The following is a 72,089-nucleotide window of genomic DNA, read 5'->3' on the forward strand; positions in this document are numbered from 1 at the left end:
CGCGGTTATGTGTTACTGGTAGTATCTGTGTCTGTTAGGGAGTGTATGTGACCTCAGCTCCAGGCCGGATATCCCTGGATGATGTGACTTATCCCTCGTATACGCGGTTATGTGTTACTGGTATTATCTGTGTCTGTTGGGGAGTGTTTGTGACATCAGCTCCTGGCCGGATATCCCTGGTGATGTGACTTATCCCTCGTATACGCGGTTATGTGTTACTGGTATTATCTGTGTCTGTTGGGGAGTGTTTGTGACATCAGCTCCAGGCCAGATATCCCTGGTGATGTGACTTATCCCTCGTATACGCAGTTATGTGTTACTGGTATTATCTGTGTCTGTTGGGGAGGGTTTGTGACCTCAGCTCCAGGCCGGATATCCCTGGTGATATGACTTATCCCTCGTATACGCGGTTATGTGTTACTGGTATTATCTGTGTCTGTTGGGGAGTGTTTGTGACCTCAGCTCCAGGCCGGATATCCCTGGTGATGTGACTTATCCCTCGTATACGCGGTTATGTGTTACTGGTATTATAGGTGTCTGTTGGGGAGGGTTTGTGACCTCAGCTCCAGGCCGGATATCCCTGGTGATATAACTTATCCCTCGTATACGCGGTTATGTGTTACTGGTATTATCTGTGTCTGTTGGGGAGTGTTTGTGACCTCAGCTCCAGGCCGGATATCCCTGGTGATGTGACTTATCCCTCGTATACGCGGTTATGTGTTACTGGTATTATCTATGTCTGTTGGGGAGTGTTTGTGACATCAGCTCCAGGCCGGATATCCCTGGTGATATGACTTATCCCTCGTATACGCGGTTATGTGTTACTGGTATTATCTATGTCTGTTGGGGAGTGTTTGTGACATCAGCTCCAGGCCGGATATCCCTGGATAATGTGACTTATCCCTCGTATACGCGGTTATGTGTTATTGGTACTATCTGTGTCTGTTGGGGAGTGTTTGTGACATTAGCTCCTGGCCGGATATCCCTGGTGATATGACTTATCCCTCGTATACGCAGTTATGTGTTACTGGTATTATCTGTGTCTGTTGGGGAGTGTTTGTGACATCAGCTCCAGGCCGGATATCCCTGGTGATATGACTTATCCCTCGTATACGCGGTTATGTGTTACTGGTATTATCTGTGTCTGTTGGGGAGTGTTTGTGACCTCAGCTCCGGGCCGGATATCCCTTGATGATATGACTTATCCCTCGTATACGCGGTTATGTGTTACTGGTACTATCTGTGTCTGTTGGGGAGTGTTTGTGACCTCAGCTCCAGGCCGGATATCCCTGGTGATGTGACTTATCCCTCGTATACGCAGTTATGTGTTACTGGTATTATCTGTGTCTGTTGGGGAGTGTTTGTGACCTCAGCTCCAGGCCGGATATCCCTGGTGATGTGACTTATCCCTCGTATACGCAGTTATGTGTTACTGGTATTATCTGTGTCTGTTGGGGAGGGTTTGTGACCTCAGCTCCAGGCCGGATATCCCTGGTGATATGACTTATCCCTCGTATACGCAGTTATGTGTTACTGGTATTATCTGTGTCTGTTGGGGAGTGTTTGTGACCTCAGCTCCAGGCCGGATATCCCTGGTGATGTGACTTATCCCTCGTATACGCAGTTATGTGTTACTGGTATTATCTGTGTCTGTTGGGGAGTGTTTGTGACCTCAGCTCCAGGCCGGATATCCCTGGTGATATGACTTATCCCTCGTATACGCGGTTATGTGTTACTGGTATTATCTGTGTCTGTTGGGGAGTGTTTGTGACCTCAGCTCCAGGCCGGATATCCCTGGATGATATGACTTATCCATCGTATACGCGGTTATGTGTTACTGGTATTATCTGTGTCTGTTGGGGAGTGTTTGTGACCTCAGCTCCAGGCCGGATATCCCTGGATGATGTGACTTATCCCTCGTATACGCGGTTATGTGTTACTGGTATTATCTGTGTCTGTTGGTGAGTGTTTGTGACCTCAGCTCCAGGCCGGATATCCCTGGATGATGTGACTTATCCCTCGTATACGCGGTTATGTGTTACTGGTATTATCTGTGTCTGTTGGGGAGGGTTTGTGACCTCAGCTCCAGGCCGGATATCCCTGGTGATGTGACTTATCCCTCGTATACACGGTTATGTGTTACTGGTATTATCTGTGTCTGTTGGGGAGGGTTTGTGACCTCAGCTCCAGGCCGGATATCCCTGGTGATGTGACTTATCCCTCGTATACGCGGTTATGTGTTACTGGTATTATCTGTGTCTGTTGGGGAGTGTTTGTGACCTCAGCTCCAGGCCGGATATCCCTGGTGATGTGACTTATCCCTCGTATACACGGTTATGTGTTACTGGTATTATCTGTGTCTGTTGGGGAGGGTTTGTGACCTCAGCTCCAGGCTGGATATCCCTGGTGATGTGACTTATCCCTCGTTTACGCGGTTATGAGTTACTGGTATTATCTGTGTCTGTTGGGGAGTGTTTGTGACCTCAGCTCCAGGCCGGATATCCCTGGATGATATGACTTATCCCTCGTATACGCAGTTATGTGTTACTGGTATTATCTGTGTCTGTTGGGGAGGGTTTGTGACCTCAGCTCCAGGCCGGATATCCCTGGATGATGTGACTTATCCCTCGTATACGCGGTTATGTGTTACTGGTATTATCTGTGTCTGTTGGGGAGGGTTTGTGACCTCAGCTCCAGGCCGGATATCCCTGGATGATGTGACTTATCCCTCGTATACGCGGTTATGTGTTACTGGTATTATCTGTGTCTGTTGGGGAGTGTTTGTGACCTCAGCTCCAGGCCGGATATCCCTGGTGATGTGACTTATCCCTCGTATACGCGGTTATGTGTTACTGGTATTATCTGTGTCTGTTGGGGAGTGTGTGTGACCTCAGCTCCAGGCCGGATATCCCTGGTGATGTGACTTATCCCTCGTATACGCGGTTATGTGTTACTGGTATTATCTGTGTCTGTTGGGGAGTGTTTTTGACCTCAGCTCCAGGCCGGATATCCCTGGTGATGTGACTTATCCCTCGTATACACGGTTATGTGTTACTGGTATTATCTGTGTCTGTTGGGGAGGGTTTGTGACCTCAGCTCCAGGCCGGATATCCCTGGTGATGTGACTTATCCCTCGTATACGCGGTTATGTGTTACTGGTATTATCTGTGTCTGTTGGGGAGTGTTTGTGACCTCAGCTCCAGGCCGGATATCCCTGGTGATATGACTTATCCCTCATATACACGGTTATGTGTTACTGGTATTATCTCTGTCTGTTGGGGAGTGTTTGTGACATCAGCTCCAGGCTGGATATCCCTGGTGATGTGACTTATCCCTCGTATACGCGGTTATGTGTTACTGGTATTATCTGTGTCTGTTGGGGAGGGTTTGTGACCTCAGCTCCAGGCCGGATATCCCTGGTGATGTGACTTATCCCTCGTATACGCGGTTATGAGTTACTGGTATTATCTGTGTCTGTTGGGGAGTGTTTGTGACCTCAGCTCCAGGCCGGATATCCCTGGATGATATGACTTATCCCTCGTATACGCGGTTATGTGTTACTGGTACTATCTGTGTCTGTTGGGGAGTGTTTGTGACCTCAGCTCCAGGCCGGATATCCCTGGATGATGTGACTTATCCCTCGTATACGCGGTTATGTGTTACTGGTATTATCTGTGTCTGTTGGGGAGTGTTTGTGACCTCAGCTCCAGGCCGGATATCCCTGGATGATATGACTTATCCCTCGTATACGCGGTTATGTGTTACTGGTACTATCTGTGTCTGTTGGGGAGTGTTTGTGACCTCAGCTCCAGGCCGGATATCCCTGGATGATGTGACTTATCCCTCGTATACGCGGTTATGTGTTACTGGTACTATCTGTGTCTGTTGGGGAGTGTTTGTGACCTCAGCTCCAGGCCGGATATCCCTGGTGATGTGACTTATCCCTCGTATACGCGGTTATGTGTTACTGGTATTATCTGTGTCTGTTGGGGAGTGTGTGTGACCTCAGCTCCAGGCCGGATATCCCTGGTGATGTGACTTATCCCTCGTATACGCGGTTATGTGTTACTGGTATTATCTGTGTCTGTTGGGGAGTGTTTGTGACCTCAGCTCCAGGCCGGATATCCCTGATGATGTGACTTATCCCTCGTATACGCGGTTATGTGTTACTGGTATTATCTGTGTCTGTTGGGGAGTGTTTGTGACCTCAGCTCCAGGCCGGATATCCCTGATGATGTGACTTATCCCTCGTATACGCGGTTATGAGTTACTGGTATTATCTGTGTCTGTTGGGGAGTGTTTGTGACATCAGCTCCTGGCCGGATATCCCTGGTGATGTGACTTATCCCTCGTATACGCGGTTATGTGTTACTGGTATTATCTGTGTCTGTTGGGGAGTGTTTGTGACCTCAGTTCCAGGCCGGATATCCCTGATGATGTGACTTATCCCTCGTATACGCGGTTATGAGTTACTGGTATTATCTGTGTCTGTTGGGGAGTGTTTGTGACATCAGCTCCTGGCCGGATATCCCTGGTGATGTGACTTATCCCTCGTATACGCGGTTATGTGTTACTGGTATGATCTGTGTCTGTTGGGGAGTGTTACAGAAAGAAGCATCACAGAGAGACCTGCGGCAAACCCACATTTATTGTTTGTAATGAAGACATGCTGCGGAATGTGGAGACGAGGTCACAGATAATCTCCTGACATCACTGCGTCTGAGGGACAGCGGATCAGAAGAAGGCGACACTCCGCAGAGTAGTGTACGCCATCGAGGCATTGACAAGAAATCCAGCGAAGAAGGTCAGAGCTCGGCTGGGCTGCGGCAAAGGCAACAAATAAGAGATTGTGTGCAGGACCCGAGACCCAACAAAGATCCGGAAGTGTAGAAGAGCCAGGTACAGGTCAGGATTACTGAGGGCGTACACCAGGCCAATACCGATAAACGGGACGATATTCTCAATGTCGTTCAGGTGACATCTGTAAACAGAGAATCCCAGTGAGAGTTACATTACAGGCAATGTCATGTTGTGTGAATGCAGTAACCGCAGTGACTGAGCGCGGCCGGACTCCGTCTGTGACCGCGTCTCTGTCGCAATCAGAGCAAAGCGATGTCATGTCAACAGGCCCTAATATAACCTGGTCAGTGGCTGTTATATTATATTACACTCATCTGCACAAAGCCCTAAATCTTACTGTAACCAGGAAAACATTTCCCTGGTTAGAGAATAACTCCCACCTGCACCTGTGTAAGATAATCGTGCCCATAACCCTCCTGCTGCATTCAGGGCCGGATTAACAATGGGCCTGATGGAGCTACAGCTCCAGGCCCACACTCCTGTTTTGTAGCTGAGCGCCAGGGCTTTCCAACGAGCCCATCCCCGCATCGGTAGCCCCCCAGGAATCGGAGATACAGACAGGCAAACCTGGAAGGTTTTCCCCATAGGATAACATGGGACCCGCTAATTCCGACCCCCACCCGGTTCCAACGGCTGCCAATTCCCCCTCCGGCATTACAGAAGCTCGAGGTTGATCTCATTCGAACCCAAATCGCTGGGCCTTCAATATGATACCTGGTCCATATGGGTTCATTGGTTCTAGAGATATTGCGGGTAAACCAATTTTTTTCATTTCTGAAATGTAGGGGGACATTTACCAAAATGGATTCGTAGAAAAAAGGTGTATTCGTAGGGAGAAATACACCTTTTTTTTACGAATTTGTATTTTCGGGATTTACAATCCCAAAAATACAACAAATCGTATTCCTAAAGATGGGACATTCGTATTTGTAGTTACAAATACGAATGTCCTACACCATCGATAGGATACGACAGAAATCACCATTCAAAAGAATGGTGGTTTCTGATTTACTAAGCAGCCGTACTGATAATACGGCTGCTTAGTGGTGTAAAACACCCACGCAAATACGACAGGAAAATAGAACACCATTTTCCTGTTCTATTTGCGTTTTAGCCTGCACGGATCAGTCAGATCCGTGCAGGCTGCAGTGTAAAAAAATAGAAAAATAAATAAATAAATAAAAAAACCGGCGTGGGGTCTCCCCCACAGCCGAAACCAGCACCAGGCTGAAGGAGCCGGGGCCGGTAATTAAAAATCAGGGAACCCGACAAATAGGGGCTCCCCGATTTTTAACAACCAGCCCCAGGCTCCAGGTCCGGGGCTGGTTCCCAAAATACGGGGGACAAAATGACTAGGGGTCCCCTGTATTTCAAGAACCAGTCCCAGGCACAACCAGCCGGCAGGGTAATGTCACAGCCGGGGGGAGACTTTTTATGCAAGTCCCCCCGGCCAAAGCATTAACCCTACCGACCAGTCAGCCTGGCCAGGGGCCCCGGGGGGAGTGGGGACCCCCCCAATGAAGAGGTCCCCCCCTCCAGGACTTACCTGACCAGGCTGAAGCCTGGTACTGTCCTCGATGCCCCTGGGCGGTGGGCATCGAGCTGATAAATGGTGTAAAAATAAGGTTAAACTATTGTTTTTTACTGTGGCACTACAAGTGCCAGCAAGCCTCCCCAGCAAGCTGGGACTTGGAGAACCACAAGTCCCAGCCTGCTGGGCATTAAAGGGCCCGCTGGCACTTGTAGTTCTACAGTTAAAAAAATAGTGCACAAAACACACTGATACACTTTTAAAATAAAACTTTATTACATACAAAGCCCACACATACTAATACTTACCTATCTTCTTTCCGTAGGTAGCCCTGATGTCCTGTGTCGGCGTCTTCTGGTCCTGTGTCGTCTTCTTCCTCCATGTCGACCGTCGCTGTCGCCGTCCGGATCCGACGAAATCCATTTGGGAAGCTGTGGAAGGAAACCATACTCACCTGTCCCAGCGCGACGTAGTCCAGGTAAGTGTCTTGGCAAAAAAACAAACCGACATCCGAATCCAGCCCGGACACGGAGACGCACGGTACTGTGTGTACATCGTGCGGCTCCGCCTCCCGAATGCCGCTATTGGCCGCCTTGCGGCCTAGCGGCTCCTGATTGGCCGCTAGGCCGCAAGGCGGCCAATAGCGGCATTCGGGAGGCGGAGCCGCACGATGTAAACAAACACCGTGCGTCTCCCTGTCCGCTTGGTTTCGCGTGTCGGTTTGTTTTTTTGCCAAGACCCTTACCTGGACTACGTCGCGCTGGGACAGGTGAGTATGGTTTCCTTCCACAGCTTCCCAAATGGATTTCGTCGGATCCGGACGGCGACAGCGACGGTCGACATGGAGGAAGAAGACGACACAGGACCAGAAGACGCCGACACAGGACATCAGGGCTACCTACGGAAAGAAGATAGGTAAGTATTAGTATGTGTGGGCTTTGTATGTAATAAAGTTTTATTTTAAAAGTGTATCAGTGTGTTTTGTGCACTATTTTTTTAACTGTAGAACTACAAGTGCCAGCAGGCTGGGACTTGTGGTTCTCCAAGTCCCAGCTTACTGGGGAGGCTTGCTGGCACTTGTAGTGCCACAGTAAAAAACAATAGTTTAACCTTATTTTTACACCATTTATCAGCCCGATGCCCACCGCCCAGGGGCATCGAGGACAGTACCAGGCTTCAGCCTGGTCAGGTAAGTCCTGGAGGGGGGGGACCCCTTCATTGGGGGGGTCCCCACTCCCCCAGGGCCCCTGGCCAGGCTGACTGGTCGGTAGGGTTAATGCTTTGGCCGGGGGGACTTGCATAAAAAGTCTCCCCCCGGCTGTGACATTACCCTGCCGGCTGGTTGTGCCTGGGACTGGTTCTTGAAATACGGGGGACCCCTAGTCATTTTGTCCCCCGTATTTTGGGAACCAGCCCCGGACCTGGAGCCTGGGGCTGGTTGTTAAAAATCGGGGAGCCCCTATTTGTCGGGTTCCCTGATTTTTAATTACCGGCTCCAGGCTCTGTCAGCCTGGTGCTGGTTTCGGCTGTGGGGGGGACCCCACGCCGTTTTTTTATTTATTTATTTATTTTTCTATTTTTTTTTTCCACCTTGCAGCCTGCACGGATCTGACTGATCCGTGCAGATTGCTAGAAATAATTCGTACTAGCAGACGTATATACGGCCGCTAATACAGATGGCTACACCATCGGAGGGTTACAAAGCAGTCGTATCTGACTGCTTTGTAAATCCCCCTCCGGAACACGAGTTTGCATACGACTTAAACAGTCGTATGCAACCGTAGGGAAAAAACCAATACGAAAAACTAGGTTTTTCATATTGGTAAATTTCCCCTGTAATTTCATGGCTGTTCATGTTGTTTGAGGACAGATTTCTCTGGAACCAAACGGCCCAGTTTCACGGGACAAAAATCATTTGAAGCCTACATGTAATTGGGTCACTTGGTTCCGAAGATATAGCTGGGATATAGCTGGTTGTTTAAAGGGGGGCGGGGGTGGTTTTCTCTCCCCCTCACACCAGAAAATGCAGGGACTAGGCTGGTGTAAAAGGAGCCAGTCCGGGAATGTCCCTGCATGATCCTGGGACCATATTACCGGGTAAGTCCCTGCATTTTCAATTGTGAAAGGGGTATTTCAAATAGCCGGGACATGCAGTGCTCTGAATACAGTCCCCAGTTACCGTGAACATGTATTCCCCCTTAGCAATGAGCATGTAATCCCACATGGCAACGAGCATGGAACCCTTGGCAATGAGCATGGAACCCCTAGCAATGAACATGGAACCGCCGGCAATAAACATGTACTGTAGGTAAGCAACACTTATATAGCATAATTTTTAATAGGCATTATGGTGTTTGGCATAATACGTAATGGACATTATGGTGTGTGACTTAACATGTAATGGGCATTATGGTGTAAATTTTTAATGCGCACCTTTGGCGCACAATGCCCCTATTTTATGAAGCATGTTGTGCATTATTTCTCAATCTGTTTGGTTTAATAGTGTGTATTTTGGCTCAATCCATGTGGCAAAATGTGAATTTTGCCTTAATCTGTGTAGCATAACGTGAATTTTTTACTCAATCTGTGCGCCATAGTGTGAAATAGTGTGAATTTTGGATCAGTCGGTGTGAATTTTGGCTCATTCCATGTGGCACAATGTGTAAGAGGCAAGTACAGTATAAGGGGGTTACTATTGTGTTGCATGATTTGTATAAGGGGTAAATGGTGTGGTAAATTTAGGTGACCACATAAAAGGTGCTGAAATGTTGTCTACCAAGTTTCGGCTTTCAGTATTTTTTTTATGACTGGAGTGCCACCTCACCCCGCAAGTATCTTAGGACATCGGCGTCCTGCGGGTGCACCTTTGGAGTGCACCCGCCAATATATCTCCCTGCATTTTTCTTATGCCAGCCCCCTGCCTTTTCCAGGCATATATAATTATTTGAAAGTATTTACACAAATACAGACACACCCATGAGCAGACCACCCAACCAGAACACTGGTCACGCCCCCCACATTATTAGGTGCTGGCCACAACCTCTAATATTGCACATAATAGGCCCTTGATAATTTTCAGCTCCAGGCCCATTTAGACCTTAATCTGGCTCTGGCTGCATTCTCCGCACAGCGTCCTGAATGTATTATACCCGTCTGTTCCTGAAGAGATGGCCTGCAGCCTGTATGAGCCCAATGCTATGAATAAGAGAAACACTAAATCTGACATGTCGCGTCCTTAATCTGCAGGACGCTGATGTGACGAGTCATTAAGGATGTGACCATCAGTATGAGATCAGCAGCTGTCCAGATACATCATATCTACACACAGAGGCATAGTCCCTGCATACTGTGCAGCTCTATGGCGACAGCCCAGGACACCCCATAATAACCCAGACGTTATTACATGTCACTGACCGCGCAGCCTCTGTACAGAGAAGGAGCCCTATTCTCCTATCTGCCAGCACTGTGGGAAGTTCTGTAGTCTGCAGAGCTGGGGATGGGTAAAAACCAGACCTGGACAACACCCCGGAATGCCGGATTGGACATCAAATTCTGCATTCCGGAGCTTGCAGTGTCCGGTCCGGGGGGCTGCCTGTGACAGCTGTCATCAGGGAAGGAGGGGGGGGGGAATAAAGTCTCCCTGTATGGTCCGGGCATGTAGCAAGTACCGGAACGGTCCGGACCACACGGGGAGACTGTAATCTCCCCTTCCCCATGTCCCTAGTGACAGCTATCACAGGCATCCCCCCCCCCCCCCCCCCCCCCAGCCCCCAGACCAGACACTACAAGCTCCGGAATGCAGAGTTTAATGGCCGGTCTGGCGTTACAGGGTCTTGTCTGGGTCCTGTTTTTACTTAGTCCCTGCAGAGCTTGCACTCTAGTTGCAGAGGAATATGGCAGAGGGAGATGTTGTGCAAAGCACTATGAGGGACTACAGGAGTGGGTGTGACCGGGCCCTGTCAGGGGTCCATAGAGGCCCTGGATTGGTGATGTCATATTACAGGCGCTGGGTGTAAACTTCTATTACCTGGAAAGTGTCAAATTGGCAAATACATGAATATTTATTAAAATGTAGGAACAAAAATATTGCTGTGCAGCGCAGATAATTTACTATCATATCGCAGCAAATGTTCATGTTCTGTCTCTAACTGACACTAGACAGGAAATAAAGTCACTGCCAATTGGCTGATCAGCACAGAATTCGCACTTACACGTAGGTTAGTAAATCCATTCTACACATCCACCCGTGGGGCCACTGCATGAGGCCTACTGGTGCCCTCTAGTGGCAGATAATCTACTGCAGCAATTACATGACTATGAGCTGAATTCTCAATAACCCAAACATTTATCATGGGAAAAGTCTCGGCAGGGGCCGGCGCGCAGCTGGGGGTCTCGGCAGGGGCCGGCGCGCAGCTGGGGTCTCGGCAGGGGCCGGCGCGCAGCTGGGGTCTCGGCAGGGGCCGGCGCGCAGCTGGGGGGGGGGGGGTCCAGACCACACGGGGAGGCTGTAAACTCCCCTTCCCCATGTCCCTGGTGAAAGCTATAACAGGGACTACCCCCAACCCCTGCTTCCCTGGACAAGACACCCCCCGGAATGTCCTGTCTGGCGCTCCGGGGGTCCGGTTTTTACTTAGTCCCAAATGAGAAGGATGTATAAATTCAGTATACATGTAAAATGGAACTAATCAGCAATATATTACACAGATCCCACAATTACCTGCGCACCCTTTCCACGTCCTGGTCGGTCCTGAGGTACTTTTTTATATCACCACCTTTAGCGTTGAGGACATCCTCAGGATTGGCAAACACCTGCACATATAGTATAAAGGGTTATTTATTTATATATATATACACACACACTTAACATCGGCACTCACCTTACCTAGTTTTGGGGTGCCCTTTGGCTTGTGACCACATTGTTTAAACAGACATTGTAGGGGCTCTGCACACACTAAATTAACTGATAATAAATAGTGGAGATTTGGTTCATGAATTGATCAATGCATTTAAGCCTGCAGCCCCCTTCACGGGACCCCACTTTTCTGCAGGTCCTAACACTATTGCTGAAAATGGCTACAATACACATAGCTATCACATCAATGTTTGATTCCAGGCATGCTATCTGGTCTGAAGCTCACAGCACACTATGCTTTTATAGGTGAGCAGCTACCAACACACCTGTCACTAATCATCTAGGGAAATGGTTAACATAAGCTATGGAATCTTAGTTAAAAACAGGGTGCATGAGAGAATGTGACCACAATAAGACTAATTTAAAAATTAATCTAATAAACAATATATACACATAACATCGATGTTAAGTGTATATATTGCTTATTAGATTAATTTTTTTAATTAGTCTTATTGTGGTCACATTCTCTCATGCACCCTGTTTTTAACTAAGATTCCATAGCTTATGTTAACCAGTTCCCTAGATGATTAGTGACAGGTGTGTTGGTAACTGCTCACCTATAAAAGCACAGTGTGCTGTGAGCTTCAGACCTGATAGCATGCCTGGAATCAAACATTGATGTGATAGCTATGTGTATTGTAGCCATTTTCAGCAATAGTGTTAGGACCTGCAGAAAAGTGGGGTCCCGTGAAGGGGGCTGCAGGCTTAAATGCATTGATCAATTCATGAACCAAATCTCCACTATTTATTATCAGTTAATTTAGTGTGTGCAGAGCCCCTACAATGTTATATATATATATTACTAGTTTTTTTGGTACTCTTTACTTAGTTGGGCGCCCATCGCGGTGATCGCGGGCAGTACATTAACGGCCGCGACGCGATGCCCGCGATCACCGCGATTTCCCTTAGGGTTCAATGTTAAATTTAGTGCTGCCCGCGATTTTACATTCAATGCTTCAATGGCCGCGATTTGGCCATAGGAATCAATGTTAAATGGGCTACAGAGCCCAAATAGGCACAATTAACACTTAAATGTCCCCCCAAATTTGTAACGCCACCCCACGATCCACGCCAACCCGAAGCGTGGCGAGCGCAGCGAGCCCGCGAGGGGCGGCGTGACGCGTCCTCCGACCTTTTCATACCCCCACTATCCACGTCGGTGTGGAGTTGAGAAAAGAATAGTGTGGCGAGCGCAGCGAGCCACCGAGCCCGAAGCGTGGCGAGCCCCGCGAGGGGACGTGGATACCTGTGAAGCCCGCGTAGGGCCACGTTTACCTTTGAAGGTATCCACGTCCCCGCGCGGGGCTCGCTGCGCTCGCCACGCTTCGGGCTCGGTGGCTCGCTGCGCTCGCCACACTATTCTATTCTCAACTCCACGCCGACGTGGATAGTGGGGGTATGAAAAGGTCGGAGGACGCGTACCGCCGCCCCTCGCGGGCTCGCCACGCTTCGGGTTGGCGTGGATTGTGGGGTGGCGTAACAAATTTGGGGGGACATTTAAGTTTTAATTGTGCCTATTTGGGCTCTGTAGCCCATTTAACATTGATTCCTATGGCCAAATCGCGGCCATTGAAGCATTAAATGTAAAATCGCGGGCAGCACTAAATTTAACATTGAACCCTATGGGAAATCGCGGGCATCGCGTCGCGGCCGTTAATGTACTGGCCGCGATGCCCGCGATCACCGCGATTTCTTTACCCACGACGCCCGCGATGGAGATCGTGGGCGCCCAACTAAGTAAAGAGTACTGTTTTTTTATATAGCGCACACATATTCCGCAGCGCTGTACAGAGTATATATAAACACTAGGTGATTCATCGCGCCCTACGGGCGCTCTTCACACCGGCGTAAGGGGCTGCGCCCCCTTAATTTGTGAACGTTTGTATATGAGAAATGTGGTTAGAATTGTATGAAATATGCCCTGTATTGCAACTTGAGTTATAGGTGAAATGTGTTACATAGAGAGCATATGATTTGGAAGGGGGTGTGTATTCTTTTGTTTAATTAAAAAGCGGTTACAGAGTAAGATGTGCATTGATAGTGTGGATGGTACAGTGACATTTGTGGGTGTGTGTGGGGTGTGTGTGCATGTTGTTTAGGTGTGTGTGTGTGTGTGTGCAATAGTATAGTAGGGTGTTTTGGGGTCAGTGGCTCCCCACTGGCGGAGTTCACGACACAGGAAAACAGGAAGCTGGGTAGTGATAGGGGTGTGTGGGCATAAGGGGGACTAAAGAGGAGGGTGGGGGACACTGTGCAGCTTCTGCCAGTGGGTGAGGGTCCAGCGTGGCAGCACAGGAGTACAGGACGGTGCCCCTGAGTCAGTGTCTCCTCCTACTGGGTGGGAGTTAGGGTGCATGAGAGCAGGAGGCTGGGTGGTAAAGCATGATAGGGGAATGTGGGCAACACAGGGTGAGCGGGTCCCCACTGGTGGAAGTTACGGGGCAGGAGAACAGGAGGAAATGCAGTGATAGAGGTGTGTGGGCATGAGGGGTAGTAAAGGTTTTTGGCTGTTGCAGAGTATAGATGGACATTGGTGCAGACGCCATCGATGGTTGGCATTGATGGCGATTTTGCACCCTGCCATCGATAGTAGTAACCTATTACATGGATAACCATCGATTGTTGTAGCTATCGATGGTCATCCATTATATCTGACTGAATAGGCCGTGGGTCAATCAGAACTCTGTGGTGGGACTGTCGGGTGTGGGGGGGGCAGAGCTATGCTCCGTGTCCCGGCACCTTAAAACATTTTTAAACTTGATCGGTTCTCCTTTGCCATTGATGTAGGGAAACCATCTGGTCCTCCCACATTGATGGCAAAATTATTCAATATCGGCCATAAACCATCGATGATTTGAAATCATTGATGATCGATGGGCATCCCTAGAACTGGATGAGGGTGGGGGACAGTATGCAGCTCCTGGCAGTGGGTGAGTGTCTCCTCCCACTGGGAGGGAGTGAGGGTACATGAGAGCAGGAGGCTGTATAATAGTGGTATGTGGGCAAGACATTGATAAAAGTTGTGGCGCTGGTGCAGAGGACCATGGGGACACTTCTGGCAGTGCGGGAACCTGCAGCGGGGCAGCCAGGGCCGGATTTCCCACCTAGGGGCGGTACCTGCTTGTGGCGGTACAGGATCCCCCATTCTCATGGGGGTATGTGAAATGTGGGGGTCCGCTGGGGGGTGGGAATTGCCGAAAGGGGGTCAGGAGGGTCTGCAAATTGCGGGAGGGTGGATGCAGGGATCTGCAATTAACGGGAAGGGGCGGGGGTCCGCAAATCGCGGGAGGGGCGCGGGGGCTTGAATCGCGAGAAGGGGGGTCCGCAAATTGGGGGAGGGGGTTGTGGGGGTCAGTGAATTGCAGGAGGGGGGTTGTGGGGGTCCGTGAATTGCGGGGGGGCGTGAATCGTGGGAGGGGGGTCTGCGAATCGCGGAAGGGGGTCTGCAAATCGCTGGAGGGGGCACGGGATGGGGGCGAATCGCGGGAGGGGTGCACGGGAGGTGCCGTGGGGGTCCGTGAATCATGGGAGGGGGTCTGCAAATCGCGGGAGGGGGGTTCGCGGGGTCCCGTGAATCGCGGGAAGGGGGGGGGCAGGGGGGTCCCACTAATCGCGGGATGGGGGGGGGGTTGCGGGGGTTGCAGCGAATCACGGGTGGGGGGAGTTGCGGGGGGCCAGCGAATTGCGGAAAGTCGTGGGGGGCCCGTGAATTGCGGGAGGGGGGGTTGCGGGGGGCGTGCTGGCAGAGGGGGGGTGCGGGAGTAATGGTGGATGGTGGCTGTGGAGTAATGGTGGATGGTGGGCATGTACTGTAGCCCTGGCTGGGCGGGGGGAGGTGATGTCAAGGGGGTGGGGTGAGTAGAACACTGGTCTTTTCCTTAGGGGGGGGCGGGTTTGTGTATCCCGCTGGGCTGGAACGTTATATACACAGGGGATGAGTGACAGATCTGGCTAAATATATGAGATTCACATCAGTCCCTGCCTCAGTGGAGCTTACAATCTATATTCCCTACCACATGTGTACACACCCAGACATTCTAGGGTTAATTTGTTGGGAGCCAATTACACTACCAGTATAGTGTACCCGGAGTATCCGGAGGAAACCCACACAAGTACGGGGAGAATAAACAAACTCCACACAGTTAGAGCCATGGTGGGAATGGAACCCATGACCTCAGTGCTGTGAGGCAGTAATACTAACCATTACACCATCCGTACTGCCCTGTATATATAACACATGGTGGGGATAGAACCCATGACCTCAGTGCTGTGAGGCAGTAATGCTATAACCATTACACCGTCCGTACTGCCCCGTATATATAACACATGGTGGGGATAGAACCCATGACCTCAGCGCTGTGAGGCAGTAATGTAACCATTACACCGTCCGTACTGCCCTGTATATATAACACATGGTGGGGATAGAACCCATGACCTCAGTGCTGTGAGGCAGTAATGCTAACCATTACACCATCCGTACTGCCCCATATATATAACACATGGTGGGAATAGAACCCATGACCTCAGTGCTGTGAGGCAGTAATGTAACCATTACACCATCCGTACTGCCCCGTATATATAACACATGGTAGGGATAGAACCCATGACCTCAGTGCTGTGAGGCAGTAATGCTAACCACTACACCATCCGTACTGCCCCGTATATATAACACATGGTGGGGATAGAACCCATAACCTCAGCGCTGTGAGGCAGTAATGTAACCATTACACCGTCCGTACTGCCCCGTATATATAATACATGGTGGGGATAGAACCCATGACCTCAGTGCTGTGAGGTAGTAATGCTAACCATTACGCCGTCCATACTGCCCCGTATATATATAACACATGGTGGGGATAGAACCCATGACCTCAGCGCTGTGAGTCGGTAATGCAAACCATTACACCATCCGTACTGCCCCGTATATATAACACATGGTGGGGATAGAACCCATGACCTCAGTGCTGTGAGGCAGTAATGTAACCATTACACCGTCTGTACTTCCCCGTATATATAACACATGGTGGGGTTAGAACCCATGACCTCAGCGCTGTGAGGCGGTAATGCAAAACATTACACCATCCGTAATGCCCCATATATATAACACATGGTGGGGATAGAACCAATGACCTCAGTGCTGTGAGGCAGTAATGTAACCATTACATAATCCGTACTGCCCCGTATATATAACACATGGTGCTGATAGAACCCATGACCTCAGTGCTGTGAGGCAGTAATTTAACCATTACACCATCCGTACTACCCGTATATATAACACATGGTGGGGATAGAACCCATGACCTCAGTGCTGTGAGGCAGTAATGTAACCATTACATCATCCGTACTGCCCCGTATATATAACACATGGTAGGGATAGAACCCATGACCTCAGTGCTGTGAGACAGTAATGTAACCATTACACCATCCGTACTACCCGTACATATAACACATGGTGGGGATAGAACCCATGACCTCAGTGCTGTGAGGCAGTAATGTAACCATTACACCATCCGTACTGCCCCGTATATATAACACATGGTGGGGATAGAACCCATGACCTCAGCGCTGTGAGGCAGTAATGTAACCATTACATCATCCGTACTCCCCCGTATATATAACACATGGTGGGGATAGAACCCATGACCTCAGTGCTGTGAGACAGTAATGTAACCATTACACCATCCGTACTGCCCCGTATATATAACACATGGTGGGGATAGAACCCATGACCTCAGCGCTGTGAGGCAGTAATGTAACCATTACATCATCCGTACTGCCCCGTATATATAACACATGGTGGGGATAGAACCCATGACCTCAGTGCTGTGAGGCAGTAATGGAACCATTACACCATCCGTACTGCCCCGTATAAATAACACATATTGGGGATAGAACCCATGACCTCAGCGCTGTGAGGCAGTAATGTAACCATTACACCATCCGTACTGCCCCGTATATATAACACATGGTGGGGATAGAACCCATGAACTCAGTGCTGTGAGGTAGTAATGTAACCATTACACCATCCGTACTGCCCTGTATATATAACACATGGTGGGGATAGAACCCATGACCTCAGTGTTGTGAGGCAGTAATGTAACCATTACACCGTCCGTACTGCCCTGTATATATAACACATGGTGGGGATAGAACCCATGACCTCAGTGCTGTGAGGCAGTAATATAACCATTACACCATCCATACTGCCCCGTATATATAACACATGGTGGGGATAGAACCCATGACCTCAGTGCTGTGAGGCAGTAATATAACCATAACACCATCCATACTGCCCTGTATATATAACACATGGTGGGGATAGAACCCATGACCTCAGCACTGTGAGGCAGTAATACCTACCATTACACCATATATCTGCCCCGTATATATAACACATGGTGGGGATAGAACCCATGACCTTAGCGCTGTGAGGCAGTAATGCTAACCATTACACCATCCATACTGCCCCGTATATATAACACATGGTGGGGATAGAACCCATGACCTCAGTGCTGTGAGGCAGTAATGCTAACCATTACACCATCCGTACTGCCCCGTGTATATATAACACATATTGGGGATAGAACCCATGACCTCAGCGCTGTGAGGCAGTAATGTAACTATTACACCATCCGTACTGCCCCGTATATATAACACATGGTGGGGATAGAACCCATGACCTCAGTGCTGTGAGGCAGTAATGCTAACCATTACACCATCCATACTGCCCCGTATATATAACACATGGTGGGGATAGAACCCATGACCTCAGTGCTGTGAGGCAGTAATGCTATAACCATTGCACCATCCGTACTGCCCTGTATATATAACACATGGTGGGGATAGAACCCATGACCTCAGTGCTGTGAGGCAGTAATGCTAACCATTACACCATCCGTACTGCCCCGTACATATAACACATGGTGGGGATAGAACCCATGACCTCAGCGCTGTGAGGCAGTAATGTAACCCTTACACCATCCGTACTGCCCCGTATATATAACACATGGTGGGGATAGAACCCATGACCTCAGTGCTGTGAGGCAGTAATGTAACCATTACACCATCCGTATTGCCCCGTATGTATATATATATAACACATGGTGGGGATAGAACCCATGACCTCAGCGCTGTGAGGCAGTAATATAACCATTACACCGTCCGTACTGCACCGTATATATAACACATGGTGGGGATAGAACCCATGACCTTAGCGCTGTGAGGCAGTAATGCTATAACCATCACACCATCCGTACTGCCCCGTATATATAACACATGGTGGGGATAGAACCCATGACCTCAGTGTTGTGAGGCAGTAATGTAACCATTACACCGTCCGTACTGCCCTGTATATATAACACATGGTGGGGATAGAACCCATGACCTCAGTGCTGTGAGGCAGTAATATAACCATTACACCATCCATACTGCCCCGTATATATAACACATGGTGGGGATAGAACCCATGACCTCAGTGCTGTGAGGCAGTAATATAACCATAACACCATCCATACTGCCCTGTATATATAACACATGGTGGGGATAGAACCCATGACCTCAGCACTGTGAGGCAGTAATACCTACCATTACACCATATATCTGCCCCGTATATATAACACATGGTGGGGATAGAACCCATGACCTTAGCGCTGTGAGGCAGTAATGCTAACCATTACACCATCCGTACTGCCCCGTATATATAACACATGGTGGGGATAGAACCCATGATTTCAGTGCTGTGAGGCAGTAATGTAACCATGACACCATCCGTACTACCGATATATATAACACATGGTGGGGATAGAACCCATGACCTCAGCGCTGTGAGGCAGTAATGTAACCATTACACCGTCTGTACTGCCCCGTATATATAACACATGGTGGGGATAGAACCCATGACCTCAGTGCTGTGAGGCAGTAATGTAACCATGACACCATCCGTACTACCGATATATATAACACATGGTGGGGATAGAACCCATGACCTCAGTGCTGTGAGGTAGTAATGTAACCATTACACCATCCGTACTGCCTGTATATATAACACATGGTGGGGATAGAACCCATGACCTCAGCGCTGTGAGGCAGTAATGTAACCATTACACCATCTGTACTGCCCCGTATATATAACACATGGTGGAGATAGAACCCATGACCTCAGTGCTGTGAGGAAGTAATGTAACCATGACACCATCTGCACTACCGATATATATAACACATGGTGGGGATAGAACCCATGACCTCAGCGCTGTGAGGCAGTAATGTAACCATTACACCATCCGTACTGCCCCGTGTATATAACATATGGTGGGGATAGAACCCATGACCTCAGTGCTGTGAGGCAGTAATGTAACCATGACACCATCCGTACTGCCCCGTATATATAACACATGGTGGGAATAGAACCCATGACCTCAGTGCTGTGAGGCAGTAATGCTAACCATTACACCATCCGTACTGCCCCGTATATATAACACATGGTGGGGATAGAACCCATGACCTAAGTGCTGTGAGGCAGTAATGCTAACCATTACACCATCCGTACTGCCCCGTGTATATAACACATGGTGGGGATAGAACCCATGACCTCAGTGCTGTGAGGCAGTAATGTAACCATGACACCATCCGTACTGCCCCGTATATATAACACATGGTGGGGATAGAACCCATGACCTCAGCGCTGTGAGGCAGTAATATAACCATTACACCATCCGTACTGCCCCGAATATATAACACATGGTGGGAATAGAACCCATGACCTCAGCGCTGTGAGGCAGTAATGTAACCATTACACCGTCCGTACTGCCCCGTATATATAACACATGGTGGGGATAGAACCCATGACCTCAGCGCTGTGAGGCAGTAATGCTAACCATTACACCATCCGTACTGCCCCATATATATAACACATGGTGGGGATAGAACCCATGACCTCAGTGCTGTGAGGCAGTAATGCTAACCATTACACCGTCCGTACTGCCCCGTATATATATAACACATGGTGGGGATAGAACCCATGACCTCAGTGCTGTGAGGCAGTAATGTAACCATTACACTGTCCGTACTGCCGTGTATATATAACACATGGTGGGGATAGAACCCATGACCACAGTGCTGTGAGGCAGTAATGCTAACCATTACACCATCCGTACTGCCCTGTATATATAACACATGGTGGGGATAGAACCCATGACCACAGTGCTGTGAGGTAGTAATGTAACCATTACACCGTCCGTACTGCCCTGTATATATAACAAATGGTGGGGATAGAACCCATGACCTCAGTGCTGTGAGGCAGTAATGTAACCATTACACCGTCCGTACTGCCCTGTATATATAACACATGGTGAGGATAGAACCCATGACCTCAGCGCTGTGAGGCAGTAATGTAACCATTACACCGTCCGTACTGCCCTGTATATATAACACATGGTGGGGATAGAACCCATGACCACAGTGCTGTGAGGTAGTAATGTAACCATTACACTGTCCGTACTGCCCCGTATATATAACACATGGTGGGGATAGAACCCATGACCTCAGCGCTGTGAGGCAGCAATGTAACCATTACACCATCCGTACTGCCCCGTATATATAACACATGGTGGGGATAGAACCCATGACCTCAGTGCTGTGAGGCAGTAATGTAACCATGACACCATCCGTACTGCCCCGTATATATAACACATGGTGGGGATAGAACCCATGACCTCAGCGCTGTGAGGCAGTAATATAACCATTACACCATCCGTACTGCCCCGAATATATAACACATGGTGGGAATAGAACCCATGACCTCAGCGCTGTGAGGCAGTAATGTAACCATTACACCGTCCGTACTGCCCCGTATATATAACACATGGTGGGGATAGAACCCATGACCTCAGCGCTGTGAGGCAGTAATGCTAACCATTACACCGTCCGTACTGCCCCGTATATATATAACACATGGTGGGGATAGAACCCATGACCTCAGTGCTGTGAGGCAGTAATGTAACCATTACACCATCCGTACTGCCCCGTATATATAACACATTGTGGGAATAGAACCCATGACCTCAGCGCTGTGAGGCAGTAATACTAACCATTACACTGTCCGTACTGCCCTGTATATATAACACATGGTGAGGATAGAACCCATGACCTCAGCGCTGTGAGGCAGTAATGTAACCATTACACCGTCCATACTGCCCTGTATATATAACACATGGTGGGGATAGAACCCATGACCACAGTGCTGTGAGGTAGTAATGTAACCATTACACTGTCCGTACTGCCCCGTATATATAACACATGGTGGGGATAGAACCCATGACCTCAGCGCTGTGAGGCAGCAATGTAACCATTACACCATCCGTACTGCCCCGTATATATAACACATGGTGGGGATAGAACCCATGACCTCAGCGCTGTGATGCAGTAATGCTATAACCATTACACCGTCCGTACTGCCCCGTATATATATAACACATGGTGGGGATAGAACCCATGACCTCAGCGCTGTGAGGCAGTAATGCTAACCATTACACCGTCCGTACTGCCCCGTATATATATAACACATGGTGGGGATAGAACCCATGACCTCAGTGCTGTGAGGCAGTAATGTAACCATTACACCATCCGTACTGCCCCGTATATATAACACATTGTGGGAATAGAACCCATGACCTCAGCGCTGTGAGGCAGTAATACTAACCATTACACTGTCCGTACTGCCGCGTATATATAAAACATGGTGGGGATAGAACCCATGACCACAGTGCTGTGAGGCAGTAATGCTAACCATTACACCATCCGTACTGCCCTGTATATATAACACATGGTGGGGATAGAACCCATGACCACAGTGCTCTGAGGTAGTAATGTAACCATTACACCGTCCGTACTGCCCTGTATATATAACAAATGGTGGGGATAGAACCCATGACCTCAGTGCTGTGAGGCAGTAATGTAACCATTACACCGTCCGTACTGCCCTGTATATATAACACATGGTGAGGATAGAACCCATGACCTCAGCGCTGTGAGGCAGTAATGTAACCATTACACCGTCCATACTGCCCTGTATATATAACACATGGTGGGGATAGAACCCATGACCACAGTGCTGTGAGGTAGTAATGTAACCATTACACTGTCCGTACTGCCCCGTATATATAACACATGGTGGGGATAGAACCCATGACCTCAGTGCTGTGAGGCAGCAATATAACCATTACACCGTCCGTACTGCCCCGTATATATAACACATGGTGGGGATAGAACCCATGACCTCAGTGCTGTGAGGCAGCAATATAACCATTACACCGTCCGTACTGCCCCGTATATATAACACATGGTGGGGATAGAACCCATGACCTCAGTGCTGTGAGGCAGTAATGCTATAACCATTACACCGTCCGTACTGCCCCGTATATATAACACATGGTGGGGATAGAACCCATGACCACAGTGCTGTGAGGTAGTAATGTAACCATTACACCGTCCGTACTGCCGCGTATATATAACACATGGTGGGGATAGAACCCATGACCTCAGTGCTGTTAGGCAGTAATATAACCATTACACCGTCCGTACTGCCCCGTATATATAACACATGGTGGGGATAGAACCCATGACCTCAGTGCTGTGAGGCAGTAATGTAACCATTACACCATCCGTACTGCCCCGTATATATAACACATGGTGGGGATAGAACCCATGACCACAGTGCTGTGAGGTAGTAATGTAACCATTACACCGTCCGTACTGCCGCGTATATATAACACATGGTGGGGATAGAACCCATGACCTCAGTGCTGTTAGGCAGTAATATAACCATTACACCGTCCGTACTGCCCCGTATATATAACACATGGTGGGGATAGAACCCATGACCTCAGTGCTGTGAGGCAGTAATGTAACCATTACACCATCCGTACTGCCCCGTATATATAACACATGGTGGGGATAGAACCCATGACCACAGTGCTGTGAGGTAGTAATGTAACCATTACACCGTCTGTGATGTCTATATATATATATTGAGAACCATTGGCATTTTCAGTTATATCACAAAAGTTTTATTGTTCCTCAGTGAGAAAAACAAAATAGCAATCTAGTAAATATGATACCTTTTAATGGCTAACAAAAATAAATGTTGTTAAAATGCAAGCTTTCGAGACTTCTTAGGTCTCTTCCTCAGGCATGGTATCAGTTATATCACAGACGTGTATGCACATGAAGACACATGAGTGCCGCCTATACACAGTATGTGTGTATATATATATATATATATATATATATATATATATATATATATATATATATATATAATATATATATATATATATATTAGGCAGGTAATTAGAGGCAGGCACACCACTTGCAATTAAAAAAAGATAGTCTTTTATAGATCCAATAAAAGCGATGAACAGTGAGCCATCAAACAGGACAAGGTTCCATACTTAGCATTTCAAAAGGAATGGATACATCACTGTAGTACAGTCATACTCGACAGCTGTTTCGGCACAGAGGTTGCCGTCGTCAGGAGTACAATGAACTGAACCCCTGTGCGCATTTTTATAGCGTCACCAGCGTGTTTCATTAGCGCTACTCACCTGTTCCCCGTCAGTCTGGAGTCGCAGAACGCCGCTTCCGGTATAAGCCAAAAGCAGCGTCTGTCTCCTTGACAGCAGGGGAAAGCGTCACCGGAAGTGACGTATCGCAGCGCTCGGGAAGACCCGCTCGCAGCATCCGTCACCATGGAGACGCTATGCCGTCTTACACCAGGAGATGACAGAAACCCCAATCAGACAAACTGCCTGACAGGGCTTCCACACACCCGGCGAGACAGCAATCGGGTGATCAGATAACCACCAGGGACCACTATATGAGGGATCTGTGATGACACCGTCGACTACTCGTGTCGCACAGTGTTAGACGACTGTGGTTACTTTCATAGCCCTGGTCCTGCTCATGGACTTTACTTAATTATAGTATGTTATTAGGTATATTCTGTATAATTATTATGTGGTATAGCTATATTTTACCTGTTATATATGGAATATGTACTTTATTTGGTTATACTGTGCTTAATGTAATTGGTAATATGAATAGGTCTAGGCCAGAGTGTTATTTACTATAGGTTAAGTTTCCCATTTTTCTAAGTCTGATGTTAATCAAATGGGATTAACATAAGTAGTAACCAGTGTATGGTTGGATATACAGGTAATCTGATCATGTACACCCCATTGTATGCAGGAACCCAGACAGCTCGTCTCTGCATCTCATCAAACTCTCTATCATCCTGATTGAACTGCCTGGGTTATGTATAGACAGGGCTGGGTATAACAAGGGGGGTGAGCTGTACTGGGGGAGATCAGCACAGGAGGTGCAGAGAGAGAGTTGGACTTCTGACGTACAGAAGTGGACTAGGCATTGCGGTGCCGTCAGTGTGGAGAATTCATGGCGAAGGGCGCTGTGTGAGCTGGTATCCCAAGCCAGGGGACACAGAATTACTGCCAGCTTGTGTAGCTAAGGAACGCAAGCATCGGTAATCATATACTACTGTGGGGACTTAGTAAGTAAGATACCTTCCTGGCTGGTAATTGTTACTGTTATAGTGCGCTGTGTGTATATACTTACAATAAAGGGCTTTTGCCATGTTACTAAACTGTTTACCTGAGTGATCAGAGACTCCATGTCTTCACAAATGGTGGCAGCAGTGGGATCACTCAGTCCCAGTGTACCCTGGGTAAGGTTGGGTGAGGTGTCAGCGGAGGACACCTAAGAGCTCTGTAAACAGTTTGGCACACAGTAGCCAGGTATCTTGCTGAAAAGTCATTGTGAGGAATGTCACAGTACGTTTGGAATGCCAGCAGTATGGAGGCAAGAACAGAAGCCTACAAAAGCCTGAATAAGCATGCCCTTCAGGTAATCTGCCGAGCAAGAGGCATTAAGCGGAAGGCAACAGATGTAAAGGAATCCCTAATTACAAGATTGGTGCTATGGGATCAAGAACACCCTTGTTATGATGATGAGGACTCTAAGGAGTCGGACGAGGAGGAATACATGACGGAATGGTTGAGACCTGCAGCCGGGACATTCGATGCCAAGAAACGCAGCGAGAGCGGAGGATCGGAGGTGAGATCCCGAGGGTCAGTGCAACCCCGCCTGAAATCCCTTGGAGAGGGAAATGTTAGGGAACAGTTTGAAAGGACCCCAGAGGTATTACAGGCCCGGCTAGAGGCGCTGGGAGATGATGCAACGCCTGATGATCTGATGCAGGTAATACAAGAGGTCCTGGGATTACCAGACAACACTTGCACAGTGCAAACTGCTGCACCAGCAGCTACCATTCTACAGACCCCCCTGGCCCATCAGAAGGTACCTCAGGGAAGGTGCCAGCAACACAACATGACGGTTGAAGTTTCCTATGGAGGAGAGTCGCAAGGCCAGCAACTGGGTCAGAGGATGGAGAGCTCGAGCAGTCGGTTGATGGAATCTACTCTAAGGTGGCATGAACAGACCATGAAGTGGGATGTGTTGGACCCCCACAGGAGACAGGGATGTCTGGGTCCTACAGAACAGATAAGTGCAGAGAAGGCTTCCCTGCACTACCCTGTACAAGGAATATCTGAGGAGCAGATGAGTTGCGCATCTGCCATGCCCTTGGCTATACCGAATATAGTTGAGTCGCTGCCAGTGGGACCAGTGGACCAACTAAAGAGGATGAACCGGGAAGAGTTGGTTTCCGAGTGTGAGCTGCGAGGTATCGTTTGCCAACAGTTAGCATGGGAGAAAATGGTGAATGAATGCCAGTACCAAGAAGAGGTCAGTGTCATGGGTACCAAGGAGTCTGTAAGCGTCGGGGTCCAACCCCTGCAGGTTAAGTCTAGTCTACCAATGACACTCGAACCAGCTGCCCAGTGTGCTATGCTGGTGGAGGCTGTCATCGATCAGTGGGATGCCCAAGGGTGCTGCTGGCAACCACTTCTCATCCCAGTGGAAGAAGTAGCAGCGTCAGAACACATTCCGTTGGATATGGACGAGTGGACTGAGGCTTTTAAAGATAATGGAGACTCACACATCCAGGTGGGTGTCAGGAGGCACCACCTGTTACCACTTTTCTCTGTCATGAGTGAAGAAGCTACTCAGGACAGGACCACTAGAGGCCACATAGAGTTTGAAGTGCTGGAATTTCCTGGCATGTACAGTGAGGCCGTTACGGAAGACTTGCCCGCGTTCCAGAGAATTTCAGAGGTCCCAGGTTTGGAGGTAACTCAGCAGTTTCCCACTTTGTGGGTGGAGGAGGGGGAAGCAAGCCACTGTCCAGATGCACCAGAGGTGATGGAAGTGGGGTTCCCAGGGAATACAGTGTGAAGGCCCCAGAGATCAGATTTTGTCGGCAGAGGAAAACTATGACGGTTTTAACCATGAATTTACCCATTTGGGTGTAGGGGAATTACTAAAGTCCCAGGTGGAGTTACTTGACCTATGGAGTGGCACTGTTGCATCCACTGGTTGCCCAACCAAGCAGCCTTCTCCAAAGGGAACTGTGGTTTATGTATTTGGGTGGGACACTGGAGGGAAATTTAAGAACTATGGACTGCTGATCACATTTCCACCGGACCCTGGTAGAACTCTTTTGACTTATGTACTGTGGGCTACACACCCGCCAGACCCGGGATAGAAATATCCACACCAACCTTGTGACGGTTGCCAGAGGCTTCAGACATGGGATGCTGGAAGGCTCCCTACAAATGTAAACGGTCAGCCCAAAACCCACCAGACCCACAAGAGAATCCAGCTAGTCATTGTAATGACAGGACTAAGACTGATGAATCTAGGAGGGCACCACTGCTATCAGCGAGCTTAATCTAATCAGGACACAGGGCTAGAAAGTAGGGGGAGAAATGTGATGACACCGTCGACTACTCGTGTCGCACAGTGTTAGACGACTGTGGTTACTTTCAAAGCCCTGGTCCTGCTCATGGACTCCACTTAATGATAATACGTTATTAGTTATATTCTGGATAATATTATATGGTATAGCTATATTTTACCTGTTATATATGGAATATGTACTTTATTTGGTTATACTGTGCTTAATGTAATTGTTAATATGAATAGGTCTAGGCCAGAGTGTTATTTACTATAGGTTAAATTGCCCATTGTTCTAAATCCCCCTGACTATCAAAGGTGATTAACATAAGTAGTAACCAGTGTATGTTTGGAGCTCCAGGTAATCTGATCATGTACACCCCATTGTATGCAGGAACCCAGACAGTTCGTCTCTGCATCTCATCAAACTCTCTATCATCCTGAATAAACTGGCAGGGTTATCGATAGACAGGGCTGGGTATAACAAGGGGAGTGAGCTGTACTGGGGGAGAGATCAGGTACTTGTGAGTTATCTGGACGCCCGATTTTTTGATTGTATGCCTTAAGTTAAGGCATACAATCAGATGCGATGCGATGCGATATCGCATCGCATCGCATCGCATCGCATGCGATATCGGATGCGATGACCCGATTTTTCCATAGGAATCAATGTTAAAATGATTCCTATGGAAAAAGGGGTCCTTTTCATACCCCTACTATCCAAGTGGGCATGGAGTTGGATATAAACCTGTGGCGAGCGTAGCGAGCCACCGAGCCCGAAGCGTGGCGAGCGAAGCGAGCCCCGCGAGGGGACGGTATTCCGTGTCCCCTCGCGGGGCTCGCTACGCTCGCCACGCTTCGGGCTCGGTGGCTCGCTACGCTCGCCACAGGTTTATATCCAACTCCATGCCCACTTGGATAGTAGGGGTATGAAAAGGACCCCTTTTTCCCATTGAATTCCATGTTAAAATGGACTCAGTCCATTTTAACATTGATTCCTATGGAAAAATCGGGTCATCGCATCGCATCGCATCGCATCCGATGGTCGCATGCGATGCGATGCGATGTGCCCGATCCGACCAGATTTTCAAATCGGGCGTCCGGATAACTCACATGTACCAGAGATCAGCACAGAAGGGGCAGAGAGAGAGTTGGACTTCTGACGTACAGAAGTGGACTAGGCATTGCGGTGCCGTCAGTGTGGACATTTTAGGGCGCTGTGTGAGCTGGTATCCCAACCCCGCCTGAAATCCCTTGGAGAGGGAAATGTTAGGGAACAGTTTGAAAGGACCCCAGAGGTATTACAGGCCCGGCTAGAGGCGCTGGGAGATGATGCAACGCCTGATGATCTGATGCAGGTAATACAAGAGGTCCTGGGATTACCAGACAACACTTGCACAGTGCAAACTGCTGCACCAGCAGCTACCATTCTACAGACCCCCCTGGCCCATCAGAAGGTACCTCAGGGAAGGTGCCAGCAACACAACATGACGGTTGAAGTTTCCTATGGAGGAGAGTCGCAAGGCCAGCAACTGGGTCAGAGGATGGAGAGCTCGAGCAGTCGGTTGATGGAATCTACTCTAAGGTGGCATGAACAGACCATGAAGTGGGATGTGTTGGACCCCCACAGGAGACAGGGATGTCTGGGTCCTACAGAACAGATAAGTGCAGAGAAGGCTTCCCTGCACTACCCTGTACAAGGAATATCTGAGGAGCAGATGAGTTGCGCATCTGCCATGCCCTTGGCTATACCGAATATAGTTGAGTCGCTGCCAGTGGGACCAGTGGACCAACTAAAGAGGATGAACCGGGAAGAGTTGGTTTCCGAGTGTGAGCTGCGAGGTATCGTTTGCCAACAGTTAGCATGGGAGAAAATGGTGAATGAATGCCAGTACCAAGAAGAGGTCAGTGTCATGGGTACCAAGGAGTCTGTAAGCGTCGGGGTCCAACCCCTGCAGGTTAAGTCTAGTCTACCAATGACACTCGAACCAGCTGCCCAGTGTGCTATGCTGGTGGAGGCTGTCATCGATCAGTGGGATGCCCAAGGGTGCTGCTGGCAACCACTTCTCATCCCAGTGGAAGAAGTAGCAGCGTCAGAACACATTCCGTTGGATATGGACGAGTGGACTGAGGCTTTTAAAGATAATGGAGACTCACACATCCAGGTGGGTGTCAGGAGGCACCACCTGTTACCACTTTTCTCTGTCATGAGTGAAGAAGCTACTCAGGACAGGACCACTAGAGGCCACATAGAGTTTGAAGTGCTGGAATTTCCTGGCATGTACAGTGAGGCCGTTACGGAAGACTTGCCCGCGTTCCAGAGAATTTCAGAGGTCCCAGGTTTGGAGGTAACTCAGCAGTTTCCCACTTTGTGGGTGGAGGAGGGGGAAGCAAGCCACTGTCCAGATGCACCAGAGGTGATGGAAGTGGGGTTCCCAGGGAATACAGTGTGAAGGCCCCAGAGATCAGATTTTGTCGGCAGAGGAAAACTATGACGGTTTTAACCATGAATTTACCCATTTGGGTGTAGGGGAATTACTAAAGTCCCAGGTGGAGTTACTTGACCTATGGAGTGGCACTGTTGCATCCACTGGTTGCCCAACCAAGCAGCCTTCTCCAAAGGGAACTGTGGTTTATGTATTTGGGTGGGACACTGGAGGGAAATTTAAGAACTATGGACTGCTGATCACATTTCCACCGGACCCTGGTAGAACTCTTTTGACTTATGTACTGTGGGCTACACACCCGCCAGACCCGGGATAGAAATATCCACACCAACCTTGTGACGGTTGCCAGAGGCTTCAGACATGGGATGCTGGAAGGCTCCCTACAAATGTAAACGGTCAGCCCAAAACCCACCAGACCCACAAGAGAATCCAGCTAGTCATTGTAATGACAGGACTAAGACTGATGAATCTAGGAGGGCACCACTGCTATCAGCGAGCTTAATCTAATCAGGACACAGGGCTAGAAAGTAGGGGGAGAAATGTGATGACACCGTCGACTACTCGTGTCGCACAGTGTTAGACGACTGTGGTTACTTTCAAAGCCCTGGTCCTGCTCATGGACTCCACTTAATGATAATACGTTATTAGTTATATTCTGGATAATATTATATGGTATAGCTATATTTTACCTGTTATATATGGAATATGTACTTTATTTGGTTATACTGTGCTTAATGTAATTGTTAATATGAATAGGTCTAGGCCAGAGTGTTATTTACTATAGGTTAAATTGCCCATTGTTCTAAATCCCCCTGACTATCAAAGGTGATTAACATAAGTAGTAACCAGTGTATGTTTGGAGCTCCAGGTAATCTGATCATGTACACCCCATTGTATGCAGGAACCCAGACAGTTCGTCTCTGCATCTCATCAAACTCTCTATCATCCTGAATAAACTGGCAGGGTTATCGATAGACAGGGCTGGGTATAACAAGGGGAGTGAGCTGTACTGGGGGAGAGATCAGGTACTTGTGAGTTATCTGGACGCCCGATTTTTTGATTGTATGCCTTAAGTTAAGGCATACAATCAGATGCGATGCGATGCGATATCGCATCGCATCGCATCGCATCGCATGCGATATCGGATGCGATGACCCGATTTTTCCATAGGAATCAATGTTAAAATGATTCCTATGGAAAAAGGGGTCCTTTTCATACCCCTACTATCCAAGTGGGCATGGAGTTGGATATAAACCTGTGGCGAGCGTAGCGAGCCACCGAGCCCGAAGCGTGGCGAGCGAAGCGAGCCCCGCGAGGGGACGGTATTCCGTGTCCCCTCGCGGGGCTCGCTACGCTCGCCACGCTTCGGGCTCGGTGGCTCGCTACGCTCGCCACAGGTTTATATCCAACTCCATGCCCACTTGGATAGTAGGGGTATGAAAAGGACCCCTTTTTCCCATTGAATTCCATGTTAAAATGGACTCAGTCCATTTTAACATTGATTCCTATGGAAAAATCGGGTCATCGCATCGCATCGCATCGCATCGCATCCGATGGTCGCATGCGATGCGATGCGATGTGCCCGATCCGACCAGATTTTCAAATCGGGCGTCCGGATAACTCACATGTACCAGAGATCAGCACAGAAGGGGCAGAGAGAGAGTTGGACTTCTGACGTACAGAAGTGGACTAGGCATTGCGGTGCCGTCAGTGTGGACATTTTAGGGCGCTGTGTGAGCTGGTATCCCAACCCCGCCTGAAATCCCTTGGAGAGGGAAATGTTAGGGAACAGTTTGAAAGGACCCCAGAGGTATTACAGGCCCGGCTAGAGGCGCTGGGAGATGATGCAACGCCTGATGATCTGATGCAGGTAATACAAGAGGTCCTGGGATTACCAGACAACACTTGCACAGTGCAAACTGCTGCACCAGCAGCTACCATTCTACAGACCCCCCTGGCCCATCAGAAGGTACCTCAGGGAAGGTGCCAGCAACACAACATGACGGTTGAAGTTTCCTATGGAGGAGAGTCGCAAGGCCAGCAACTGGGTCAGAGGATGGAGAGCTCGAGCAGTCGGTTGATGGAATCTACTCTAAGGTGGCATGAACAGACCATGAAGTGGGATGTGTTGGACCCCCACAGGAGACAGGGATGTCTGGGTCCTACAGAACAGATAAGTGCAGAGAAGGCTTCCCTGCACTACCCTGTACAAGGAATATCTGAGGAGCAGATGAGTTGCGCATCTGCCATGCCCTTGGCTATACCGAATATAGTTGAGTCGCTGCCAGTGGGACCAGTGGACCAACTAAAGAGGATGAACCGGGAAGAGTTGGTTTCCGAGTGTGAGCTGCGAGGTATCGTTTGCCAACAGTTAGCATGGGAGAAAATGGTGAATGAATGCCAGTACCAAGAAGAGGTCAGTGTCATGGGTACCAAGGAGTCTGTAAGCGTCGGGGTCCAACCCCTGCAGGTTAAGTCTAGTCTACCAATGACACTCGAACCAGCTGCCCAGTGTGCTATGCTGGTGGAGGCTGTCATCGATCAGTGGGATGCCCAAGGGTGCTGCTGGCAACCACTTCTCATCCCAGTGGAAGAAGTAGCAGCGTCAGAACACATTCCGTTGGATATGGACGAGTGGACTGAGGCTTTTAAAGATAATGGAGACTCACACATCCAGGTGGGTGTCAGGAGGCACCACCTGTTACCACTTTTCTCTGTCATGAGTGAAGAAGCTACTCAGGACAGGACCACTAGAGGCCACATAGAGTTTGAAGTGCTGGAATTTCCTGGCATGTACAGTGAGGCCGTTACGGAAGACTTGCCCGCGTTCCAGAGAATTTCAGAGGTCCCAGGTTTGGAGGTAACTCAGCAGTTTCCCACTTTGTGGGTGGAGGAGGGGGAAGCAAGCCACTGTCCAGATGCACCAGAGGTGATGGAAGTGGGGTTCCCAGGGAATACAGTGTGAAGGCCCCAGAGATCAGATTTTGTCGGCAGAGGAAAACTATGACGGTTTTAACCATGAATTTACCCATTTGGGTGTAGGGGAATTACTAAAGTCCCAGGTGGAGTTACTTGACCTATGGAGTGGCACTGTTGCATCCACTGGTTGCCCAACCAAGCAGCCTTCTCCAAAGGGAACTGTGGTTTATGTATTTGGGTGGGACACTGGAGGGAAATTTAAGAACTATGGACTGCTGATCACATTTCCACCGGACCCTGGTAGAACTCTTTTGACTTATGTACTGTGGGCTACACACCCGCCAGACCCGGGATAGAAATATCCACACCAACCTTGTGACGGTTGCCAGAGGCTTCAGACATGGGATGCTGGAAGGCTCCCTACAAATGTAAACGGTCAGCCCAAAACCCACCAGACCCACAAGAGAATCCAGCTAGTCATTGTAATGACAGGACTAAGACTGATGAATCTAGGAGGGCACCACTGCTATCAGCGAGCTTAATCTAATCAGGACACAGGGCTAGAAAGTAGGGGGAGAAATGTGATGACACCGTCGACTACTCGTGTCGCACAGTGTTAGACGACTGTGGTTACTTTCAAAGCCCTGGTCCTGCTCATGGACTCCACTTAATGATAATACGTTATTAGTTATATTCTGGATAATATTATATGGTATAGCTATATTTTACCTGTTATATATGGAATATGTACTTTATTTGGTTATACTGTGCTTAATGTAATTGTTAATATGAATAGGTCTAGGCCAGAGTGTTATTTACTATAGGTTAAATTGCCCATTGTTCTAAATCCCCCTGACTATCAAAGGTGATTAACATAAGTAGTAACCAGTGTATGTTTGGAGCTCCAGGTAATCTGATCATGTACACCCCATTGTATGCAGGAACCCAGACAGTTCGTCTCTGCATCTCATCAAACTCTCTATCATCCTGAATAAACTGGCAGGGTTATCAATAGACAGGGATGGGTATAACAAGGGGAGTGAGCTGTACTGGGGGAGAGATCAGCACAGAAAGGGCAGAGAGAGAGTTGGACTTCTGACGTACAGAAGTGGACTAGGCATTGCGGTGCCGTCAGTGTGGACATTTTAGGGTGCTGTGTGAGCTGGTATCCCAAGCCAGGGGACACAGAATTACTGCCAGCTTGTGTAGCAAAGGAACGCAAGCACCGGTAATCATATACTACTGTGGGGACTTAGTAAGTAAGATACCTTCCTGGCTGGTAATTGTGACTGGTGTAGTGCACTGTGTGTATATATATATACAATAAAGGGCTTTTGCCATGTTACTAAACTGTTTACCTGAGTGATCAGAGAATCCATGTCTTCACAGGATCCACTGGCAGTACCAATCTCCCCGAGGATGAGAGACACTAGTACTATAGGATAAGGGAGCGGTATACAAGTCAAACACATGGTGCGCAAATAGAATACGCGCATAAGGGGTATACATAGAATCAAGATCATAGAAGACAGAAAATGGGGAAAATAACAGAAATTACATAGACATTTAAGTGCATTGTGAAAGACTCATTATATGCAATTCATAAAAAACAGTGCAGTGATAATTCTTCATTTAGTCCAACAGGTGATACACAACCAAGTTTGTGAATCCAAAAGCTCTCTTTTTGGAGCAAAAGTTTACCCCGATCTCCTCCCCTTCTCAAAGGGGGAACCTGGTCCAATGGTAGAAACCGAAAATCTTTAAAGGTATGTCCAAGGGATGCAAAATGCTTAGCAACTGGGGGCGTGCTGGAATCGATGATAGCCATGGATTTTTTAATGGAAGAACGGTGCATGGCTATACGTTCTTTTAGTGTCCGATTCGTCTTTCCAATATAAACCATGGGGCAAGGACACACAATTGCATATACCACATAGTAGCTTTCACAGTCCAGATGATGGTCTATCTTGTAGCTATTGTGGGTTAGAGGGTCAGTGAACTGTGGACCAGTTAAGACGTACTGGCAATTGACACACTTGGAACATTTAAAACTGCCTTTTTTCGCTGATAGCCAAGAGTCCCTCTTGATGGGCTGTATATCTGATTTCGCAATTATATCCTTGATGTTCCGGTTTTTCTTGAAGCAAAAAAGGGGATTGTTTTGACAAAAATGTCCAATAGTCTCATCAGACTGTAGAATGTGCCAATGCCTCAAAAAATTTTGTTTAATCCTATTCGATGCAATAGAATAGGTTGACACAAAAGTTAAACGCTCAAGACTAGACCTCCCTGTGTGCACTGCCAATAGCTCATTCTGGGTCAGATTCATACATTTTCCAATAGCATCATTAATTTCTTGTTTGGGATATCCCCGTGCTAGGAATCTGTTACCCATATCACATGAAGCCATATGCAATTGATCAACATCAGAAGTTATACGTACAACTCGTATAAGTTGTGAGAGTGGTAATCCACGCTTTAAAGGACGTGGATGAAAACTCTCATTGTTCAACAAAGTATTTTTGTCTGTGGCTTTTCTGAACAACTGTGTGTTTAAAATGCCCCCAATATTAGTCACTGTTACATCTAGGAAACTGATAGTATTTTCACTAAATGGCATAATAATGGCAAGTGTAAGGGGGTCTACTACTGTTTTGCATAATGTGTACAAGGGGCATACAGCATGGTACACTACATTCAAGGAAATGTCCCCTTTTGAGTGGCGGCACCCTCTTTTTCTGGAGTGTGCACATAATTCAGCCTTCAATTTCCCATACCTTACCCCCACTTCGACCATTGCACACACATATTTATACGTAGCACACCTCACACACTTACACATTGGACAGATACAACACAACACACCACAGTACACCCACACACATACACTGCAACACACACAAAAACAGTACAACACACACAAAAATAAATGCATCACAGGTGCTAAATCTCAGGAGTGGATGTGGAATTCATCAACACACACAGTCAGGAGTGGTGCATTTCAAACAACAACATCACCCCTGATGTCATTGCTGGCATGGAGTACCAATGCAAACACATTCTAACATTATGGTGGAGGTTTTAATAAATTACAATCTTGAGCCATAAACGCAGCATAAGACAACATTTTACAGCAATTTAAAAAAACAACAAAAAAAAACAAGGTTGTCCCGGGCAACGCCGGGCAGGTCAGCTAGTATAAAAATAAAAGCAGATGTCAGCTTGGCACTCACATACATACATGTGGCAACTCGGCCCGGTGCCCGTCAAACCCCACAGGGACAAATAAGCACAGTATGATGTGGCACTCGTAGGTCAAATAAAACACCACCAAAAAGGGTAAGATTTCTTCTCCAACGTTTCAATCAAACAATTGTAATTGTACTTGCTGCTGACAATCGTTTAATTGAAACGTTGAAGAAGAAGAAATCTTACCCTGTTGTGATGGTGTTTTATTTCAGCTACGAGTGCCGCATCATACTGTGTATATATATATATATATAGCTCGGGGGTACACAGCCCCCACTGGCACACACTTCTTTATCAGTGGTATGCCCAGGAGAGCCTGTTGCGGCAGCGCAGCTCAGGCCGGAAAATTTACGGGCACACCACCGAAGAGGTTAATGTAATAAATGTCATTTGTCAAACTCCTTGTGTTTGTGATGATGACAATAAATCTTTTCTGTTTACTTTCTTTCTCTTATATGTCTACTTACTGTCGTTTCCTGCAGTCTACAGATGTGAAGGAGGAGACAGACCGAGCAAGCCCAATGCCCAGTTATTTGAGCGCTGTGCTCCTGCTGTTACCCCAGTGCTGCAAAGCTGCCAGCTCACTTTACTGCACCAGGAATCAAGGCAAAGCGCAGGACAAGATGACAGATTCCTCTCCCGGGTCACTGATCCTAACTGCAGGTAAGTGTAAGTGGGGGCATGGGTGTGGGGCGTTCACGAAAAATACCCTGAGAACTGAGGATTAACAGAGACTGAGCCTTCTCGCAAGCTCTGTCCCTGCATGTAATGTGTCCTTGCTATGTACTCGGGAATCGCATCGCAACCTGCAGCAAACGTGTCACGAGATGCCACCTGCAGCAAACGTGTCGCTAGATGCGGCCTGTGGTAAATGTATCGCTAGATGCGGCCTGTGGTGAAGGTGTCGCTAGATGCGGCCTGTGGTAAATATATCGCTACATGCCACCTGCAGCAAACGTGTCGCTAGATGCGGCCTGTGGTAAATGTATCGCTAGATGCGGCCTGTGGTGAAGGTGTCGCTAGATGCGGCCTGTGGTAAATGTATCGCTAGATGCCACCTGCAGCAAACGTGTCGCTAGATGCGGCCTGTGGTAAATGTATCGCTAGATGCGGCCTGTGGTGAAGGTGTCGCTAGATGCGGCCTGTGGTAAATGTATCGCTACATGCCACCTGCAGCAAACGTGTCGCTAGATGCGGCCTGTGGTAAATGTATCGCTAGATGCCACCTGCAGCAAACGTGTCGCTAGATGCGGCCTGTGGTAAATGTATCGCTAGATGCGGCCTGTGGTGAAGGTGTCGCTAGATGCGGCCTGTGGTGAAGGTGTCGCTACCGTGTTTCCCCGATAATTAGACCTACCCCGATAATAAGCCCTACCCCAGATTTTGGACGCTGGTCCAAAATAAGCCCTCCCCCGAAATTAAGCCCTATCATTTTCCCCATGTAATTTTATGTATTCGATATGTAGCCCCCGCTCAGCTCCCGCTGACCCCCGCTGACCCCCGCTGCCCTCCGCTCACCTCCTCTCACTCACGCCCGCTCACCTGCAACACCGCAGCTCCCGTTCCCAGGGATGCATTGCGGTAGGCGTGACGTCACGTGTTGCAGGTGAGCGTGAGTGAGAGGAGGTGAGCGGAGGGCAGCGGGGGTCAGCGGGGGTCAGCGGGAGCTGAGCGGGGGCTACACATATCAAGCACTGCAGCGGGGGCTGAGCGGGGGCTACACATATCACGCACTGCAGCGGGGGTCAGCGGGAGTGAGCGGGGGCTACACATATCACGCACTGCAGCGGGGGTCAGCGGGGGTCAGCGGGAGTTAGCGGGGGCTACACATATCACGCACTGCAGCGGGGGTCAGCGGGGGCTACACATATCATGCGGCTGCATCTATTAAAATAAGCCCTCCCCCGAAAATAAGACCTATGGTCTTTTTTGAGGAAAAAAAAAAAATAAGACAGTGTCTTATTATCGGGGAAACACGGTAGATGCGGCCTGTGGTAAATGTATCGCTAGATGCGGCCTGTGGTGAAGGTGTCGCTAGATGCGGCCTGTGGTAAATGTATCGCTAGATGCCACCTGCAGCAAACGTGTCACTAGATGCGGCCTGTGGTAAATGTATCGCTAGATGCGGCCTGTGGTGAAGGTGTCGCTAGATGCGGCCTGTGGTGAAGGTGTCGCTAGATGCGGCCTGTGGTAAATGTATCGCTAGATGCGGCCTGTGGTAAATGTATCGCTACATGCCACCTGCAGCAAACATGTCGCTAGATGCGGCCTGTGGTAAATGTATCACTAGATGCGGCCTGTGGTAAACGTGTCACTAGATGCGGCCTGTGGTAAATGTGTCGCTAGATGCGGCCTGTGGTAAATGTATCGCTAGATGCGGCCTGCGATATACATGTCACTAGATGCGGCCTGTGGTAAATGTATCGCTAGATGAGGCCTGTGGTAAATGTATCGCTAGATGCGGCCTGTGGTAAACGTGTCACTGGATGCGGCCTGTGGTAAACGTGTCACTAGATGCGGCCTGTGGTAAATGTGTCGCTAGATGCGGCCTGTGGTAAATGTATCGCTAGATGCGGCCTGTGGTAAATGTATCGCTAGATGCGGCCTGCGATATACATGTCACTAGATGCGGCCTGTGGTAAATGTATCGCTAGATGCGGCCTGTGGTAAATGTATCGCTAGATGCGACCTGTGGTAAACGTGTCACTAGATGCGGCCTGTGGTAAACGTGTCACTGGATGCGGCCTGTGGTAAATGTATCGCTAGATGAGGCCTGTGGTAAATGTATCGCTAGATGCGGCCTGTGGTAAATGTATCGCTAGATGCGGCCTGTGGTAAATGTATCACTAGAAACGGCCTGTGGTAAACATTTCGATAGATGCATCCTGCGATATACATGTCACTGGATGCGGCCTGTGGTAAATGTATCGCTAGATGCGGCCTGTGGTAAATGTTTCGCTAGATGCGGCCTGCGATATACATGTCACTAGATGCGGCCTGTGGTAAATGTATCGCTAGATGCGGCCTGTGGTAAATGTATCGCTAGATGCGGCCTGTGGTAAACGTGTCACTAGATGCGGCCTGTGGTAAACGTGTCACTGGATGCGGCCTGTGGTAAAAGTGTCGCTAGTTGCGGCCTGTGGTAAATGTATCGCTAGATGAGGCCTGTGGTAAATGTATCGCTAGATGAGGCCTGTGGTAAATGTATCACTAGATGAGGCCTGTGGTAAATGTATCGCTAGATGCGGCCTGTGGTAAACTTTTCGATAGATGCGGCCTGCGATATACATGTCACTGGATGCGGCCTGTGGTAAATGTATCCCTAGATGTGGCCTGTGGTAAATGTGTCGCTAGTTGCGGCCTGTGGTAAATGTATCGCTAGATGCCACCTCCGGTATACATGTCACTAGATGCGGATTGAGGTCGCCCATTCACCTGTATACAGGAGGCTTTTCCTTACCTTCCGGGTCAATCTGAGGAAAGCGGTCATTACACTCATTGCCATCATTTTTAGGAGGACAATAGCAGCGTACGTAGCGTAGGCCCGGAACACCTCCTGCTCAACCAGCTGCTTTACCACCGACATCCTGCAATAGACGGAGACCTGTTACACTACAAATCCCAGCTTCTCCTACTCAGCGAGTATCACCAGGTATAATACATCTACCCCTCTGAATCAGCCCACCTCTGGATAGTGTGTGGGGCTTTGTGATTCTATTTATATAACCACACCCCTGCTACCCTACGGAGATGGCAGGGAACCGATATTTGTATCATGCTTCCGCCACTTGCTGCAGATAAGAGCTCACTGGGAGAACTGCAAGTGCCCTACTGCGTTAATTCAGGAGTCCCCTAGAGGGTAGGCAGCTGCCATGCAAGATGCAGCAGACATGGAAATGTGGTTGCGATGCAGCCCACCACTTTCTGCATACATATCGATATTTACAAATGCCGCGTACATGACGTCTCTTGCGCTGATGGGAGTTCGGCGTTTAGGTCCTTGAGTCCTATCTGCACATGCATCAAGTAACGCATGCGTCTCCTGGGATGCTGGGAGGGATCCGGTTGCTGTCCGCACAGCAGGAACGATAGAAGCTTATATGCTTGTATAGGGCAATGCCAATCTGAAGCTGGCAATACCAACCACATCAAACCCGTAATATATTGCATTCTGGGCTTGGCGCATATGTGGAGCTCGGCCTAACCTCAGATGGCATTTTTTCAGAGGTTTGGGCACATTTTAAACTTTCCTGCATCTTTACCATGATCCCCCCACAGTGAGTCAAAATATGCGGTCATTAACGCAAGGGACAGCTCTTGCGGTAAGAGCTGTCCCTTGCGATGCGGCGCCGTTGCTGGACTTCCTGGTCTATGACCCGGGAGTCCGTCTGCGCATGCGCAGACTGACGCGCCGGCCGCAGGGCATGCTGGGAGGGATCCGTGACGGATCCCTCACACACCGCTGCGGTAAGAAGCCCATAGGCTTCTGCAGGGAACCGCCAGCTTTTGCTGGCGATTCCCTCCGCAGCGGTGACACTGCGGAGGGAGGTTAGAGAATACAGAAATGCGGTAAAAACCCCGATAACGGGGTTTTTACCGCATTTCTGTAATAGAGAATCTCGCCCATAGCCGGTTAAACGATATAGCCGGTTAAGGGGGGGGGGGGAGTTTCTCTCGTTTTCATACCAGAAAATGCATGGACTAGGCTGGTGTAAAATGGGCCAGCCCGGGAATGTCCCTGCATGATCCTGGGACCATATTCCCAGGTAAGTCCCTGCATTTTCTGGTGTGAAAGGGGTATTTTTTCAAATAGCCAGGACCTACAGTGCTCTAAATACAGTCGGGCAGTCCCCCCGCACTCTGCCCGGCTGTCAATGGCTGTGACTTCTGCCCAGCGGTGGCTGTCCCCCACTTACCATGAGCATGTATTCCCCCTTGGCAATGAGCATGTAATCCCACATGGCAATGAGCATGGAACCCCTGGCATTTAACATGTAGGTAAGCAGCACTTATGTAGCATAATTTTTAATATGCATTATTGTGTTTGGCATAATACATAATGGAAATTATGATGTGTGGCTTAACATGTAATGGGCATTATGGTGTAAATTTTTAATGCGCGCCGCAATATCCCCGTTTGTTAAGCATATTGTGAATTTCAGCTCAATCCTTGTGCCATAGTGTGAATTTTGGCTCAGTCGGTGTGAATTTTGGCTCATTCTATGTGGCATAATGTGTAAGAGGCAAGTACAGTATAAGGGGGTTACTATTGTGTTGCATGATTTGTATAAGGGGTATATGGTGTCGTAAATTTAGGTGCCCACATATTAAAGGTGCTGAAATGTTGTCTAACAAGTTTTGGCTTTCAGTATTTTTTTTATGACTGGAGTGCCACCTCACCCCGCAAGTATCTTAGGACATCGGCGTCCTGCGTCCTTTGGCAAGGGCCACCTAGTATATATACTGTGTGTCACGGACCCACCGGTCGCCTGCTCCGATACGTCAATCTGAGCAGCTCCGGCCGTGACTGGGGTTCACTTTGAACACTCGGGTCCCCTCTTTGAGGTACACTGCCACCAGCCAAAACCTGATTTTAGCGCTTGAAACTGCGCAAGGAGCGGCTTGGCTCGCACCTGACCACACAATGCAGTATAAAAATGGTAATGTTGTAGCGTTTCTCTTCTGAGGCTAATGAGTCCTAAGAACACAGAATCAGAAACTGGAAATATGTATTATTTATTCCTAGAAGTACTACAGAGCTTTAAGTGATAACAATGGTTACAAGATAGTACAATGATTTTAAAAGCACACACAAGATAAATGCAATTTCAGAAATAAAAGGGTATAAAAGAAATGACAGAACCGTATCTTACACGTAAATACAAATTCTGGCGTGGGGGGGGTCTCCACAAGAAACAAGCGGTCGCGTCCAGCTCGATGCTGATCCCCAAGAAGCACAACTAGGTATTCAAAGGTACAGAGGTTTTATCTGCAACCTCCCTAATCCCTCCCACCCTTGGGATTTGTAACCCTTCTCTTGCTGATCACTAGGGGATGTCCATAGATATGGGACCTTTCACATGAAGAATTTGTCTGCTGTTCCAAAGGGATTGATAACTGGCAGGCTTCACTGATAAGAGGTTTAACTGGGTGGGGGAGAATGTCCTCTCTTTTGGGCCATGGTTTATGAGGGGTCTCAGATCTTTATCTGGCATCCTACCTTCAAAGGATTACTACAGATGGTCAATCTGAGGGAATACAGACCTCAAACTCAAACCAGAGTCACCTACAGTTTACCCACATAATAATAATAATAATAATAATAATGATATTTATATAGCACTTTTCTCCCAATAGGACTCAAAGTGCTTCACACATTGTCTTTACAGCTCGAAATACAAAACAAACTTAACAGTAGATGTCAGTGAAATGCTTGAGTAAATAAGTATGTCTTTAGTCTATTTTTAAAGGATTCTATAGTGGGCGCTTCTCGCACTGTGCGAGGAAGAGAGTTCCACAGAGTTGGAGCAGCATAGTTGAAAGCTCGACCCCCAGATGAATTCAGGGAGATTCTGGGTACTGTTAGTAGTCCTTCTTCAGTGGATCGTAGTAATCGAGTAGGACAGTAAGGGATCAGCAGCTGTTGCAGGTACCTTGGGCCCTGGTCATGTAGGGCCTTGAAAGTGAGTAAGCCAATCTTGAAAACGATTCGCCATTTTACAGGTAGCCAGTGAAGGGCGTAGAGAATGGGAGTTATGTGGCAGGAGCGGGGCTGGTTAGTTAATAGTCTGGCGGCTGCATTTTGTACCAGCTGCAAGCGGTGCAATTCTTTTGCTGGAAGACCCAGGTAGAGAGCATTGCAGTAGTCTAGTCGTGATGATATAAATGCATGTATGACTTTAGGAAGGTCTTCTGAGGGAATTAAATGCTTGATTCTGGCTATGTTTCTCAGATGAAAGAATGAGGATTTGATTGTGGCTGACACCTGATGTTTAAGTGTCAGGCCATTATCCAGGACAACACCAAGATTCCGCACATGATCAGAGTTTTTTAGTGCTGTGCCCCCCAGCTTAAGACCTGTCAGTTGGCTATGCTGCCGTCTTGTCCTGTGATTTATCATCAGGACTTCTGTTTTATCTGGGTTCAGTCTCAGCCAACTGGCACTCATCCACTCCTGGAGCTCAGCTAGGCAGCCATTTAAGGTTGTTATTGTGTTATCGGTGCCTGGAGCAAAGGACAGGTACAGTTGGGTATCATCTGCATAGCAGTGGTAGACCAGGCCGTGACGTCTGATTATGTCACCAAGTGGAAGCATGTATACTGCAAAAAGCATGGGAGATAGTATAGAGCCCTGTGGGACACCACAAGACAACGGCACTGGTGGTGAAGAGTATACTCCCGATGCCACTCTCTGTGACCTGCCAGCGAGAAATGATTTGAACCAGCTAAGGACTGTGCCACCCAGGCCACAGAAATTCTTCAGGCGCTCAATTAGAATCCCATGGTCAATGGTGTCAAATGCTGCAGAGAGGTCCAGAAGGATTAGGATTGAACAGTCTCCTCTATCCCTTGCATTTAGAAGATCATTGAGCACACATACCAGAGCTGTTTCTGTGCTATGTCTTCTCCTGAATCCTGACTGGAATGGATCATAAATGTCATGGGTTAACAGGTGGGTCTCTAGTTGAGTTGCAACCACTTTTTCAATAACCTTTCCTAGAAAAGGAAGATTTGATACTGGCCTGTAGTTGGTCATGCCATGTCTAACCCTAATACAAGACATGTCCTGATTCCAAACATAATAATCACAGGAGACAGAACTTTACAACAATATCAGACATACATTGATCGAACAGATAATCATAACAGGAGGCATACTTTAACCCCTTCCCGACACATGACGTATATATAAGTCATGAGTCGGTTGCGGGGGAATCAAGCCAGCTCACGGAGTGAGCTGGCTTGAAAGAGAGCAGGTAATGGCTGTATATTACAGCCAGGTCCCTGCTCTCACGGCCACGAGCGGCGAGTTCGCCGATCGTGGCCGTTTAACCCTTTAAGCACCGCGGGCAAAGCGCCCGCAGTGCTTAAATAGCTGATCGGAGGGGGGCGCCCCCCTCCGGCGCCGATCGGGGCCCCCCGCGGCGAGATCGGAGGGTGCCGATCGGTTGCCATGGCAGCCAGGGGTCTAATGTAGACCCCTGTGCTGGCCATGTCAGCATACCTATTACATCCTGCCTGAGGCAGGATGTAATAGGAAGTGCTGAAAATCACTATGTTCAGCCATAGAGCTCTATGGCTGAACCTAGTACAGGCGATCGCGCCCCCTAGTGGTCAAGTACACTAGGGGGCCTTGTAGTAAAAGTAAAAAAAAAAAAAAAAATAAGTTTAAAAAAAAAACAAAAAAAAAATTAAAAGTTCAAATCACCCCCCTTTCCCCATTTCACAAATAAAAATAAATAAAAAATAAAAAAATCAAACATATTTGGTATCGCCGCGTTCCTAAAAGTCCGATCTATTAAAATATAACATTAGTTATCCCACACGGTTAAAGGCGTAAACGGAAAAACATTCCCAACGCCAAAACTACGTTTTTTGGTCGCATCGCCTACCCAAAAAAATGTAACTAAAAGAGATCAGAAAGTCGTACATATCCCATAATGGTATTAATTAAAAAGTACACTTCAGCCCGCAAAAAATGAGCCCTCACCCAGGTCCGTAGGTGGAAAAATAAAAAAGTTATAAGCCGCAGAACATGGCGACGCGACGCAAATTAGAAAAAACGTAAAATTTTCTATTTTTTTTTTGTGGTAAAACGTAACGAAAACTATATAAGTTTGGTATCACCGGAATCGTAACGACCCATAGAATAAAGATAACCCATCATTTTAAACGAACTATGAACTCCAAAAAAACCGTAACCAGCGCAAAATTGTGGAATTGCGTTTTTTTTTCCTTTTTACCCCACATTGAATTATTTCCTGATTCCCCAGAATATTATACGGTATAGTAAATGGTACCATTAAAAAGTACAACTTGTCCCGCAAAAAAAAAAGCCCTCATGTGTCTATATAGCCGGAAAATTAAAAAAGTTACGCTTATTTGAACGCGAGGAGAAAAAAAAAAAAAAAGTTACGAAAAAACGCCCGGTCGGGAAAGGGTTAATTTGATTGATCACCTGATCTGATCGTTACACTGTGTATAAGCGGCACTCATGTGTCTTCATGTGCATACATGTCTGTGATGTCATTGACAATGGTTCTCAATATAAATATATATATATATATATATATATATTTATATATATATATATATACATATATACATGCGGTAAACAGCACCATCACTTTTCTTAATAAATTTGGAGCCTTATGTGTGCTGCCTATTTTCCTGCGACCGTATAGAATGGACTCACCCCTAAGGGGGTAACCCAGATTTGGAGGGAGTATTGAAAGTATTTACACAAATAGAGACACACCCATGAGCAGACCACCCAAACAGAACACTGGCCACGTCCCCACATTATTAGGTGCTGGCCGCAACCCCTATTATTGCGCATTATAGGCCCTTGATCATTTTCAGCTCCAGGCTCATTTAGACCTTAATCTGCCACTGCTGCAGGGGCAGTAAGAGGATGGGGAGGGGCTATAACTACAGTAGGCCTTACTCTGCCACTGATGGGGGCAGTAAGAGGATGGGGAGGGGCTATAACTACAGTAGGCCTTAATCTGCCACTGATGGGGGCAGTAAGAGGACGGGAGGGGCTATAACTACAGTAGACCTTAATCTGCCACTGATGGGGGCAGTAAGAGGATGAAGAGGGGCTATAACTACAGTAGACCTTAATCTGCCACTGATGGGGGCAGTAAGAGGATGGAGTGGGGCTATAACTACAGTAGACCTTAATCTGCCACTGATGGGGGCAGTAAGAGGATGGGGTGGGGCTATAACTACAGTAGACCTTAATCTGCCACTGATGGGGGCAGTAAGAGGATGGGGAGGGGCTATAACTACAGTAGACCTTAATCTGCCACTGATGGGGGCAGTAAGAGGATGGGGAGGGGCTATAACTACAGTAGACCTTAATCTGCCACTGATGGGGGCAGTAAGAGGATGGGGAGGGGCTATAACTACAGTAGGCCTTAATCTGCCACTGATGGGGGCAGTAAGAGGATGGGGAGGGGCTATAACTACAGTAGACCTTAATCTGCCACTGATGGGGGCAGTAAGAGGATGGGGAGGGGCTATAACTACAGTAGGCCTTAATCTGCCACTGATGGGGGCAGTAAGAGGATGGGGTGGGGCTATAACTACAGTAGGCCTTAATCTGCCACTGATGGGGCAGTAAGAGGATGGGGTGGGGCTATAACTACAGTAGGCCTTAATCTGCCACTGATGGGGGCAGTAAGAGGACGGGGAGGGGCTATAACTACAGTAGGCCTTAATCTGCCACTGATGGGGGCAGTAAGAGGACGGGGAGGGGCTATAACTACAGTAGGCCTTAATCTGCCACTGATGGGGGCAGTAAGAGGATGGGGAGGGGCTATAACTACAGTATTTCATATTAGATAACCATGAGCTTTATTCTGTCAGTTTGTAAATGAAATATACTAATACTAGGTGATTCATCGCGCCCTACGGGCGCTCTTCACACCGTCGTAAGGGGCTGCGCCCCCTTAATTTGTGAACGTTTGTATATGAGAAATATGGTTAGAATTGTATGAAAGATGCCCTGTATTGCAACTTAGGTGTCCGCGAATCGCGGGAGGGGGGGTCGCGGAGGGTGCCGCGAATTGCAGGAGGGGGGGTCGCGGGGGGTGCCGCGAATTGCAGGAGGGGGGGTTGTGGGGGGGTGGATGCTGCGAATCGCGGGAGGGGAGGGATTACAGAGAATCGCGGGAGGGGGGTCGCGGGGTGGGTTGCCGCAAATCGCGGGAGGGGGGTTACGGGGGCGGGGGTTGCGGCGAATCATGGTAGGGGGGGTCGCGGGGGGTGTGCCGTGAATCACGGGAGGGGGGGTCACGGGGTGGGGTGCCGAGAATCGCGGGGGGTTTTTGTGTGCCGTGAATCGCGGGAGTGGGGGTTGCGGGGGGGGTGGGGGGGTGTGACGCGAATCGCCACAAGAAAAAATCAACACAGAAAGGTCAACACATGTAAATGTTGACATAAGTGTGGCACTTCATTGGTGTCCATGTCGACACATGAGAATGAATATGAAAACATTCAAAAAATGAAAAAAAAAACTTCAAAAACTCATGTCAACCTTTTTCATTGTCGACCATAGCCATGTCAGTGTTTTCCATGTGCAATTTAATTCTGGAGCTGCCGCGAATCACGGGGGGTGCCGCGAATTGCGGGAGGGGGGGGTCGCGGGGTTGGGTGCCGCGAATCGCGGGAGGGCGGGGTTCACAGGGGTTCCGGTGGGGGGTGGCCGCGAATTGCGGGAGGTGGGGGGTCACGGGGGGTGCCGCGAATCGCGGGAGGGGGGGTTGCGGGGGGGGGGGGTGACGCAAATCGCCACAAGAAAAAATCAACACAGAAAGGTCAACACATGTAAATGTTGACATAAGTGTGCCACTTCATTGGTGTCCATGTTGACACATGACAATGAATATGAAAACATTCAAAAAATGAAATAAATCTTCAAAAACTCATGTCAACCTTTTTCATTGTCGACCATAGCCGTGCCAGTGTTTTGCATGTGCCATTTAATCCTGGGGCTGCCGCGAATAGCGGGGGGTGCCGCGATTTGCGGGAGGGGGGGGGGGTTGCGGGGGGTGGGTGCCACGAATCGCGGGAGAGCGGGGTTCATGGGGGTTCCGGTGGGGGGTTGCCGCGAATTGCGGGAGGGGGGGGTCGGTCGCGGGGGGGTGGCGCGAATCGCCGGAGGGGGGGTTGCGGGGGGTGTGACGCGAATCGCCACAAGAAAAAAATCAACACAGAAAGGTCAACACATGTAAATGTTGACATAAGTGTGGCACTTCATTGGTGTCCATGTTGACACATGACAATGAATATGAAAAAATTAAAAAAATTAAAAATAAATCTTCAAAAACTCATGTCAACCTTTTTCATTGTCGACCATAGCCATGTAAGTGTTTTGCATGTGCCATTTAATCCTGGGGCTGCTGCGAATTGCGGGGGGGGGTGCCGCGAATCGCGGGAGGGGGGTCGCAGGGGGGGTGCCGCCAATCGTGCAAGGGGGGGTCGCAGGGGGTTCTTTTTGCCGCGAATCGCGGGAGGGAGGTCGCGGGGGGGGTGTTTTTTCCGCGAATCGGGGGGGGGGGGTGTGTCACGGGGGAGGGTTTGCCGCGATTCGCGGGAGGGGGGGTCGCGGGGTGGTGGTTATGCCGCGAATTGCGGGAGGGGTCGTGGGGGGGTTCTTTTTGCAGCGAATCGCGGGAGGGGGGGGGTCGCGGGGGTGTTTTTGCTGCGAATCGCGGTAGGGGGGGTCGCGGGGGAGCGGGTGTTTTTGCCGCGAATCGCGGGAGGGGCGCGCGGGGGGGGGAGGTTTTGCCGCAAATCGCGGGAGGGGGGCGCTCACCTGGTGGCTGTGGAGTAGCAGTGCTGGGCAACATGGGAAGGCAGTGGGTGTCTGGCACTGTCTGTGGGCTCACTGGGCTGGTTCTCTGTCACATACCTCCCAACATGACCCTCTCCAGGAGGGACACAATGCTCTGCTTCTAGACTTCCCCTTAATGTATGATTGCCATCACCTGTTTTAAACAGGTTAATTTCTCAGAAAGGTGCTCAGCACAGATGAAGGCAATCACACATTAAGAGGAAAGTCCAGGAACAGAGCGTTATAGACACAGACACCCACTTTGAGTGACAGATGTAGCCAAATATATAGGAGATTCTCCATCATCTCCATATATCATCATCATATCAGGGGACACCTATTTATACTGTCAGAATACTGTTCGGTCTGTCCTCTCCCTCATTCAGCATAGGCTGTAGACAGATAAAGGTGTAAATGGAGACACAGGATCCTCCCCATTGTACAGTGCTCACATTACTTAAAGGGCAGTCTTCAATGAGGCTGATTCACCATGTTCTACGCCACGAACTTTTAAATTAAAGGTTTTTTTTTTAAATGTGGTGTCAAAAATCAGGAATTGTATTACGTGAAGGGGCGTGCTATTTTTATTCATGTGCTTACTGCACATGAATATATATTAAAAAAATATATATATATTTTTTTTTTACAATTTTTGGTACTTATGAGTTATCCGGGCGCCCGATTTCTAAATCGGGTCGGATCGGGCACATCGCATCGCATCGCATGCGACCATCGGATGCGATGCGATGACCCGATTTTTCCATAGGAATCAATGTTAAAATGGACTGAGTCCATTTTAACATGGAATTCAATGGGAAAAAGGGGTCCTCTTCATACCCCTACTATCCAAGTGGGCATGGAGTTGGATATAAACCTGTGGCGAGCGTAGCGAGCCACCGAGCCCGAAGCGTGGCGAGCGTAGCGAGCCCCGCGAGGGGACATAGAATACCGTTCGCTCGCCACGCTTCGGGCTCGGTGGCTCGCTACGCTCGCCACAGGTTTATATCCAACTCCATGCCCACTTGGATAGTAGGGGTATGAAGAGGACCCCTTTTTCCCATTGAATTCCATGTTAAAATGGACTCTGTCAATTTTAACATTGATTCCTATGGAAAAATCGGGTCATCGCATCCGATGGTCGCATGCGATGCGATGCGATATCGCATCGCATCTGATTGTATGCCTTAACTTAAGGCATACAATCAAAAAATCGGGCGCCCAGATAACTCATAAGTACCCAATTTTTTACATTTTGTTTTATACACATTGGCCAGCAGGGGGCCGGGAGCCGCTCATTATATATTCATATATTCACTGCTCCCGATCATTACATATGCACGATCAGTGAATACCCGGTCCCCTGCTGGCTCTCCCGGGGGCAGCTTGTGCTGCCTGGGTCCCGGGGAGCCCTCCTCCCCCCACATACATTCTGGGGCAGGCAGGGGGACTTCCATCTCCCTGCCTGCCGCCGTCCCCCGGCTCCCTGCGGTGTCCGCCGCAGGGGTTTAGAATCGCTATCAGGGGCAGCGAGCCCCTGCGACGTTGAATACGGGGACAGCAGGGGGACAGCGAGGCTCCGGAACACGGCGACTGTGCAGCGAATCCGCGGATTCGCTGCACATTGCCATAAAACTCATTGAATACTGCCCAAAGAATCTATCGTTTACCAAGATGGCCACCACTAGGTCTTCAGCGCACATGTGGCGCTGTGCCACCACAGTCACCAATGTGTTGTAACAGAGGGACCGTCAGATGCACTGCTCGCTGGTGTTACTGTGAGTGCAGCTGTGGAATAGCGGGGCAGACCAATAAAGCCGCAGCGAGTGTGTGTCTCCTACTACTGTATATAATAACTGTACACCACTCAGTAGTACACACATATCTGTAAGCCCCAGTGAGTGTGTGTCTCCTACTACTGTATATAATAACTGTACACCACTCAGTAGCACACACATATCTGTAAGCCCCAGTGAGTGTGTGTCTCCTACTACTGTATATAATAACTGTACACCACTCAGTAGTACACACATATCTGTAAGCCCCAGTGAGTGTGTGTCTCCTACTACTGTATATAATAACTGTACACCACTCAGTAGTACACACATATCTGTAAGCCCCAGTGAGTGTGTGTCTCCTACTACTGTATATAATAACTGTACACCACTCAGTAGTACACACATATCCACAGTTCCATCTGGGATCAGGCTGATTTCCAGTCTCCATCTGGTAGGCCTGAGATCTTACTAACCCCCAGACTGTAGAAATCCTGCGTTTTCCCCCAGTGAAAGCTGCATAATTCATAGTGGGTGACACTGGACCTGGTTTATTTTTATTAGACACATTTCCAATAATAATACTATTGAAAGTATCCAGAAGAAAAATGGATGGATATTTGTCTCACGATATCTAGAAAACATGTTCTGCATGGACTGCAGGTAGAAGTGTAGAACTACTCTATATACAGTGCAGGCACATTGCACAATCCTGGGTACACCTGCCCCCTAACCTCCCCCTCCCCGGGGAATTTGTGTAATCCCCAAGAGAGTTTGGTTCCCATGTTGTACCAACTGCTGCACAGTGCTAGGTATATAATGTAACAGCTTAGTATAGAGAATGTTACTAATAGGAACTGTGTGTGATATAATACACACAGAGCGCACACTATACACTGTGCAGCGCATGGCACCATTACACAATAACTGCACAATGTGTGTGATATACAGTAATACACAGAGCACACACTATACACTGTGCAGTGCACAGCCCCATTACACAATAACTGCACAATGTATGTGATATACAGTAATACACAGAGCACACACTATACACTGTGCAGCGCATGGCACCATTGCACAATAACTACACAATGTGTGTAATATAATACACACAGAGCACACACTATACACTGTGCAGCGCATGGCACCATTACACAATAACTGCACAATGTGTGTGATATACAGTAATACACAGAGCACACACTATACACTGTGCAGTGCATGGCACCATTACACAATAACTGCACAATGTGTGTGATACAATACACAGAGCACACACTATACACTGTGCAGCGCATGGCACCATTACACAATAACTACACAATGTGTGTGATACAATACACAGAGCACACACTATACACTGTGCAGTGCACAGCCCCATTACACAATAACTGCACAATGTGTGTGATACAATACACAGAGCACACACTATACACTGTGCAGTGCACAGCACCATTACACAATAACTGCACAATGTGTGTGATACAATACACAGAGCACACACTATACACTGTGCAGCGCATGGCACCATTACACAATAACTACACAATGTGTGTGATACAATACACAGAGCACACACTATACACTGTGCAGTGCACAGCACCATTACACAATAACTGCACAATGTGTGTGATACAATACACAGAGCACACACTATACACTGTGCATCGCACAGCACCATTACACAATAACTGTACTATGTGTGTGATATACAGTAATACACAGAGCACACACTATACACTGTGCATCGCACAGCCCCATTACACAATAACTGTACTATGTGTGTGATACAATACACAGAGCACACACTATACACTGTGCATCGCACAGCACCATTACACAATAACTGTACTATGTGTGTGATACAATACACAGAGCACACACTATACACTGTGCAGTGCACAGCCCCATTACACAATAACTGCACAATGTGTGTGAGCTGATCCTCAGTAGGTTAAAGAGAGCAGATTCCTCAGTTCAAAGTCTGACAAGAACTCAGAGAAAGCGACAAGAAGGAAGAACAAACCCTGCAGAAAAGAAATGTCACCATTTACCTGGAACCTATTCGATCTGTCCCTGTCCTTTCCACCTGATGGAGTCTGTGGTCAGATCCCTGCCTGTAATAGTAGCACTACACCCTCACTCCTGCACCCTGACTGTGCCCTTCCCCTCTACACCAACACCCCCCCTCTACACACCCTCTCCTCTACTCCCTACAGATCCTCCCTCTTCTACACCAACACTACGCCCCTCTACACACCCTCTCCTCTACTCCCTACACACATTCCTCCTCTCTACACACCCTCCCCTCTACTCCCTACACACCTTCCTCTTCTACACCAACACTACGCCCCTCTACAAACCCTCTCCTCTACTCCCTACACACATTCCTCCTCTCTACACACCCTCCCCTCTATTCCCTACACACCTTCCTCTTCTACACCAACACTACGCCCCTCTACAAACCCTCTCCTCTACTCCCTACACACATTCCTCCTCTCTACACACCCTCCCCTCTACTCCCTACACACATTCCTCCTCTCTACACACCCTCCCCTCTACTTCCTACACACCTTCCTCTTCTACACCAACACTACGCCCCTCTACACACCCTCTCCTCTACTCCCTACACACATTCCTCCTCTCTACACACCCTCCCCTCTACTCCCTACACACCTTCCTCTTCTACACCAACACTACCCCCCTCTACACACCCTCTCCTCTACTCCCTACAGACCCTCCCTCCTCTGCACATACACATTCTTCCTCTCTACACACCCTCCCCTCTACTCCCTACACACCTTCCTCTTCTACACCAACACTACCCCCCTCTACACACCCTCTCCTCTACTCCCTACAGACCCTCCCTCCTCTGCACATACACATTCCTCCTCTCTACACACCCTCCCCTCTACTCCCTACACACATTCCTCTTCTACACCAACACTACCCCCCCTCTACACACCCTCTCCTCTACTCCCTACACACATTCCTCTTCTACACCAACACTACCCCCCTCTACACACCCTCTCCTCTACTCCCTACAGACATTCCTCTTCTACACCAACACTACCCCCCTCTACACACCCTCTCCTCTACTCCCTACACACATTCCTCTTCTACACCAACACTACCCCCCTCTACACACCCTCTCCTCTACTCCCTACAGACCCTCCCTCCTCTACTCCCTACAGACCCTCCCTCATCTGCACCTACACATTCCTCCTCTCTGCACACCCTCTCCTCTACTCCCTACACACATCCCTCTTCTACGCCAACACTACCCCCTCTACACACCCTCTCCTCTACTCCCTACAGATCCTCCCTCCTCTGCACCTAAACATCCCTCCTCTCTACACACCCTCCCCTCTACTCCCTACACACATTCCTCTTCTACACCAACACTACTCCCCTCTACACACCCTCCCCTCTACTCCCTACACACATTACTCTTTTACACCAACATTACTCCCCTCTACACACCCTCCCCTCTACTCCCTACACACATTACTCTTTTACACCAACACTACCCCCCTCTACACACCCTCTCCTCTACTCCCTACACACATTCCTCTTCTACACTAACACTACCCTCCTCTACACACCCTCTCCTCTACTCCCTACACACCATTCCTCTTCTACACCAACACTACCCCCCTCTACACACCCTCTCCTCTACTCCCTACAGACCCTCCCTCCTCTGCACATACACATTCCTCCTCTCTACACACCCTCCCCTCTACTCCCTACACACCTTCCTCCTCTCTACACACCCTCCCCTCTACTTCCTACACACCTTCCTCTTCTACACCAACACTACGCCCCTCTACACACCCTCTCCTCTACTCCCTACACACATTCCTCCTCTCTACACACCCTCCCCTCTACTCCCTACACACCTTCCTCTTCTACACCAACACTACCCCCCTCTACACACCCTCTCCTCTACTCCCTACAGACCCTCCCTCCTCTGCACATACACATTCTTCCTCTCTACACACCCTCCCCTCTACTCCCTACACACCTTCCTCTTCTACACCAACACTACCCCCCTCTACACACCCTCTCCTCTACTCCCTACAGACCCTCCCTCCTCTGCACATACACATTCCTCCTCTCTACACACCCTCCCCTCTACTCCCTACACACATTCCTCTTCTACACCAACACAACCCCCCTCTACACACCCTCTCCTCTACTCCCTACACACATTCCTCTTCTACACCAACACTACCCCCCTCTACACACCCTCTCCTCTACTCCCTACAGACATTCCTCTTCTACACCAACACTACCCCCCTCTACACACCCTCTCCTCTACTCCCTACACACATTCCTCTTCTACACCAACACTACCCCCCTCTACACACCCTCTCCTCTACTCCCTACAGACCCTCCCTCCTCTACTCCCTACAGACCCTCCCTCATCTGCACCTACACATTCCTCCTCTCTGCACACCCTCTCCTCTACTCCCTACACACATCCCTCTTCTACGCCAACACTACCCCCTCTACACACCCTCTCCTCTACTCCCTACAGATCCTCCCTCCTCTGCACCTAAACATCCCTCCTCTCTACACACCCTCCCCTCTACTCCGTACACACATTCCTCTTCTACACCAACACTACTCCCCTCTACACACCCTCCCCTCTACTCCCTACACACATTACTCTTTTACACCAACATTACTCCCCTCTACACACCCTCCCCTCTACTCCCTACACACATTACTCTTTTACACCAACACTACCCCCCTCTACACACCCTCTCCTCTACTCCCTACACACATTCCTCTTCTACACCAACACTACCCTCCTCTACACACCCTCTCCTCTACTCCCTACACACTACCCCCCTCTACACACCCTCTCCTCTACTCCCTACAGACCCTCCCTCCTCTGCACATACACATTCCTCCTCTCTACACACCCTCCCCTCTACTCCCTACACACATTACTCTTCTACACCAACATTACTCCCCTCTACACACCCTCCCCTCTACTCCCTACACACATTACTCTTTTACACCAACACTACCCACCTCTACACACCCTCTCCTCTACTCCCTACACACATTCCTCTTCTACACCAACACTACCCTCCTCTACACACCCTCTCCTCTACTCCCTACAGACCCTCCCTCCTCTGCACATACACATTCCTCCTCTCTACACACCCTCCCCTCTACTCCCTACACACATTCCTCTTCTACACCAACACTACTCCCCTCTACACACCCTCTCCTCTACTCCCTACAGACCCTCCCTCCTCTACTCCCTACAGACCCACCCTCCTCTGCACCTACACATTCCTCCTCTCTACACACCCTCTCCTCTACTCCCTACACACATTCCTCTTTTACACCAACACTACCCCCCTCTACACACCCTCTCCTCTACTCCCTATAGACCCTCCCTCCTCTGCACCTACACATCCTCCTCTCTATACACCCTCCCCTCTATATAGAATCTCTAGTAACTTGTTTTTCAACTCCACTAAAAATGGGGCTGTTTGGTGGGTCCAATGTATCAGTATAGTTTTTTTGGCAATGGTAATGACCACCACCAATAGTCAAAGTTTTGAATCCTTATCAGCACCTAAATCCCAATCCCTAAAGTTCCCACATATACACGCTAAAGGATCAGGTAGTAAATTAGTAGTGAACATAGAGGTAAGAAATTGCACAATTGGAAAAACCACTTTGTGACAAAATTTCCGAATCTTGCCACACTCCCATACACAATGTATAAAGGTCGCATGAGACATCTTGCATTTTAAACATTCTCCTGTTTCTAGAGCAGACATATACTTCCTTTGCGCGGGAGAAATGTAGGCTCTGTGAACCATCCTAATGTGGACTTCTTGTAAATAAGAGGATTGTAAATATCTGAGTGTGGTGTCATAGTGAACTAGGAGGTGAGACAATATGGTAACACTCGGAATAGCTGTAGACCATTTCTGGTTATCTGGTTGTCCAGGCAGCAGGTGCAGCGATAGAGACCATTGGCACATATAACAAGCTCATTTTATACAGGACTGATGAAATAAGTTTAAGAAGGGATATAAAAGAGTTGCCGAATGATTAGATTCCTGGGAGACGGAAGGATTGAATATAATGTCTTATTTGGAGATAAATATAAAAATTATGGGTAGGGAGACCATATTTGGATTGAAGATCTGCAAAAGAGAGGATCTCTCCACCTGTATCAAAAACTTTAGATATAGAGGTTAAGCCCTTTTCTTTCCATTGGGTGAAGCCACTATTTGTAAGTGATGGGGGGAAGGCAGGATTACCCCATATAGTCAGTGGCGTAACTATAAATTTTGCTCCCCCCTGCCAAAAAGTTTGTGGCGTTCCCCCCCCCTGGGCTCCTCTCCAGTGTGTTTCCCCAGCGTGTGGCGTGATGACATCACACGCATAACGGAGAAGCTGAAGCAGGAGAGAGGCAGAGAGACCAGCATACACTGCTGCTTCCCTTGGCTCCGACGCATCCCAGGCCGCCCTAGCACGTCCATCCGCCCGCCCATCCTGTACACAATAGCCGGCTCTGTGTACAGTCAATTGAATCAGTGGGGGAATTTGACATCTCTGCCATGGCCGCACCCGCGCTGCAGCTGACTAGCCTCCGTTGCTCAGTCAGTGGGCAGCGTCAGGCAGCAGCATGTCAGTGCGTCGATCAGGTGCCGGCGCCCACACAGACCCTGTTGCTGCTTGCTCCCCCCAAGCAGCTGCTGGGGCTGCCTTACAGTAGTTACGCCACTGCATACAGTAACATATGGGGAGTAGTAAAAATCTGCACAAAACATTTTGTTAATGGCAATCCACACTTTATATGTATCTGCAAATAATATGTTCTCCGTGATAAATGTAGGTATATCAGCAGATCTAGAATGTAATAATGCATTGGGAGAATAGGTGTAGAATAAGGCAGAGTCCAAGAGGCAATCAGTGTATGAACTAGTTCCGTGAACTAACAAAATATCACGGAAGAATATATAACTAAATCCGGGAATCCCAATCCACCAATTTTCCGAGGTAATCTTAATTTGGCAAATGCAATCCGTGGTCTTTTTCCTTGCCACAAAAACTAAGAGAGAGAGAGAGAAGTGTATTCAATAGTTTGAGATCTTTAGATAGAAGTCGTATAGGGATCATCTGCATAATATAAAAACATTTGGGAAACAATACACTTTTAATGGCAGCTAGCCTTCCTGGGAGGGCAAGAGGAAGGGATTTCCAACCATCTAAATATCGTTTCAATTTATATATAATCGGGATGAAATTCAGTCTACATAAACATGAAAGGTCTGTCGCAATATTAATCCCTAAATATGTGATCGAGGAATATGATATGTGAAAAGGTTGACGAATGGGCAATGAGTTAAAATACGGGGGAGAGCCAGAGAGCGGTAGGATTTTAGATTGGTCAAGGTTGACTTTGTAGCCTGAGATAGAACCAAATGAATGAATGAGTTCAAGGACATCTGGGAGGGACAGGGTGGGATTAGGAAGAAAAAGAATCATGTCGTCTGCATATAAAAAAACTTTAAGTTCTTTATCTCAAACTTTAATACCCTCTATTACAGATTAGTTTTGCAAGGCTATCGCTAGGGGTACTATGGCTATGGCAAATTGTAGAGGGGATAGTGGGCAACCATGTCTTGTGCCTCGTGAAATAGGGAAATGTGAAGAGATGGAACCGTTACAAGATATTTGTGGCGTGATACAAAGTTTCCAGTAATGAAATAAAATCATGGGGAAATCCAAACAAACAAAGAGTTCTGAAAAGGTAGTCCCAATTGACCAGATCGAAAGCTTTCTCTGCGTCGAAAGAGACTATCATTTTTGGGGAGGTGTAATCTGAATGTTGAGAATAGTGTATTGCAGCCAAGATCCTCCGCACATTTACGACAGAATGTCTCCTGACAATGAAACCTGTCTGGTCAGGATGTATTATTTGTGGTAAGTGGAATTTTAATCTATTGGCTATAATCTTAGTAAACAATTTGTAAACATAATTTAATAATTATATAGGTCGGTAAGATCCAGGGAGTAACAAGTCTTTACCCGGTTTGGGGATTAATCTAGTGACTGCCCAATTAAAGTGAAGTGGTACAGAGTAAGTGCTAATGATGTTATTATAGAAAGCCACCAAATTCTCTCCAAACCGAGGCAAGAGTAGTTTAAAAAATTCAGCTGATAGGCCATCAGGGCCAGGGGCTTTGGATGATTTCGATTGTTGTATCACTCTCGTGACCTCTTCAAGAGTGACCGGGTTTGTCAGTGTCACATACACACCTGGTCGCCTCCTCAGATACGTCAATCTGAGCAGCTCCGGCCATGCCTGGGGTTCACTTTGGACACACGAGTCCCCTCTTTGAGGTACACTGCCACCAGCAGGTTTGGACAAATAGCAAGAGAGAGAAGTATGTCCTGGTGTGGTGCACCTAGATGAACTTAACGATTAAAATTTAGCTTTTATTAATATCTTTTAAAGGCGAAATATAAAAACACACAAACAAAACAAAATGTATGTGGATGTGTTTAAAAAGCGGCGGCTCTCTGACTCCACATCCGTTTTAACTAGAGGTAAATATAGTGTGATAGTGTCAATGTAGCTCAAAGTCCCTTCATGCAAATGCGCACATACTAACACCAGTGCGGTGATCAATATAAATATGCACAATTTGGCTGGTGACCACAGCTAATTTCAATAATTAATATATTTAATAGATTATCACTGTGTCACGTGAGACACCGTTACTGCAGGATAGTGTGACTTCTCCGGTTTTTAGAGAGCTGTAGTATCAATCAGTATTTGTGATATTGCCCATGTATCAGCATGGGTATCAAACAATTCTAATATAACATTGAGTAACTCAGACCTCTATTGTATAGGCTAGAATTGCCTTTATTGTGAGGGAGCCTCTATGTTGAAAATTCGTCTATCGTGATAGAAATTCAAATTTGCACAAGGTAGGATTTACTTGCACCTGACCACACAATACAGTATAAAACAAAGTAACGTTGTAGCGTTCTCATCTGGCGTAAAGGGTCCTAAGAACACAAAGTCAGAACTGGGAATATGTATTATTTATTCATAGAAATACTACAGAGCTTTAGGGATAAACATGGTTACAAGATATTACAATGATTTTAAAAATACACACAAGAGAAATATAACTCAGAAATAAAATAAAAGGGAAGAAGGACAGAACTGTATCTTACACCCAAGTACTGGTTTTGTAGGGGGGGGGGATTCCCACCTCAATCAAATGGGTCGCTTCCAGCCAGCTTTCTGTTCCCCCAAGAAGTAACACTCAAGTATTGACAAGAGAAACAGTTATACCTGCAGGCTCCCTCATCCCTCCCACCCTTGGGATTTTGACCCTTTCCCTCCTGGAACTTGTACCTAGATAATGTACAGTATCTTCTACAGTACAAGCAGAAAGTGTCTGCTGTTTTCAAAGTGATTGATCCTCCTTCCTTATCCAATGAGATGCATAGCAGACAGGCTTCACTGATAAGAGATCTGCACTAGAGGAAGGAGACAATCTCTGACCTCTCTTCAGGACCATGGTTTATGAGGGGTCTCAGATCTTATCTGACAATTTACCATCAGGGGATTCTACAGATGGTCACTCTGAGGGAATACAGACTCAACCTCCCTTTAGGTCACATTAAGGTTACACACATAATACAAGACATGCCCTGATCTCCCACATAATAATAGCAGACATGTTTTTACAAACAATACCAGACATACATTGATCTCACACCTAGTAATAACAGGAGGCGTGCTTTATTCATCACCTGATCGGATCGCAACAGTCAGTAATTGTGAAAAGTCGTCAGGGTATTGAGGCTGGGAGGGGAAGATCCACGGGGCGAGGGGATCCCAGTTTCTATAAAGGGGTCTATGTGGATAGGTTTAGAATAAATTGTTAGCTTTATAATTTTTCATGATATCATGATTTCCAACTCAAACTTAATATTTCCAAAACAGAATTTACTTATATTCCCACCAGCCAAGAACAGTTACCATCCCGACATCTCCATCGCTGTTGACAACTCGACAATCTACCCTACCCCACAAGCTCGTTGCTTAGGGGTCATCCTCGACTCTGAACTGTCCTTTCTTCCCCACATTCAATCTGTCTCCAAATCATGTTACATGCATCTAATAAACATATCCAAAATATGACCGTATCTTACACAAGACACTACTAAATCTCTTATCCATGCACTCATTATATCCCGCATTGATTATTGCAATAGTCTCCTAACTGCAGAGCTGGCCCTAGCCTAAATGATGCCCTAGGCAAGATTTTGGCTGGTGCCCCCTAGCACCGCCACTTTTTCCGCCTCTGACCCTTCTCCCCTTTCCCAGCACCATCAACCCTCATAATAGCAGTCATCATTTTGGTGCTCCTACCAGCAATATTTGAAATAGAAACAGTGCACACATTCGGTGCGCAGCCCAAACAGGGGTGTGTTCTTGCTGGGAAGGGGCATGGCCACACAATAGTACCCCCAATTCAAATTATGCCACACAGTAGTGCAACTTTATTCACATTATATCATGTGATGGTGTCCCTTATTCAGTTTACATCACACAGTAGTACCACTTTACCTTATGTACATTACTCCTCACATTATTCACATTATACCCTTAGAAAAAAAATCCTGAGAAAATATTGTATTTTAAGCACCTGCATGGCCAAACTGCAACCAGCACAAAGCAGTGTGTGCTGGGCAGAGGAGAAGAGCTCCAGCTGCTGCTGTCACTTAAGGGGAGGGGGCCCGGGGCCCCCACTGGGCCCTTCCATCAGACTTTGGCCTGGGTAATTTGAACCCCCTACCCCTTTCTCTAGGCACCCCTGATAGTACCACACAGTAATGCCCCTTACACATGACACACATTATTAATGTCCTTATAACCATAATGCCCCTCACACATTATGCCAACCTTTATTAATGCTCTTCATACAAATAATGACACACATAATGCCCCTTACACATATGTCGCACATTATTAATGCCCTTATACACATGACACACTAATGCCTGTTACACATATGTCGCACATTATTAATGCATTTATACATGACACACATAATGCCCCTTACACATATGCCGAACACTATTGCACAACCAACCCACCCGCAGACAGCACTCGCACAGCCGCTAACACTGTGACCTCTGCCTCTGCTTGGATACAGATGTTTCCTCATACATCTTGCCTCAATAGGCCATGCAGCTCCTGGCCAGTTCTGCTAACGTTGGGTGCCCTTTTTTTGATGAAAATTCATCTTATTTGCATTGTTATGACCAGCACACACAAGGAGCTTCCGATGATTAAAATGATATGCAGCATGCCTATATTCTGTGTATGACTGTGGCTGTACCTGCATACAGAATGCGGTTACAGTGATTTCCATGAATACACTATTTCATATGCAGATACAGCCTCACTCACACACAGAATATAGGCATGCTGCATATCATTTTAATCAGCAGAAGCTGCTGATGCCCTTTGGCATTCCAAATGCCCTAGGCAATTGCCTAGTTTGCCTATGCCTAAGGCCGGCTCTGCCTAACTGGTCTTCCCAAGAACAGACTCTCACCACTGCAATCCATTCTAAATGCTGCTGCTAGGCTGATCCTCCTTGTAAGACGCTCATCGTCTGCTGATCCGCTCTGCCAGTCCCTTCATTGGTTGCCTGTATTCAATATGAAACACTTTTACTTGCATATAACGACAGAGCAAATCTACATAGACAAAGTCATAATACAGAACGCGAAAAATAATTGAAAAAAACATAAGTCTTGTAGAATAAAGTGTCAACAAATAACACTTCGTAGTGTTAGACATGTATAATAGGCAGTAGTAGGGCCCCAACCCCACCTAAAGTAGTACCAACTTTCTAAAACGGGTATAAAGATATCATTGCTATGTTGACTTATCACAGTAACTTAGGTAAACAATTTTTTGGTCTAATCTAGTGTTAAGAGACATCTATACTAAGATCTGAGAGGTTGATAGTAAAATACAAAAAGAGGAGATCTCGCTAGCATTCTTATCACCTATATAGCGAACATGAATAAACTAAACAGTCACCATTTTTTCTCCGCTAACTTATAGAATTTCCATGAGCTAAATTCTTGAAGAAACAACAAATCTAAGAGTTACCAGTCGCCATCAGCAGACAGTTGCGTGAGTAGTCCAAGCGACGATTAGAGAAATCAATGCGTGTTTGCAGGAGGATCTGTAATATCTGACGAAGCAGTCAAACTTCTTTCGTCGGCAAGGAAGGCTTCAGCCTCTGCCAGTACGTTGTAATCTTTGTAGGAAATCCCACTGAACAAACGTAGTCATGACGGGTAAATCAATGCAAACTTACGTTGCTCCATAACCAAGCAAATGCCCGGGGGGGAGGTGGTGCTGGCGGTGGCGGGCGGCTCATCTGCTGCTGCTCTTCAGCTGCCGGGTGGAGGGGGAACGGGCGCTGGGAGGCGCTGCTCGCGCATGTGCAGAAGCCCTCCCGCGGCCATTTTTGATATGGGCAAAGTGCTACGGCCGCTGCCCGGCCACCCCAGGGGGGAGTGCAGCCGGCCCCTTTTAACGAGTTTTGGGCCAGCCCACCGGGAAATGTCCCGGTTTCCCGGTGGGCCAATCCGCCCCTGTCTACAGTTCAGGAAACTACAGTAGTTTCTGATTTTATTCTCAGGAAGTGAATTGAAAACTTCTTAAAATCTATTTAAAATATTATTTTGCCATTAAAGTCTCTGTGAAATGTTTCTAATATTTGTGCTGCACCAGTGCTGACAAGCAGGACCACAGCAACACAATGCGTGCGACAAGGCCGATGGCCCAGTTCCGTTCATCTGATCTGACATTTGATACATTTTATGCCACAGTGGCCAGTTTTACAACATCCGTATATCACACACAAGGACTCTGCCATCTGAGAAGTTATGAGCTGTTTATATCTTAGGCACAAAGGCATGTACCAGGGTCTGAGAGAAAGAAGGGGATGGCTGCAGTGGGTTCACATGGAGGGAGCACAAATATATATATATATATACTAGGTGATTCATCGCGCCCTACGGGCGCTCTTCACACCGTCGTAAGGGGCTGCGCCCCCTTAATTTGTGAACATTTGTATATGAGAAAGATGGTTAGAATTGTATGAAAGATGCCCTGTATTGCAACTTGAGTTATAGGTGAAATGTGTTAAATAGAGAGCATATGATGTGGAAGGGGGTGTGTATTGTTTTGTTTAATTAAAAAGCGGTTACAGAGTAAGATGTACATTGATAGTGTGGATGTTACAGTGACATTTGTGGGTGTGGGGGGGGGGGGGGCTGTGTGTGCATGTTGTTTAGGTGTGTGTGTGTGCAATAGTATAGTAGGGTGTTTCTGAGTCAGCGGCTCCCCACTGGCGGAGGTCACGACACAGGAAAACAGGAGGCTGGGTAGTGATAGGGGTGTGTGGGAATAAGGGGGACTAAAGAGGAGGGTGGGAGATACTGTGCAGCTTCTGCCAGTGGGTGAGGGTCCAGCGTGGCAGTACAGGAGTACAGGATGGTGGCCCTGAGTCAGTGTCTCCTCCTACTGGGTGGGAGTTAGGGTGCATGAGAGCAGGAGGCTGGGCTATGAGGCATGATAGGGGCTTGTGGGCAAAACAGCGTCAGCGACTCCCCAGTGGTGGAAGTTACGGTTCAGGAGAGCAGGAAGCTGGGTAGTGATAGGGGTGTGTGAGTATACGGGGGACTAAAGAGGGGCTTAGGGGTGCCGTGAATTGCGGGGGGGTGCCGTGAATCAAGGGGGGGGGCGCAGGTGTCGGCGAATCGCGGGAGAGGTCCGCAAAGCGTGGGAGGGGGCGTGAATTGCGCGAGGGGGGGTTGCGAATCGCAGGATCGCAGGAGGGGGGTGCGCGGGGGGTCCGTGAATTGCGGGAGGGGGGGGGCACGGGGCGCGATGAATCACCTAGTTGGTTATATACTCTTGTAGAAGGATGGTAGGATGTTGCTGTCATTCAGAATGCATTTACATAAACAGTAATAGTAGCAGTAAAAGATCTGACTTAAAACACCTACAGTAAAACAGAACAGGTGTTATATATTATACAAAGAATTGGTTGATGATGTGTAGGTTGACGTGCACATAGTTGTCACTGGAAAAAAATTGCTACACGAAAAAATCAACACAGAAAGTTCAACACATGTAAATGTTGACATAAGTGTGGCACTTCATTGGTGTCCATGTCGACACATGAGAATGAATATGAAAACATTTAAAAAAAAGAAAAATAAATCTTCAAAAACTCATGTCAACCTTTTTCATTGTCGACCATAGCCGTGCCAGTGTTTTGCATGTGCCATTTAATCCTGGGGTTGCCGTGAATCGCGCGCGGAGGTGAGGGGTGTCCGCGAATCACGGGAGGAGGGGTCGTGGGTGGATGCCGTGAATTGCGGGAGGGGGGGTGTGGGTGCCGCGAATCGTGGGGGGGGGGCTGCAGTGAATCGTGGGAGGGTGGGTCGCGGGGGCGGGGGGTTGCCGCAATGACAGGAGGGGGGGTCAGGGGTGGGGAATCGCGGTAGGGGGGGTCGTGGGGGGCACCGTGAACCGCGGGAGGGGGGGCCCGGGGGGTTGGCGCGAATCGTGGGAGGGGGGTCGCGGGGTGCCGCGAATCGCAGGAGGGGGGGTGTCACGGGGTGGGGACGCGAATCGCGGGAGTCACCGGGGGTGCCGCGAATTGCGGGGGGTGTGCTGCAAATTGCTGGAGGGGGGTCGCGGGGGGTGCCGCGAATCGCCACAAGAAAAAATCAACACAGAAAGGTCAACACATGTAAATGTTGACATTAAGTGTGGCACTTCATTGTTGTCCATGTCGACACATGAGAATGAATATGAAAACATTGAAAAAGTGAAAAATAAATCTAGTCAACCTTTTTCATTGTCGACCATAGCCATGTCAGTGTTTTGCATGTGCCATTTAATCGTGGGGATGCCGTGAAGGGGGGGGGGGGGGGAGGGAGGGAGGTGCATACCTCCCAACATGACACATTGCTCTGTTTCTGGACTTTCTTCTTAATTTATGGATTACCATCACCTGTGCTTAAACACCTTTCTTATTAATTACCCTGTTTAAAACAGGTGATGACAATCATAAATTAAGATGGAAGTCCACAAACAGAGCATTCTGTCCCTCCTGGAGAGGGTCATGTTGGGAGGTATGGAGGTGTGGGGCGCTCACCTGGTGTGTCTGGTGAGTAGCTGTGTCTTTGCTGTGTAACATGGAGAGGCAGAGGGTGTCTGGCACTGTCTGTGGGCTCACTGGGCTGGTTCTCTGTCATGTGAGTCAGTCATGTGAGTCAGAGGCTCCACCCAGCATTACAGCTCCAGACACACTTTGAGTGACAGATGTAGCCAAATATATAAGATATATATATATATATATATATATATATATATATACGTGTTTGTACACCTTGACAAAGGGGCTGTTTTGGAGCCTCGAAACGATGGAATAAAACCTTTTTGACACGATTACAAATCCTGCTGAGTGCCGCTGCTTGCTAGCTATCGTCATCTATACTCACCTCCCGGAGGGCACCCAGGTCGTTGGACATTTAAGAGGTTGAGTGCCGGACTGATTGGGACTGTATATATATATATATATATATATATATATATATATATATATATATATATATATATAATCTCATACTTGGATAGATGTGGCACTCACGTCACTGGCATAATAGACGACACGTAGTCATAATTCTTAATCAACGTTTCGGTAATTTATTATACCGTCTTCAGGATATGAAGACGGTATAATAAATTACCGAAACGTTGATTAAGAATTATGACTACGTGTCGTCTATTATGCCAGTGACGTGAGTGCCACATCTATCCAAGTATGCTGTATTGAACCTTCCCTCGCCAGGTTGGTTTATTGGAGGCACCCGCCCAAGTATTTCTGGTTGTTGGAGTGCCGGACTACTACCACTTATATATATATATTGAGTAGTGGCAGACAGATTCACTTTTCATTCGGACCAGAAACGGAATTTTCTGTTCTGCCTTCCACGTTTCCAAGGGACTATTAGATATTGTTGACCCCTATCATTGGACCGGGTCCAACACAGAATTTTTCCCCATTAATCTTAAAACTGAGCAAAACCCCATGACCTTCAAAGATCGGGAATACACCTGGGCGACTTTGACCCTACAAAAGGGATAATTCGGTTAATCATTCCTGTGAAGAGAAGACTACCACAGCCCTCACACAAGATATTAGACGCCTGTCTATATATTGAATTTATCTTAGACATCTGAAATCTACCCCATTGAGGGAGGTCACCATAATCCCAGGAATTTTGGAGCAATACTAGTTGGTAGAAGCATTGTCAAAATCACTACCGATTATCTGAGTCTGCCCCACAGAAGAACATCTTTATTGTCTACGCTAATCTGAGGAAACACATGCTAGCACAAGCATTTTAATATCATAATGTACTAAACCCCTGATGAAGTCTTTTTCAAGACGAAACGCGTCGGGTTGCTTGTATTTCCGAAAAGGATATCATTTCCAGATGTGAAAATTATCTAATAAAAAGCACACTGGTTTTTTAAAAATATTTGTACTGTTTTTGTATTTTGACAAACTATTGGTGGTTAAAAAGCGCTCTCTATACCTCCTTTCTTTCCATTTCTAAACATCGCCTCCCACTAACAGGGGGGGCTATAGAGTAGCTGCTCACTACGTAAGGGCGCACGTGGGGTCATTCTTTTGATATATATATATATATATATATATATATATAAAAATTCTGTAGTTCCGCACTCCCTGCCAACAATGTAACAAGTCGCGGTGCTCCTTTAAGGTGACACAATGTGTCCCAATGTATAGCAGGGTTGGATATTCCAATAAGGGCACTCACCAGTAAATCATGAAAAGTTTTATTCAGGGTACATTACCAATCAGGCATAGTAGTCTACGTTTCGGCCACCAGGTGGCCTTTCTCAAGACAGGTCAGCTTAGACGTCCACACAGTGCAAGAGTCAGGATTCGTATATATAGACTCCTCCTGTGGTGACGTGTGATCCGATGCCGCGTCCTCGCACGTAGCAGTGACAATAATGCTGCAGGAGGCATCTGGTGTGAATTGACGCCTGCTGTTGTGACGTGTGATCCGATGCCGCGTCCTCGCACGTAGCAGTGACACTAATGCTGCAGGAGGCATCTGGTGTGAATAGACGCCTGCTGCGGTGACGTGTGATCCGATGCCGCGTCCTCGCACGTAGCAGTGACATTAATGCTGCAGGAGGCATCTGGTGTGAATAGACGCCTCCTGCAGTGACGTGTGATCCGATGCCGCGTCCTCGCACGTAGCAGTGACACTAATGCTGCAGGAGGCATCTGGTGTGAATAGACGCCTGCTGCGGTGACGTGTGATCCGATGCCGCGTCCTCGCACGTAGCAGTGACACTAATGCTGCAGGAGGCATCTGGTGTGAATAGACGCCTCCTGCGGTGACGTGTGATCCGATGCCGCGTCCTCGCACGTAGCAGTGACACTAATGCTGCAGGAGACATCTGGTGTGAATAGACGCCTGCTGCGGTGACGTGTGATCCGATGCCGCATCCTCGCACGTAGCAGTGTCACTAATGCTGCAGGAGGCATCTGGTGTGAATAGACGCCTCCTGCGGTGACGTGTGATCCGATGCCGCGTCCTCGCACGCAGCAGTGACACTAATGCTGCAGGAGGCATCTGGTGTGAATAGACGCCTGCTGTGGTGACGTGTGATCCGATGCCGCATCCTCGCACGTAGCAGTGACACTTATAATGCTGCAGGAGGCATCTGGTGTGAATAGACTCCTCCTGCGGTGACGTGTGATCCGATGTCGCGTCCTCGCACGTAGCAGTGACACTAATGCTGCAGGAGGCATCTGGTGTGAATTGACGCCTGCTGTGGTGACGTGTGATCCGATGCCGCGTCCTCGCACGCAGCAGTGACACTAATGCTGCAGGAGACATCTGGTGTGAATAGACGCCTCCTGCGGGCATGTGTGATCCGATGCCGCGTTCTCGCACATAGCAGTGACACTAATGCTGCAGGAGGCATCTGGTATGAATAGACACCTGCTGCGGTGACGTGTGATCCGATGCCGCGTCCTCGCACGTAGCAGTGACATTAATGCTGCAGGAGGTACTGGTGTGAATAGACGCCTCCTGCGGTGACGTGTGATCTGATGCCGCGTCCTCGCACGTAGCAGTGACACTAATGCTGCAGGAGGCATCTGGTGTGAATAGACGCCTGCTGTGGTGACGTGTGATCCGATGCCGTGTCCTCGCACGTAGCAGTGACACTAATGCTGCAGGAGGCATCTGGTGTGAATAGACGCCTGCTGCGGTGACGTGTGATCCGATGCTGTGTCCTCGCACGTAGCAGTGACACTAATGCTGCAGGAGGCATCTGGTGTGAATAGACGCCTCCTGCGGTGACGTGTGATCCAATGCCGCGTCCCCGCACATAGCAGTGACACTAATGCTGCAGGAGGCATCTGGTGTGAATAGACACCTGCTGCGGTGACGTGTGATCCGATGCCGCGTCCTCGCACGTAACAGTGACATTAATGCTGCAGGAGGCATCTGGTGTGAATAGACGCCTGCTGCGGTGACGTGTGATCCGATGCCGCGTCCTCGCACGTAGCAGTGACACTAATGCTGCAGGAGGCATCTGGTGTGAATAGACGCCTCCTGCGGGCACGTGTGATCCGATGCCGCGTCCTCGCACATAGCAGTGACACTAATGCTGCAGGAGGCATCTGGTGTTAAAAGACGCCTCCTGCGGTGATGTGTGATCCGATGCCACGTCCTCGCACATAGCAGTGACACTAATGCTGTAGGAGACATCTGGTGTGAATAGACGCCTTCTGCGGTGACGTGTGATCCGATGCCGCGTCCTCGCACGTAGCAGTGACACTAATGCTGCAGGAGGCATCTGGTGTGAATAGACGCCTCCTGCGGTGATGTGTGATCCGATGCCGCATCCTCGCACGTAGCAGTGACACTAATGCTGCAGGAGGCATCTGGTGTGAATAGACGCCTCCTGCGGTGACGTGTGATCCGATGCCGCGTCCTCACACGTAGCAGTGACACTAATGCTGCAGAAGGCATCTGGTGTGAATAGACGCCTCCTGCGGGCACGTGTGATCCGATGCCGCGTCCTCGCACGTAGCAGTGATACTAATGCTGCAGGAGGCATCTGGTGTGAATAGACGCCTCCTGCGGTGATGTGTGATCCGATGCCGCATCCTCGCACGTAGCAGTGACACTAATGCTGCAGGAGGCATCTGGTGTGAATAGACGCCTCCTGCGGTGACGTGTGATCCGATGCCGCGTCCTCACACGTAGCAGTGACACTAATGCTGCAGGAGACATCTGGTTTGAATAGACGCCTCCTGCGGGCACGTGTGATCCAATGCCGCGTCCTCGCATGTAGCAGTGACATTAATGCTGCAGGAGGCATCTGGTGTGAATAGATGCCTGCTGCGGTGACGTGTGATCCGATGCTGCATCCTCGCATGTAGCAGTGATACTAATGCTACAGGAGGCATCTGGTGTGAATAGACGCCTGCTGCGGTGACGTGTGATCCGATGCCGCGTCCTCGCACGTAGCAGTGACACTAATGCTGCAGGAGGCATCTGGTGTGAATAGACGCCTGCTGCGGGCACGTGTGATCCGATGCCGCGTCCTCGCATGTAGCAGTGACACTAATGCTGCAGGAGACATCTGGTGTGAATAGACGCCTGCTGTGGTGACGTGTGATCCGATGCCGCGTCCTCGCACGTAGCAGTGACACTAATGCTGCAGGAGGCACCTGGTGTGAATAGACGCCTCCTGCGGTGACGTGTGATCCAATGCCGCGTCCTCACACGTAGTAGTGACACTAATGCTGCAGGAGGCATCTGGTGTGAATAGACGCCTCCTGCGGGCACGTGTGATCCGATGCCGCGTCCTCGCACATAGCAGTGACACTAATGCTGCAGGAGGCATCTGGTGTGAATAGACATCTCCTGCGGTGACGTGTGATCCGATGCCGCGTTCTGGCACGTAGCAGTGACACTAATGCTGCAGTAGGCATCTGGTGTGAATAGACGCCTGCTGCGGTGACGTGTGATCCGATGTCGCGTCCTCGCACGTAGCAGTGACACTAATGCTGCAGGAGGCATCTGCTGTGAATAGACGTCTCCTGCGGCCACGTGTGATCCGATGTCGCGTTCTCGCACGTAGCAGTGACAGTAATGCTGCAGGAGGCATCTGGTGTGAATAGACGCCTGCTGCGGGCACGTGTGATCCGAATATACGGATCGGCATCGGATCACACGTGCCCGCAGGAGACGTCTATTCACACCTGATGTCTCCTGCAGCATTAGTGTCACTGCTATGTGCGATGACGCGGCATCGGATCACACGTCACCGCAGAAGGCGTCTATTCACACCAGATGTCTCCTGCAGCATTAGTGTCACTGCTACGTGCGAGGTTGCGGCATCGGATCAGACGTGCCCCCAGCAGGCGTCTATTCACACCAGATGCCTCCTGCAGCATTAGTGTCACTGCTATGTGCGAGGACGCGGCATCGGATCACACGTCACCGCAGCAGGCGTCTATTCACACCAGATGCCTCCTGCAGCATTAATGTCACTGCTATGTGCGAGGACGCGGCATCGGATCACACATCACCACAGCAGGCGTCTATTCACACCAAATGCCTCCTGCAGCATTAGTGTCACTGCTACGTGCGGGGACGCGGCATCGGATCACACGTCACCGCAGGAGGCGTCTATTCACACCAGATGCCTCCTGCAGCATTAGTGTCACTGCTACGTGCGAGGACACAGCATCGGATCACACGTCACCGCAGCAGGCGTCTATTCACACCAGATGCCTCCTGCAGCATTAGTGTCACTGCTACGTGCGAGGATGCGGCATCAGATCACACGTGGCCGCAGGAGGCGTCTATTCACACCAGATGCCTCCTGCAGCATTAGTGTCACTGCTACGTGCGAGGACGCGGCATCGGATCACACGTCGCCGCAGCAGGCGTCTATTCACACCAGATGCCTCCTGCAGCATTAGTGTCACCGCTACGTGCGAGGACGCGGCATCGAATCACACGTGGCCACAGGAGACGTCTATTCACACCAGATGCCTCCTGCAGCATTAATGTCACCGCTACGTGCGAGGATGCGGCATCGGATCACACGTGGCCGCAGGAGGCGTCTATTCACACCAGATGCCTCCTGCAGCATTAGTGTCACTGCTACGTGCGAGGACACGGCATCGGATCACACGTGCCCGCAGGAGGCATCTATTCACACCAGATGTCTCCTGCAGCATTAATGTCACTGCTACGTGCGAGGACACAGCATCGGATCACACGTCACCGCAGCAGGCGTCTATTCACACCAGATGCCTCCTGCAGCATTAGTGTCACTGCTACGTGCGAGGACACAGCATCGGATCACACGTCACCGCAGCAGGCGTCTATTCACACCAGATGTCTCCTGCAGCATTAATGTCACTGCTACGTGCGAGGACACGGCATCGGATCACACATGGCCGCAGGAGACGTCTATTCACACCAGATGCCTCCTGCACCATTAGTGTCACTGCTACGTGCGAGGACGCGGCATCGGATCACACGTCACCGCAGGAGGCGTCTATTCACACCAGATGCCTCCTGCAGCATTAGTGTCACTGCTACGTGCGAGGACGCGGCATCGGATCACACGTCACCGCAGGAGGCGTCTATTCACACCAGATGCCTCCTGCAGCATTAGTGTCACTGCTACGTGCGAGGACGCGGCATCGGATCACACGTCACCACAGCAGGAGTCTATTCACACCAGATGCCTCCTGCAGCATTATTGTCACTGCTACGG

The 72,089-nt window shown here is 48.6% G+C and overlaps 1 protein-coding gene across 2 annotated transcripts; it reads right to left on the minus strand.

Moving 5' to 3' along the window:
- Window positions 1-4,630: 4,630 nt before the first annotated feature.
- MGST1 (microsomal glutathione S-transferase 1) lies at window positions 4,631-52,312 on the minus strand. 2 transcript variants are annotated; one of them, XM_083180711.1, is made up of 4 exons: window positions 52,174-52,312; window positions 39,243-39,369; window positions 11,109-11,200; window positions 4,631-4,981 (listed from the first exon to the last, which is right to left on the minus strand). In XM_083180711.1, the coding sequence occupies exons 2-4, from the start codon at window positions 39,366-39,368 to the stop codon at window positions 4,735-4,737; spliced, it is 465 nt and encodes a 154-aa protein (XP_083036837.1). In that variant the 5' UTR covers window position 39,369; window positions 52,174-52,312; the 3' UTR covers window positions 4,631-4,734. The 2 variants fall into 2 exon arrangements, with proteins under 2 accessions (XP_083036837.1, XP_083036836.1); XM_083180710.1 differs by lacking the exons at window positions 39,243-39,369; window positions 52,174-52,312 and adding an exon at window positions 33,892-33,948.
- Window positions 52,313-72,089: the final 19,777 nt, after the last annotated feature.

Source organism: Crinia signifera, chromosome 4 (genome assembly GCF_055691185.1).
Source record: "Crinia signifera chromosome 4, ASM5569118v1, whole genome shotgun sequence".
Lineage (NCBI taxonomy): Eukaryota > Metazoa > Chordata > Amphibia > Anura > Myobatrachidae > Crinia > Crinia signifera.

What these genes read in the sequence shown, in the direction of transcription:
- MGST1 (XM_083180711.1), bottom strand. Translation starts at nt 39,368, where the DNA reads ATGTCGGTGGTAAAGCAGCTGGTTGAGCAGGAGGTGTTCCGGGCCTAC. An exon ending in TCCTCAGATTGACCCGGAAG is followed by an intron (nt 11,201 to 39,242) that starts GTAAGGAAAAGC and finishes CTATATGTGCAG; the next exon opens with GTGTTTGCCAATCCTGAGGA. An exon ending in GACGTGGAAAGGGTGCGCAG is followed by an intron (nt 4,982 to 11,108) that starts GTAATTGTGGGA and finishes CTCTGTTTACAG; the next exon opens with ATGTCACCTGAACGACATTG.